General features: G+C 31.0%; 5 protein-coding genes, 1 long non-coding RNA gene and 2 other non-coding genes across 13 annotated transcripts; 4 read left to right on the top strand and 4 right to left on the bottom strand.

Annotated features, from left to right (window-relative positions):
- Positions 1 to 9,841: 9,841 nt before the first annotated feature.
- Positions 9,842 to 11,213, bottom strand: LOC133288541 (uncharacterized). Its single transcript, XM_061486323.1, has 7 exons — positions 11,185 to 11,213; positions 11,029 to 11,089; positions 10,773 to 10,885; positions 10,563 to 10,695; positions 10,311 to 10,468; positions 10,101 to 10,224; positions 9,842 to 9,979 (listed from the first exon to the last, which is right to left on the bottom strand). The coding sequence occupies exons 1-7, from the start codon at positions 11,211 to 11,213 to the stop codon at positions 9,842 to 9,844; spliced, it is 756 nt and encodes a 251-aa protein (XP_061342307.1).
- An 8,711-nt stretch (positions 11,214 to 19,924) lies between these two features.
- On the top strand, positions 19,925 to 29,319 carry LOC133288574 (uncharacterized). 3 transcript variants are annotated; one of them, XM_061486370.1, is made up of 26 exons: positions 19,925 to 20,120; positions 20,196 to 20,357; positions 20,457 to 20,622; positions 20,713 to 20,829; positions 20,924 to 21,054; positions 21,152 to 21,302; positions 21,861 to 21,928; positions 22,462 to 22,560; positions 22,676 to 22,791; positions 24,247 to 24,421; positions 24,518 to 24,628; positions 24,725 to 24,803; positions 24,936 to 25,079; positions 25,194 to 25,307; positions 25,549 to 25,670; positions 25,751 to 25,833; positions 25,918 to 26,042; positions 26,132 to 26,252; positions 26,331 to 26,468; positions 26,980 to 27,076; positions 27,180 to 27,305; positions 27,774 to 27,866; positions 27,968 to 28,073; positions 28,436 to 28,582; positions 28,693 to 28,778; positions 28,883 to 29,319. In XM_061486370.1, the coding sequence occupies exons 1-26, from the start codon at positions 19,962 to 19,964 to the stop codon at positions 29,006 to 29,008; spliced, it is 3,162 nt and encodes a 1,053-aa protein (XP_061342354.1). In that variant the 5' UTR covers positions 19,925 to 19,961; the 3' UTR covers positions 29,009 to 29,319. The 3 variants fall into 3 exon arrangements, with proteins under 3 accessions (XP_061342354.1, XP_061342355.1, XP_061342356.1); XM_061486371.1 differs by having other exon boundaries at positions 28,886 to 29,319; XM_061486372.1 differs by having other exon boundaries at positions 28,436 to 28,578; positions 28,689 to 28,778; positions 28,886 to 29,319.
- A 1,118-nt stretch (positions 29,320 to 30,437) lies between these two features.
- Positions 30,438 to 33,061, top strand: LOC133288585 (ADP-ribosylation factor-like protein 2). Its single transcript, XM_061486383.1, has 5 exons — positions 30,438 to 30,694; positions 30,784 to 30,894; positions 31,147 to 31,309; positions 31,855 to 31,935; positions 32,650 to 33,061. The coding sequence occupies exons 1-5, from the start codon at positions 30,630 to 30,632 to the stop codon at positions 32,785 to 32,787; spliced, it is 558 nt and encodes a 185-aa protein (XP_061342367.1). The 5' UTR covers positions 30,438 to 30,629; the 3' UTR covers positions 32,788 to 33,061.
- Positions 33,062 to 35,954: 2,893 nt separating this feature from the next.
- LOC133288528 (uncharacterized) lies at positions 35,955 to 37,331 on the top strand. The gene is made up of 3 exons (XR_009748372.1): positions 35,955 to 36,101; positions 36,767 to 36,964; positions 37,060 to 37,331. It is a non-coding gene; the product is annotated as an uncharacterized LOC133288528 (long non-coding RNA).
- A 3,881-nt stretch (positions 37,332 to 41,212) lies between these two features.
- TRNAQ-CUG (transfer RNA glutamine (anticodon CUG)) lies at positions 41,213 to 41,284 on the bottom strand. The gene has a single exon. It is a non-coding gene; the product is annotated as a tRNA-Gln (tRNA).
- Positions 41,285 to 43,820: 2,536 nt separating this feature from the next.
- LOC133288571 (vacuolar sorting protein 39) lies at positions 43,821 to 50,634 on the bottom strand. 2 transcript variants are annotated; one of them, XM_061486366.1, is made up of 12 exons: positions 50,184 to 50,634; positions 49,889 to 50,100; positions 49,667 to 49,798; positions 49,427 to 49,570; positions 49,126 to 49,238; positions 47,486 to 47,912; positions 46,815 to 47,138; positions 45,946 to 46,167; positions 45,474 to 45,716; positions 44,868 to 45,314; positions 44,606 to 44,704; positions 43,821 to 44,335 (listed from the first exon to the last, which is right to left on the bottom strand). In XM_061486366.1, the coding sequence occupies exons 1-12, from the start codon at positions 50,581 to 50,583 to the stop codon at positions 44,132 to 44,134; spliced, it is 2,967 nt and encodes a 988-aa protein (XP_061342350.1). In that variant the 5' UTR covers positions 50,584 to 50,634; the 3' UTR covers positions 43,821 to 44,131. The 2 variants fall into 2 exon arrangements, 1 of the variants encoding a protein (XP_061342350.1); XR_009748376.1 differs by having other exon boundaries at positions 44,198 to 44,335; positions 44,813 to 45,314.
- Positions 50,635 to 54,326: 3,692 nt separating this feature from the next.
- TRNAI-UAU (transfer RNA isoleucine (anticodon UAU)) lies at positions 54,327 to 54,400 on the bottom strand. The gene has a single exon. It is a non-coding gene; the product is annotated as a tRNA-Ile (tRNA).
- Positions 54,401 to 56,268: 1,868 nt separating this feature from the next.
- LOC133288565 (protein AE7-like 1) lies at positions 56,269 to 58,876 on the top strand. 3 transcript variants are annotated; one of them, XM_061486354.1, is made up of 5 exons: positions 56,269 to 56,408; positions 56,529 to 56,634; positions 56,742 to 56,841; positions 58,063 to 58,120; positions 58,408 to 58,876. In XM_061486354.1, exons 1-5 carry the CDS (start codon positions 56,297 to 56,299, stop codon positions 58,506 to 58,508), a joined length of 477 nt encoding a protein of 158 aa, XP_061342338.1. In that variant the 5' UTR covers positions 56,269 to 56,296; the 3' UTR covers positions 58,509 to 58,876. The 3 variants fall into 3 exon arrangements, with proteins under 3 accessions (XP_061342338.1, XP_061342339.1, XP_061342337.1); XM_061486355.1 differs by having other exon boundaries at positions 58,075 to 58,120; XM_061486353.1 differs by having other exon boundaries at positions 56,297 to 56,451; positions 56,539 to 56,634; positions 58,075 to 58,120.
- The last annotated feature ends 9,806 nt before the right edge of the window (positions 58,877 to 68,682 follow it).

Consider the following 68,682-nt stretch of genomic DNA (forward strand, 5'->3'; position numbering starts at 1 on the left):
ACAAACGGGACGACCACCGCTTTCCAAAAGATGCTCTCTATTCGTTTTGTAAACTACGACCAAAAACTACGATTACCCCAAGACGCTAAGCGTTACGTTGTCATTTACACACATTTTTTCTTGTCCTCACGCGACCTCACCAATCGTGAATCCTACAATCCGCGCGTGAATAGAGATTCTGGAGAGAATAATAGGCCAAATAAATAAACAAACTCCCAAGTCATTATTAGCAGAATCTGATTATGCTCTTTCTCAAGTGGAAACTCTGGAATTTGCTTAATCATTTACCCATTCATTCATTGAATTCAAAAATCAGAGTTCAAACTTCAGACCCAAAATGAGAGCGTGCGTGTGCGTGTGCGTGTTTAACTGTATGTCATTACTTGTCACCGCCTCACAACCGCAGTTTTGCACGGTCTTACATGTAATGCTCTCCTTAATCATGATGTTACGTGGCTCGTTGGATTTGGTGGGACTCACCAGCTATAGTGTTCCAATTTCCCAATGTAAGATGCAATTTTTTTTAAAAAAAAAATTAATAATTGCTAAAATCGTATCTGATGCCTAATCCGACGAAAATCCTAAAATCAATCAATCCAGAAGATAATAATAATAATAATATCATCAAACAAGATGCCACGTGGGTATCATGGAAGGATTTGCTTGCATTGCATGCATGCAAATGTGTTCAACAATGCCCGGAGCAACATTTTTATATTTTATTAGAATATTATATGGTTGTGTATAGATACAACAGTATATAAAACAAATAACACAATTATTACTAAAATAAACTTTGGGAACGAATAAAATTACATTCCTCAAAAGCAACAAGATACAACTGCAATGTCTGTCCTACTCTCACTTGGGGGATATTTTTCTTTTTTTTCTTTTTGGGTTCAAATTTGATCCATCGAGACAAGAGAGAGACCTTTTAGCTAGGTGGATTGGGATTGGTCTAGTGATTTTGTTGTTGACGGGATCTTCCTTAGGTAAGGTTTCAAAGCACCAACATTGAAGAAATGGAATAAGAACAGGAAGAAGGAAAAGAAGGAGCAAAAATTAAAGTGGCAAACCAAAGAGGGGGCAAACGACCAGCATTTAGAAAAGGGGATAACTTGTTGTGTATGAGAAACCCCTAATAAGCCGTCCTACCTAAGAAAGTTAACTTATTGTCAGTGTGATAACATCTGAGACCACACTCTGTAACTTCTAATTGTCTCCTCTATGGAGGTCTAACCTTTTGGTCAAAGGAGATCTTAACCCACTGTATATATTGTATGTGCCTAAAAAGAACGATTCTTTATCTTTCCAATTTTTTAATTTATTATTATATTGAGATCTGACTTTCCTGTTTCGAGTACTTCCGTTAAAACTTAATCAAATTAAAGAAGTTTGTTAATTTTTAATTAATCATGAAGTCCTTTAGGTCAGGTGGGTATATATTAATTAATTGATCCCTTTCGTGCTATTCACATTTTCATTTTTGAAACGGTGTTACGAGATATGTATTTGCGGTTGCACATATACTACTGAAAATTAAAAAAAATTAAAAATAAAATCAAATATCCCCCAAGACAAAGTAATAAGTTAAGTGAATGCATTCTACGAAAGAGTGAATATGTTGTATCTGAAGAAAAAAAAAAGGATTTTGTCCTAATAATTCACGCAGGGTTTACGAAATTTTATTTGTATAAAACTCAAATAACTTGATTATTTTGTTTGACATAAAATTATAAACAATGTATACTTTTAAGTGAATCGTAAATGAATTTAACCATTCAACTATTATGTACAATTTGGAGATTTGGATGCAAATAAATAAAAATCATAATACCAAGTATTATTAATTTATAATAAAATGATTTCTACGTCAAAAGAAATCTAACCTCATAGACTGACAAATTTACAAATAATCAACGCAGTACAAAAGGAAAATTAAGATTGCGAAAAAAAAAAGGACTTCTGAACTTAATCAATTATTTGCGACACCCACCGACGTGTTAACTGGTGCATGTTAAAGGCTTTAGTGGGACACTGGCGATGGCAACGTAGCGTTGGATCCTATATAATGTTATATGAGCTTTTTGGGTAAGACCTCTTCCTTTCTTATTTTTCTCCAAGCTTCCCATTAGAATTTTCAGATGTGTACGTAAACTTGGAATCTTGGTTTGAACCCCTTTTGCAGATGATCACGAGATAAATAAAGTCTATATTCAATGTCTCTGTGTTGTTGCTGTTTTTGGTCTTTGGAATACCCTATTACAATCATTCAAATTTGGACAACATTTCTCTCTCTCTCTAATTTTTTTCTTTTCACTTGAGATTTGAAATTTGGCTGAGATGGATAGTAGATGCTCCACTTCCGAATAAACTCAATTGATAGATCTGGGTTCTTAAAATTTCAATTTCAAGATATTGATTTTGTCAAATTTTCCTTTTATAGAAACACTATAGATCATTAGGCACATCAAAACGCAACAATGGGGCATAAAATCCCTATGCTGGACTCTAGAATTAACTCCAAAGAAAAGAATAATTATCATACACACCCACAAATTTCGTGGCAATATAAAAGAACATAAGAAACGTAAGAGTCTTGAAATGTAACATGTAGCATATCACCCAACGAATAATCTAGAATCAGGAAATATTTCGCTTAATATTTTAAACTTTATGTAAGATAAAAAAAAGAATTTATTAAATTATAAGGGAGACATGCATAATTATTTCAATTTAATAACAAATAAGAATAAAAATTAAGAGTGACATGTGTCATTTCTTAAGAAAATGTACACTAAAGGATTTAACCATTGAAGATATATATATATATATATATATATATATATATATATATATATATATATATAAAGTATTTCTCCAAAATCCTCACAAAAAAAGTATTTCTATATAACTTATCTCCAACGACTCTTAAAACTACGTCGTTTTGAACAAAGGAAGGGTGTTTCATAAGTGTCATGCCATTAATTGACCTAAATCCCCCTTAGGATTTCAATATGGTTACACTTAACACTAATAATTTCAATTAAACTAACATTCACTATACACATTATCTCTTCTTTGTTTTAATAGGTATAATGCACTCTATTACAAGTATAGAGCATTACATAACTTACAAAACACAGGGGAAAGTTAATTATTATAAATTATTATTGAAACTATAGCTAAGAGTACATTGCATGCTTCAAAAAAAAAATCTAATATTCTAAAGGAAACTCATTCTTTGGCAAGTATGCTGACGTGTTGTTTTCTCCTTCACTTTCAGCTTTGTATTCATACTTCAAAATATTTTAAACCTTTCCTTCTTTGGTAAAAAATAATAAAAAGAAAAATATTAAATAAAATTGAATTTGTAATTAAATTCAATTTAGAAAATATATTAACAATTGTTGGTGGCAGACAACTCATTTAATGACCATCTACTTTCTGCAATGGAATTTTCAAATTAATAATATCTTAGTGCTTTCTGAAATCTTGATTTTCAATTTTGAATTTGAATTTTGAATTTTGAATTTTGAATTTTGAATTTTGAATTTTGAATTTTGAATTTTGAATTTTGAATTTGAATATAAAAATTGAGAAAACATTGAACAATTGTTGGTGGCAGACAGCTCATTTACTATTCCATTACTTTTTTTTTGTAAACATTATCTCATTACTTTCTACATGGGTAATCGTTAATCCTATTAATGATGCATAAAAAAAATACTATTTTGTTAAAACATAATCCTTAAAAAAACGAAAAATATTTTGTAAAAAACGCAAATATTTTGTGTATAAATAGGATATGTGTTATTAGATTTTTTTCATTTGGTAATTAGCTTTTGTGCACATATTTCTTCTCTTATTTATCTTCTTCATCTTCTCAAATTTCGTAATTAGCTTTTGTGCATATATTTCTTCTCTTATTTGTCTGTTTATCTTCTTCATCTTCTCAAATTATTGTTCTATTACATGTAATATTTTTGGTTTTTTTTTTTTTTTTTGCAACTTTGTTGTAAAAAAAACTGACAAGATGATTTGGAATTACTGGGATATGTGCTTTTGTACTTCCTCATATGAAGGTATGACATTCTTCTTTATCTGCTTTTCTTCTATAAGTATTTTTTCCATATTCTAATATCATGAATGAATGTTATGATATAATAAAATGTCTTAACTTTTAAATGACTAAATATTTGACTTTATTAGCCTTCTTTGGAAAGATCTACAAGCTACAACAAAGAAACAAAAGTATACAAAGAGCAATGGCATAATGTGTGGATCATCTCGGCCTTTTGGGAAGTCTCTCTTTTTCTCTCTTGTGTGTTATCGGTGCTCTTTGGGCACCATCTCAAAATTCAACACGGTAAAAATTTATCCTTTTATCTTAAAGTTCTTCTATTTTCTATCTTTAATTTTTGCAAGAGCAAAATGAACTTTCCCTTCTATTCTTCTTGTCTATACATAATTTGTTTCGCATTGTTGTTGATGTTCTTTAATTCATGTTTGTTCTTGACAGATATTCTTACCGTGATGATGGGAGCGATGAGTTGGATAAGGATGAAACTACTTTGACCCTCATAAAACCATCTTCTATTTCTTCAAAGAATGTTGGAAGTGTGCCAGATGCTAGACCAGTGCAACCCAGCAACATAGTTTCAAAGCAATTTTTCTTTAAGAAATTTTTTGCTTTAATTATCACTATTAATTTATCCTTCTACTTTTTTAATTTTGTTTGTGCCTATTGTATAAGTACCTAGCCTAATTCAATGTAATTAGGCATTGAAAAGCTCTGTTTTGCATGCTCATATTCAGAATATGAACTAGAAGAGAAATTGATGGCTCTTCAATTTCAAAATATAATACACGCATATGAAGCTTTTTTATCTTCTAATTAAATTTATCATAATTAGCCTTAAAACCAACCTCCTTTTAAAAAAATTGAATATTCCTGAATTTAAAAAAAAAAAAACAATTCAAAAACATAATACAAAAAGATAAAAGAATTTCGTACAAGTAATTTTTTTTAAAATATTTAACATAAACATTTTTAAAAAATAATTCATCATTTGTTTTATGATTAATATCTCATAATTTTTTTAAATTTTGAAATTGAAACTTGATATATATGGAAAAAGAGTTCAACATTAATTGGTGACACATATTTTTATTTATATCCCGCTACTTTTTTTAAATTCAAATTTTAAATCGATATAGGTGGAAAAAGAGTTCAACAATTTTTAGTGGTAGACAACTATATTATTATATATTTATTGGAAAATATATTCTTATGGTTAGGTTTAATAATTTTTATTATTATGTTATTTGGGCTAAATTTTTCGATCAATTAAAAACGATCATATATTATAATAATGAAATTTCACCTATATATAATAATAATTTTAAATTTAAATTTAAATTTTAGCATTTATTCAACATTTAATGTATCTGAAGTGCAAAGATATATAAATAGAGGTAGGATCATTTGACACCGGTGTCAAATTTGAAATTTGACACCTCATCTGAAAGCCGTTAGATAAAAAAAGATCAACGACTCTGATTTGTAAGCATGTGACACCATTGATCTTTTTTGATCTAATGGCTTTCAGATGAGGTGTCAAATTTCAAATTTGACACTGGTGTCAAAGGATCCTACCTCATATAAATATAATATTAAATTATAGATCAAAGAAAAAATATTTAAAATTATAAAAATATATGCATAGTTGTTAAAAATAAAATAATTATTAAATTTAAATGCAAAAAACAAATAAGAAATGACACATTTATAATATAAAAGAAAATAAATAAATAAATTAACTTAAAAAATTAATACCAAAAGAGAAAAAAATTCGTACAACTATTTTCTTAAAGAATAATTAACATAAATAGTTTAAATATATATATGTATATCTAATCTAAAAATTATAAATTAAAAGATAAAAAAAATTAATTTTTTGAATAATATGTATAATTAATAAAAAAATTGACATCTATCATTCTGTATAAAATAAAATATAAAAATTTAATCACTATAATAATGAATGACCATTCAGTGACCACTGACCTTCCAACTCTTGCATCGTAAAAATATGTTTGCCATTAAGTATTTTACAGACTATTTTGATGTTTCTCATTACTTTTTGCATGAAAAATTGTTAAGCCTATTAATAATATTGTTTATTATATCTATTGGGGGGGGGAAATATTTAATTATTAAAATTTAAACTTTTTAAATTTGAATTTTGAACTTGATATGTGGGAAAAGAGTATAAGCATAAATTGAAATTATCAAAAATTGAAATTTGATTAAACAGAGTATTCTAATTATGTTTTTTCTAATGACCGTGTTTCTAATATATATATACTAGTATATTACCCGTGCGATGCACGGGGAAAAAATTCAAAAATTTTGTCGTCTGTCGTGATTGGTTAATTGCACTGCAAACCTTATACTTACAAAAAATTGTGTTGTTATTTTGTTCTATATTTCAGGTGAAAAAAATTACAGCATTGACACAGAACTTTGCAAAATCAACCACAAACAAAAATTTATTATTCAGAGGGATAATTAATTTTGCATACAACTACATCATAATACGTTATAATACACCATGTTAACATGAGGAAGAGATATAAAATGAAAAATGCATACAAATTATTGTTAACTATAACATTCATCAACAAAATCAAGGTAACAACAACACCAAATATGAATTTAAAAGATCAGCTTTTACCTATAATATGAAAACGCTATTCATTCAGTGTCGTTAGTCGTTGAAATTTCACAAATTTATATTTACAAAAATTGAAATCAAATTTAGTAATTTAATTATAAAAGAAGAAGGATAAAATTTCAATTGAATTATAAAAATATATTGGCGGGCTCCCACCTCTAATTGTCAGCATTTTATATAAATAATTTTTTTCAAGGATTAGTGTCGTCAGTCTTTGGAATTTCACAAATTTATATTTACAAAAATTGAAATCAGATTTAGTAATTTAATTATAAAAGAAGAAGGATAAAATTTTAATTGAATTATAAAAATATATTGGCGGGCCGGCCCTCCAGGCCGAGCCCATTTTTTCACCTCTAACTGTTAGTATTTTATATAAATAATTATTTTTTGCAAGTATTTGTGTTAATTACTCTATTGCAATAAAAAAAATTGAAAGTTTAATTTTTTTCTTATGTACTGAATTAAAATTTTCATTTTTATAATTCTTAAATATTAATATTTTTTTGTTACAAAATGATAGACGTCATTATTTATTTAAATTTAAAATTTAAATTTTTTATATTAATTATACATTTTTTTATATATTTTTTTTCTATTTTAATTTATGATTTTTATATATATTTTTAATTGGTTATACATGTATATTTAAAATTTTTATGTTAAATATTTTTAAAAAAATACATGTATATTTTTTAATTGGTTATACATGTATATTTATAATTTCTTTGTTAAAATTTTAATTTATTTTTTGTAAAGTATAAATTATGCCATTTCTTATTTTTTCTTTTAAATTTTAAATAATTTTATCGACTATAAATGTATTTTTATAATTTTAAATATTTTATTGTTTAATCTATAAATTCAAATTTGTTATATATATATCTTTTCCCACTGCATAAATATTAAATACTGAACTCTTTTTCCACATATCAAGTTCACATAATTTTTCATTTAATTTATTTTCAAATTTTGAATTTATTTTACAGTATAAATAATTTTGTTATTTTACTATATTTTTATAATGTTTTTGTTTTTTTATGCAGCATTAATAGGGCTAATAATTATCCATGCAGAAAATAGTGGGATATACAACTAAAGAAAAGTAGAGGTATTTTTTACTCATAATATACAACAAAAGAAAAGTAGTGGGACATTAAATGAGCTGTCTGCCACCAAATATTTTTCAAAAGTTTTCCCACCATTACAAAGTTAAAAAATCAAATTCAAAAATCAAATTTAAACATAAATTCAAAATTTAGAAGAGTTGAGTTATTATTAATTTGGAAATATCAATGTAGAATGCAGTGGGACATTGAATCAGTTGTATGCCACCAAAAATTGTTCACGTAATTTTTTATTTTATTTATTTTAAAATTTCGAATTTATTTTACAATATAAATAATTTTTCTATTTTACATTTTTTTTAATTTTTTTGTTTTTTATGTAGCATTAATAGGGCTAACAATTAACCCAATGGGTGCATCTCAGTTGGTAACTTGGCGCTGAGTTAGTGGGGTTGGATATGTGTTCGATTCCCGCTGAATGCATTCTTGGGGAGGGGGCTGAACCTTTAGCCATCACTGTTCCCTCGCACTCCGGATTATTCTCATAGCCGGCTCAAAGAGTCGAAGCTCGTGGGGATACCAGAGGGAGCCAACTCGTCTCAAAGAGATAATTAGGGTTGGGTAACTCCAAAAAAAAATAGGGCTAACAATTACCCATGAAAAAATAGTGGGATATACAACTAAAGAAAAGTACAGGTATTTTTTACTAATAATATATAACAACAAAAAAGTAGTGGGAAATTAAATGAGTGGTCTGCCACAAAAAAAATTCCAAAATTTTTCCCACCATTACAAAGTTAAAAATTCAAATTCAAAATTCAAATTTAAACATAAATTCGAAATTTAGTAGAGTTGAGTTATTATTAATTTGGAAATTCCAATGTAGAATGCAATGGGACATTAAATGAGTTGTCAGCCACAAAAAATTATTCACATAATTTTCCATTTAATTTATTTCCAAATTTCGAATTTATTTTACAATATAAATAATTTTGTTATTTTACAAAAAAAAAAAAAAAATTATGCAACATTAATATGGCTAACAATTACACATGAAAAAATAGACAGATATAACATCATAGAAAAAAGATGTTTCTTTTTATAGACGCAAGCAACAAAAGAAAAGCAGTCAGAGATTAAATGAGCTGTGTGCTACAAAAAACTTTCCAAATCTTTTCCCACCATTACAATTTAAAATTCCAAATTGGAATCCTAAATTTGAAATCAATTCAAAATTCGAATTTTAAAAGATCTGAGTAATTCCAACGTATAAATCATTTAAAAGAGCTGAGTAATTCCAGTGCACAAATCAGTGGGACATTGAATGAGTTGTCTGTCACCACAACATGGTTAACTTAATTTTCCATTGATTTGTATTTCGAAAATCCAAATTTTTTTTAAATTCCACTGAATCAAGGTTAATAAAAATTCAAACTTTAAATTTTAAAAATAAGAAAAAAATTCAATGAAAATTATTATTTTGTTGGTTAATAAAAATGATTTGAACATTTAATAATTGTCAGTTAAAAAAAATAATTTCAACATTTCAAGATGTAACTCCAACAAAAAAACGTCACTTTAACATTTTGTTTTAATAACAACCAAATTTTTTGAATTCCACTGAATCATGGTCAATAAAAATTCATATTTTAAATTTTAAAAGTAAGGACCAAATGTTTTAATCAAATTCATTCTTTGTATACATCCAAATCATAGGTTGGGATGTTTTTAGTAGTTATAAATGTGATTTTTTGAAAAAAAAGAAAAGAAATTTTTGGAATTCAACACAACAACTCATCACATAACATGACATAAATCAACAGATTAGGATTCCATTGCAAAAAACATTGTTTATCAATATACATCACATAACATTATCATTGGCTGAACTCAACATAGCAAAACATCACAAAACGATTTGAATATTCAATAAATATCATAACATTATCATTAACTGAACTCAACATAGCAAAACATCACAAAACGATTTGAATATTTAATAAATGTCAGTTAAAAAAAAATGATTTCAACATTTCAAGATGTAACTCCAACAAAAAAACGTGACTTCACTATTGCTCTTGAAAAATGCTTTTGCTTGATATTTAGCTTGAACAACATCGACTTTTCGTTCAGAACATTTAACTCTTCTGGAAATTGATCCAAATCCTCACCCTACAGAAAAAAAAGGATGATCAATTAAACAGGGAAAAAAATATAAAACTATAGCGCGAACATAGTGCACTCTACGTCAAAATATACATTTTCAATATTTCATAGCAATGATAATACAAACCCTCTTGAAATGCAGCTCGCGCAATTCACCAGCACTCATCTCCAACAAAGACACACAGTAGCGATCAAACAGAAGAAATGATGCGGAATCCGTGTTATCCACAACTCTTACCTGAACACTAAATCTATCGTTTTGCAAAATTGTATATCAGAAAAAAAATATTAAGCTTATAGATTAAAGACAATTTAAAAACCAAGAACAATATATTACCTCGGATAGTAATATTCCCAATGTTTTTGGCAGTTCTTACAGTACCATTTCTCAAAATCCTCACAAACAGAAAATGGAAATTTTTTGCAAGACTTGTACCACCAGTTGTATTTGCTCTCAATAGATTTTATAGTCTCATACGTGATGCAAGTCGTAACCTTAAATATAGCGATCACAGGCCAACAATTCACATCATTCATACAGACTTAATATTATTCAAGAAAAGCGAAAAAACAAAAAATCGATATTTACCTCGCCACAAAGCTTCACATCACTGATAGACTTCTTTTCAGTCTCCTTCAAAAAATCACTTTCGTAAGAATAGGATGACTGAGTAAACAACTGAGTCATCCTCAGACTACTTTCCACACCATCACCCGAAATACTATAAAGAGAAAATTCATACACCGTAAATGATTAATCGAATAAATTGTCAAATAAGTTCAAGAATAACAAACACACCGTTTTTTGAACTCAACGATCTCTGGCATCTTCGTATCCATGACAATCCTCGTTGTATATTTTGTATTTGTTAACCCAACCTTACCTATCGAGTTGAGTATATCAAATAAAAACTGAAAAGCCAAAAAAAATGTTAATTAAACAGAACACAGAAGCATAACGTGTTGTCAAAAAAGATTGTTAAAATCATACCCCTAAAACATTTTATCCTGCCTAGCTGGACTATCATGACGTTATGAGGAGTGTCGCTAGTTGCCGTAAAAGATTGGACCTCATCCACATAATGCTCCCACAAAGTGCACTCCAGCTTGTGACCCCTTCATATAAGTTGCAGGAAAAAAGTAATACACGAAAAATATAAGCTAACAGAGCTCGAAAAAAATAATTTCTTTAAATCTACAATTTTAAATACCTTAGGTTGTCAAGCTCCAACACAACCATTTCGTCTTCCTACCAGATACCACACGTTCACAAACTTCACCAATTCTTGAGATTAAACCAATGACGTCTAAAAAAAAAAAAGAGCATACAAGAGTTTGTAAAAAAAATGCAAAAATTAAGGGGGGTGTATTGGATTGGGATTTCAAAGGATCTTAATGAATTGTTTTTCGATAAAAAAATTCGTTGATATTCGATTAAGATTTTAATGGATTGAAAAAAAAGTCATGTGATATTCGATTAGGATTTTAAAGGATTATTTTAAAATCTGTCCAAATCCGTTGGTATTCAATCAGGATTTTAAACAATGGAATCACAATCTCGTCGTATTCAAAAATCTAACGATTTTAATGGATTTTCTATTAGTGTGGATTTCGTGAGACTTTTTAGTGAAAAATATAAATAGGATGTCTCTCTCACAATATCACCCCAACCCTTAGGATTTCTTGAGATTTTTCTGTTGCAGTGTTTTCTTCTTCCTTTGGCAGGTTGACTGCTCGAAATTGTGTTCCGCCATGGGATGTTCGTCAAAACTAAAAAAAAAAAACATATTTTTGAGCGATTTTCTTCATAAAACAATCCAGAAACAACAAACCAACAAGATTTTAATATAATCTATCTCAAAAATAACATATTTTTGAGCTATTTTTGAGAAATTTTGGAAGTTTAAAAAGTGATTTTTCAAGCTATGGGTCGTGGTTTTTCTTGGCACAAAAACGTGTGATTTTTGTATTAAAAACAACATAAAATAGTGAAAAAATAACAGAAAAATTAAAACCCTCAAACCAATTTTCGTTTTACATCAATGAAGCAATATCAATTTAAAGAAAGATTGAAACTTTCATTATATGAACCCTATATTTCGTAACAATACATTCATGAACAAAATTCCTTCACTATAGGAAATGATTTCAAACAATTTTTGTGTCAATAGATAACTAAAAACTCATTTCTCAAAAGCGCCAAAGCAATTTAAGGTTTCAATGTATCGACTGAAAAAAATTTGAGAAATTTTCTAAACTTTCATGTAATTAAACCCAAAATTTCAGATTCAAAATTTTCTTAGAATATTCAATGAAAATATGCATATGATATATGGTTAGGAAACTCTTATCACGTAAAAACAAAACCCCAAGGTTTTCAAGTTCAATTTCAAAAAAGTTCAAACGAAATTTTATCATGAACTTTAGGTTCTATATGCAAATTTAGAATTATTTTTATAATTAAAAAAATTGGGTCTTATAATCATATATGCATAACTTTTATACCAAATGAAGAAGACAATTTTCAACCCATTAGATATGTGAAAAGCTGTTGTCTAGTAATTTTGAATGTTTGTCAAAAATTATATTATGTTTTACTGATTGAGAAAATTATATTAGGTTTTACTTTTTTTTATTAATTTCATTGCATTTATTTGTTATTTTTTTATGGAGAATATTATACTTACAACCTATTTTTGATTATAACCATATTTTAACCGTTGATTTCCGTCAATCAATAGTTATTATTTTCACAAATCAAACTCATTAATTAATATTTAACTTTGAAGTTAACCGTTGATATATGGTTATTATTTTCGCAAATCAAACTCAAATTCAAACTCAAACTTATTGAGAAAATTATATTAGATTTTATTGATATGTGAAGAGTTATTGCTTAGTAATTTTTGAGATAATTTTCAACCCGTTGTTAAGTTTACTTTTTTTATTAATAGCATTGTATTTCTTTGTTATATGTTTTTATTGACTCTTGTAATTTTGAATATTTGCTAAAAATTCATATAATTTTTTAAAATCTTATAAATCCATATTTTCCTTTCAAATCTTATGAATTCTATTAAAATCCTTTAAAGTCAAATGCTCTGAAATCTTGATTGTAAAAAAAGTTTTTTAAAAAAGTCTATAAAGTCTCTCCAATTCTAAAATATCTTTTAAAATATGTAGGATTTTTTATCTCAAAAAAGTCTTTTAAAATCCTAATCCAATACACCCCCTTAAAAAATGAAAAACAGTCAGGAAAAATATATTACCCACTAAATAATGAGAGTCAGATGTTTCTTTCTCAATGATGTCATAATCAACAAAATCAAATTCACTCGCAAAAATATTAGAATCAACAATTGATCTAAGATCAGTCCTCAAATTGAAAGACAAATGATACTGATGCTTGGTTGGCCTGAACGCATCGCTATTGAATCCAACTCCAAAGAGAGAACGAAGAAGCTAATTCCTTGAGGCTGTATGTTTTAACTGATATGCGTCAAAGGCAAAAAAAAGGAAAAATGAAGAGGAGCAACAAAATTGCCCATAAGCAATTGCATAGAACAATGAGAAGCAGATGTATTTTTTTAAATATTTAGCAATTCCAATGGAGAAAGTAGTTCAACATTAAATAGGTTGTCAGATTTCAAAAATCAAATTTAAATTTTAAACTCCAAAATTCAAATTCAAATGAGCTGTCTGCCACTACAATTTATAACAAATCTGTACCATTGATTTGAGTTATGAAATCTTGTCATCGATTTTCATTCAAAATTAGATTTTCTTTTATATTTGTTTTATTCACTAATTTACCAAAGAAGGAAAGTTTTTAAATTTTTGTAGTGTGAACGCAAAGCTGAAATTGGAGGAAGTGACACGTCAGCGGACTTGCCAAATAATAGGTTTGTCTTAGAATATAAGATATATATATATTTTTTTTAGTTATGTTTTTATTTAAATAATTATATTAAATGCAGTTCAATTGAATTCACCAAATATTCGATTTTGTAGAATACTTTTTGGTATCAACTCATATTTATTCATTATATTTTTGTTACAAATATAAAAAAATACAAACAACGAAAATATATGAATATAAATTTTAAATTTAAAGAAAAAATTAAAAAATGACATTTAAATAATAAAATTTAATTATTACAAAAAAGGTTCTAATTTAATATATAACTAACAAATTAAAGTTTTATTCTTTTTATGTAAGAGTATAAATAACACAATTTCATATGTCATAAATAAAAACTAGAAAGTATAGACTATGAAAAAAAGATTTCTGCAGTTAATGCAGATAAGTTATCTGCATTTATTACCGAAACGACGTAGTTTTGATATTGAAATCTTAAAAAATTATAAATATAAATTCTATTATAACCCTGAAATAAATTTAAATTACAAAAATACCATGATTTCCGCCCTAAAACAACGTCGTATTGGGCTTACTGCAGATAAGTTATCTGCAGTAACTACAGAAAAAGCGAACCCATAAACTATTACTTGGAGAATATGCACATCCTTCTATCCATGTTTCTCACTACTTTCTATATGGAAAATTATTAAGCTTTTTAATAATATTAAATATTATGTCTATTGGTTGGAAAAATATTGAATATTGAAATTTTGAATTTTGAATTTTGAACTTAAAAAGTGAAAAAAAAGTTCAGTATTTAATATTTTTGTAATGGGAAAAAGATATCTATATAAGAAATTTGAATTAAATATAAAATCATAGATTAAACAAAAAATAATTAAAATTATAAAATATATGTATATTTGATAAAAAAAATAATTTAAATTTTAAATTTAAATAAAAAAATAAAAAATGAAAAATTTATACCTTAAAAGAATATTTATTATAATTTAAACTTAAAAAAGTAATACAAAAAGAGAAAAAAATTCCGTACAAATAATTTTTTTTAAAAATATTTACCATAAATTTTTTGAATATATATGTATAGCCAATTGAAAAAAACATATGAAAATCATAAATTAATACAAAAGAATTTAAATTTAAATTTTAAATAAAAAATAAAACGACCTCTATCATTTTGTAAAAAAAAAAATTATCGACATTTAATAACTATAAAAATGAAAAATTTAATTTAGTATATAAGAAAGAAATTAAACTTTTATTTTTTATTGCAAGAGTATAATTGACACAATTTTCTATGTCGTGAATGAATAACTAAAAGCTATTATATGGAAAAAGTGCACAACTTTCTATAGATGTTTTTCACTACTTTTTTGTATGAAAAATTATTAAGTCTACTAATAAAATTTATTATTATATATATTGGGTGAGAAAATAATTAATATTTAAAATTTAAACTTTTTAAATTTGAATTTTGAACTTGATAGTTGGGAAAAGAGTTCAGCATTTAATATTTCTGCAGTGGAAAACAGACATATATAATAAATTTGAATTTAATATAAAATTATATATTAAACAAACGAATAGTCTTTTGATATTACCCTATTAAACTATAAAGTGTTTGATAGAGTATAAAATTTACGAACTCAAGTATTTTTCAACTCTTTATCTCTTATATATGTCACAAATACACAGACCATAAAGAGTTGATTTAAATGCAACTGTCAAAAATATAGATATATAATGCAACTATAAGAAAAATTTTGTGGTGATAATTATAAAAACATATTACATGCTGATATAAAATGCTGACAATTAGAAGTGACAAATTGGGTCAGGCCCGGAGGGTCAGCCCACCAACTTATTTTTATAATTAAATTAAATTTCACCATTATTCTTTTATAATTAAATTCGTAAATCTGATTTCAATTTTAGTAAATATAAATTTGTAAAATTCAAAAATACATAGGCCACAAATCCTTGCAAAAAAATAGTTATTTACATAAAATGTCGATAGTTAAAGGTTGCAAACAGGGCTTGGCCCGAGGGCCTGCCCGCCCCGCCTGCCAACAAGTTTTTATAATTAAATTAAAATTCCAATGTTCTTCTTTTATAATTAAATTACTAAATCCGATTTCAATTTTTGTAAATAAAAATTTGTGAAATTTTAAATACTAACGACATCAATCCTTGCAAAAAATAATTATTTCTTATTATTTTGTAAATCTAATTGTAATAAATGAAAGTTAATCTCTGAGATAAAATATAAAAACCTAGACGCAACTATAAGAGCCTTTTTTGTGGATAAATATAAAAATCTATTACATGCTGATACTTAGAGGTGGTAAACTAGGCTCGGCTCGGAGGGCTGGCCCACCAACATATTTTTATAATTAAATTATAATTTTATCCTTTTTCTATAATTAAATTCATAAATTTTTGTAAATACAAATTTGTAAAATTCCAAATACTAATGACACAAATACTTGCAAAAATAATTATTTATTATTATTTTTAAATGTGATTTTAATAAATGAAAGTTCATATTTGAGATAAAATATAAAAACCTAAATATGACTATAAGAACTTTTGTGTGTGGATAAATATAAAATCCATTACACGCTGATAGTTAGATCTGGCAAATTGGGTCTCGGCCTAGAGGGCCGGCCTACCAACACACAGACCACAAAGAATAAATTTAAAGACAACTGTAAAAAATATAGATATATAGTAATCTAGATGCAATTATAAGAACAATTTTGTATTGATAAAAATAAAAACATATTACATGCTGATATAAAATGCTGACAGTTAGAGGTGACAAATTGTTCTCGGCCCGGAGGGCCCGCCCACCAATTTATTTTTATAATTAAATTAAAATTTCATCATTATTATTTTATAATTAAATTTTTAAATCTGATTTCAATCTTTGTAAATATAAATTTGTAAAATTAAAAATACTAAGGACACCAATCTTTGCAAAAAAATTATTATTTACATAAAATATTGATAGTTAAAGGTTGCAAACTGAGTTTGACCAAAGGGCTTGCCCACCCCGCATGCCAACAAATTTTTATAATTAAATTAAAATTTCACTATTCTTCTTGTATAATTAAATTCCTAAATCTGATTTCAACATTTGTAAATACAAATTTGTAAAATTTTAAATACTAACTACACAAATCCTTGCAAAAAAATAATTATTTCATATTATTTTATTAATATAATTGTAATAAATGAAAGTTAATCTCTGAGATAAAATATAAAAACCTATACGCAACTATAAGAGCCTTTTTGTGTGGATAAATATAAAAATGTATTACATGCTGATAGTTAGAGGTGGCAAACTGGGCACGGCCCGAGTGCCGGCCCACTAACATATTCTTATAATTAAATTAAAATATTATTCTTTTTCTTTTATAATTAAATTCATAAATCTGATTTTAATCTTTTAAATACAAATTTGTAAAATTCCAAATACTAACGACATAAATTCTTGCAAAAAATAATTATTTATTATTATTTTTTAAATGTGATTGTAATATATGAAATTTCATATTTGAGATAAAATATAAAAACCTAAATGCGACTATAAGAACCTTTTTTTGTGGATAAATATAAAAATCTATCACATGCTGATAGTTACATGTGGCAAACTAGGCCTCGGCCCAGAGGGCCGGCCCACCAACACATTTTTATAATTAAATTAAAATTTCATACTTCTTCTTTATAATTAAATTCCTAAATCTGATTTTAATTTTTGTAAATATAAATTTGTAAAAAATTTAAATGCTAACGACACAAATCCTTGCAAAAAAATAATTATTTATTATTATTTTATAAATATGATTGTAATAAATGAATGTCCATCTTTAAGATAAAATATAAAAACTTAGATGCAACAATACAATTTTTTTATGTGAATTAATATAAAAACGTATTACATGCTGGTATATAATGCTGACAATTAGACGTTGCAAATTGGACTCGGTCCGGAGTACCAGGCCGCCAATATTTTTTTATAATTAAATTAAATTTTCGCCCTTCTTCTTTTATAATTAAATTCCTAATTCTGATTTTAATTTTTGTAATTACGAATTTGAAAAATTCCAAATATTAACGACACAAATCTTTGCAAAAAAATATTTATGTATTATTATTTTGTAAATTTGATCTTTCTAAATGAAAGTTCGTCTCTGGGAAATACTGAAAGAACTTGAGTCAAACTTTGTAATTTTTGAATGACCACATGACAAGGTAAAATGCAACAATATACTTTTATGTGTTGCTTTAATTTTTTTTTTTTTTGATAACAATGTTAATTTTTACGAGATAAACAAACTGATTTTTTCTCTCTGTGCAATACATGGGTAATACACTAGTACTGTATATGGCAATATATCTTAGAATTGTTTTTTTCTTCCAACGTTCCAATTAAATTGTAGGTCATCAGCTATGCAGCCCAAATCCATAGCCTATGTTGTGTCGAAACTTATCGTTATGGCCTTTTCATTTTGCTATGACCCATTAAAAATTAGGGTACTTAGCATTAACATTAACTGGGCTTGGGCCCAATAAGAGTTTGTATTTATATAGGTTAGGACAGTGGTGTCAAAATGGGTTAAAGCCTACGAGCTAGCCCACAAAATATTATATTTGGTACTAACCCATTAGAGTTTTTTATTGGTAGGGCCTTTTTTAGCCCTAATCTCCAAAGCCCTATAATTTAATGGGCTGGGTTAGGGTTGACTCGCGAGCCTAACTTTTTCTTTCATCAAAATTTGCATTATTTAAAAAACTAAAAATTATATAAATTTAAATATTTATAAATATAAGTAAAAATTATTATGAATTTGATGGAAAATATGAGAGAAAATAAAATATGAAAGAAAAGAAAATAAAGTGTAAAAATAAATAAAAGAAAGAATAAAATAAGAATAGGTATGAGCAAAGAGTCATATATAAGGACCTATCTTAGATGCATTTTTAAACATGGAAGTCATGAAAAAACAAAGAGTCACATGTTATGAACCATGTGAAATGTCATCCATAATTCATGTGCAAGGTCATCCATAATTCATGTGAAATGTCATCTATAATTCATGTGAAAGGTTATACATAATATTTTACAATACATCTTTCGATGTATTCTACAATTCAACACACCATTAGTGTGATGATTATAGAATATATCAAAGGTCGTGAAAAATATAGAGTCAAGTGTTATGAACCATGTGAAAGTTCATCCATAATATTTTACAAAAAAAAAATGATTTTTTCAGTAGTGATATGTTTTAACAGAGTTTTTTATCTGCGCATCAATAAAAATAAATTTTTTTATTGACATCTAAGCATGTTATACATCCAAATTTGTATTGAAATATATCGTATACAATGCACTTTAGTAATTTTGTGGATAATAATAACTAATTTTTTTTGTAACGGTAGTAATTAAAGAAAATCAATTATTTTACTTTCAAATATATAACATACTAAGAGCAGTTATTCGATACTGGTATTAAAATAATTTTCTTATCATTACTTTTAGTTTTCCACTATAATTGTTGTATTCTATTATGACTTCCGGTAAAAAAATCTTTATATGATGACATCATTTAATAATGAATTAAGTAAAAGTACTAACTAAATTTGTACTTCTATTAAAATTTTGTTTACATTTTCATATGTATATTTATGTACAAATCTTATTTTATTAAAAAATTAAATTATAAAAAATTTATAATTTGTATAAAATATTTTAAGAAAGTGTTAAAAATTTATTTGTTAAAATATTTTTTAATATATTAATTATGATATAAAAATTTATGAAATTATAATTTTGGATGAATCAAGCAGATAACACTTTTGACCGGTGTAAACTTTGATTATTGAAGTTGATTTGATCCTGGGGGATTTTTAACCCCAGGGCGAGCTAGGCCCAAATGGGACGGCTTTGACAGCGCTAGGTTAGGAGTCTATGGTTATTTAGTTTAAAATCTCGTATGGTCAAGTTCTGTTATAAGTCACTCGCCACGCCTTCGTCCCGCCATAAACCCTAAACCCAAAAAGCCGTTGTTCATTCCTTCTCCGGCACAGCGAAAAACGATGGAGGGCAAAACTACTTTCATGGACTCAACGGAGTTGAAGGTGAGGGAGTTGTTGAAGGAGGTCCAAGTGGACTACTCACCAGAGTTCTCCAAGATCGTGGATGACACCGTCTCAGCCATTAAAGCATCCATCGATAAAATCCCCAATGACTTTAAGGTCATTCATTCTTCTACCTTTCAATCTATCTTCTTCGATTCTTGGAGCTTTTGCTCAATGCTCGTGAATATGCAGGTAACTGCTGATATAGCATCAAACTTTGTTAGGGACATTGGTGCTGATAAAGTAGAGTTCAAGTTTAAGAAGCCAGCGTTTATTAAGATTGGGGGAAGCTACTCTATACAGAGCCTTGCGAGGCCTGAAGTAAATGTAGATCTTATTATCAGGTTACCAAAGGTGAGAAGGATAACCAAGCTTATAATATATATATTAATTAATGTTTAATTTAATCTATCAATGTCAAGTGTATAAAAAACTGTTTCCCTGTTTTGTTAGGAGTGCTTCCATGAGAAGGATTATTTGAATTATAGATACCATGCCAAGAGGTGCCTTTATCTATGCTTGATGAAAAAGTACTTGGAGTCCTCTCCATCTATTGGCAGGGTTGAATGGTCTACCTTACAGAATGAAGCCCGAAAACCCTTGCTGATTGTGTATCCAGGTTTGTACTCAGTGTTAGCTTAGCACTTAAATTTTAATGCATTTTACTTCAGAACAATATTGGCGTGACTAACAGAGAAAGTAATTGCAGCTGCAAAGCTTGTTGAAGTTCCCGGTGTTTTTGTAAGAATTATTCCTTCAGCTATGTCTCTATTTAGCATATCAAAGTTGAGCCTGAAGCGTAACAACATTCATAATTTGAATCATGGTTTGTGCCTTCAACACCTATATTATGTTTCTTTGAGAAAGTTGCTTCTACTTTTGATACAATATATTGATGACTGATTGTTAATATTGTAAAGGGACTGCTCTGCTGGCTACGCCAAAGTACAATTCTAGTATTCTGGAAGACATGTTTATAGAGGATACAGAATTCATCAATAAATTTTTTCTGGGTTGGAAGGAACTAAGAGAGGCTTTAATCCTGCTTAAGGTTTGATATTTGAAATTTTTTTTTTGGGTACTACATGCAATAAATGAAAATGTACAAGTTAACAGACTTAATTTAGTGCTTGTCTTCAATGATTTAGGTTTGGGCTCGACAGAGATGTTCGATATACGTCCATGATTGCCTGAATGGGTTTTTGATTTCCGTCATACTGGCATATCTTGCTTCTAAGCAACAAGTTAACAATTCAATGAAGGCAATTGAAATAATTCGGGTTACCTTGAACTTCATTGGTATGTGTATAGGCTCTCCTTTGCAGATCAGCTCATTTTGTTTAGCTCTCTTTGTTTTGTTAGTGTATTGCAACTGGTCTGTTATTGGAAGAGAAGCTGTTCATATTGGAGAATTATGGCTGTCAACATATATATACTCACACAGTATTAATTCTGGTGTAATATGTTGTGCATATGACACACATCCATTTTTTTTGATAAAAATGCTATTTTTTAGCTCTCCCCCTGTACTTGATTAATTTTGATGGATAGTACAGTGTTTGCCAGATTTTTTATATTCTCAGTGTATTATTATTGTTTCTCTTCACTAGTATATTCGTTGTACTAGTTATGTAATTAAAATCAACAAAAATGTACAAAAAAAATAAAATAAAAAAATCAACATCTTTTCTGTTCCATCCAAAAGAATTTCTAAAACAGATCTTTGCTGTTATGTGTAGTGAATTTGTAGGCAATTTGCTGCTGACTTAAAAATTAGTATAGACTGGGAATTGGGCTTGAGGCTTTGATATGTGTTCTTAGAAAAGAAGATATTTATTATTGCTATTGGTTTTTCAGCCACTTCAGAGTCATGGAGCCGAGGGCTTTACTTTCCAAAAGAAGGCAAGAGCAATATTACAAAAGAGGTTCAGATCTTTATATTTATTTGTTCATTTTTAATTGTCTAATTGTGTAATTAAATTTTGTGAATCATTTGCATTCATGTTCCATTTATTATTTATTTTGATATCCAGATCTCTACTGATATTTTACTTCCTTTAAGTTTTTTTTGTCTGCTTTTAGTACATTTTTTTCATAACATATGCATTCATGTTTCATTTATTATTATTATTATTTTCCCGTTGATTTGATTCGTGTAAACTTTGAAATGTATCATATGCTGTTAATGCAATATAAAGCTTATGATCCTTCATATCAAGTAGCTTCATTTTATTTTCAATCCCTTCCACACTGGAGTTTAACCTTGAATTGATAGAAATTTTTATATGCACCCTTTATTAAGAACTCTCTTTATAAGCTTCCATTTTATTTGAGTTCTTCTTTGTTGTCTCTGTAACATATTTCCAATGTTTCTCGCATGATATGCTGTGTTCATTACAATGTTTGCTGGAAAGTTGTTTCTCATGCAATATGTAGTGTTCATGATTCCCTTTTGCAGGAAAGGATGCAACTTAAAGAGTCATTTCCAGTTGTCATATGCAATCCATCTGGAGGATTCAATTTGGCTTTCCGAATGTCTAGGATTGGTATTACTCAGGTACTCTAGGCCAGCACACCAACTTGGGTTTTTCTTTTCCTTTTTAATATTATAAATGTCACAGTACACATTTTTATTTGTTTATTTTTTTGGCTCTTCTTCCTTCTATATTCAGCTTCAAGATGAGGCTGCTTTGACACTTAAGTGCCTGGAAAAGTGTAGAGATGGTGGATTTGAGGAAGTATTTATGACTAAGATTGACTATGCTGTTAAATATGACTATTGTATGAGGTAATGTTGTTTCAGTTAATGTCTGTTTGTCATTGATAGTCTGTTTGAGAGCTTTGCCTCTTCATAGTAATATAGGATTGCTTCCCTCCAGATTCAAACTTGAAATTTTCAGCATGCTTTACTTTATTGCTTATACTCTCATATACACATATTCCACTCTTTAGGTATAATCAGACTAGTGTAACATGTTGGAGCCAGCTGCAAGCAAAACTCGGACATAAATTGAATATAAAGATGAAGAAAAATGAAGTTAACATTAGGTGTCGTATTTAGATTTTAAGTAGCTCTTCAAAAGCTGGTATTATTACATGTCTTATGAAATCTGAGTAATACTGTCCCAGCCTACCGACAGGTTTTCTTTTAGAGACTAGGATGTCTAATTTCACAAATTTTGGTCTGTGTTGTGGATAGATCACTTGGGTATCATTTCCTTCTTTTTATATCATTCTGATGGGTGATTATCATTTGTATCGTTCTATGTATTTATGATATTGATTTTTTTTTTGTCCCTTCTATATCAACTTTTTGGTAAGGCAGCTGGAATATAAATTTTTTGCAAGTAATTGTGCACCACAACTCTCCTGTCGAGTTTCTGGTGGACAAACTAAAATTTAATCAAGGGGAACTGAGCAGCATCTCCAGAGGGATTAATAAGAGGAAGTTGGATAGGCTAGAGATTTGGATTGAGGTTTGATGGGGTTTTAAAGTGGGAGGATAATGTAAAGAACCATTTCAACCTTAGGTGAAGGCCACATTAATGGTTTTATATTATATTTCTTAACATGTTCCTTCAGACAAGAGTCCATCGGGCTTAAAGTGTAGACAATGCATAGGCCCATCACTCTGTGCTAAGAAACTCCACAATGTTCAATTATTTATTAATAGAATGAGAGGCAATAAGAATTAAACTAGTGGGCTTTAATACCATGTAAAGAACTATTTCAACCTAAAAGTTTAAGCTACTAGGTGAAGGCCACATTATTGGTTTTATATTATATTTCTCGAACAAATTAGTTACTTGGGAAGAATTTTGAAGATAATATATAAAAGGTTGGTGAGATATGCTGGTAACTCAAACCAAATATAAGGATCTTCTAGGTATCAGGTTTTGTGACTTAAAATTTCTGCTCATTACATTGAGGGATATTTTAACAGACAGGAAGGGGTCTAAAAAATCTAACATGTGGGTAATAACACAGATATTGAAAGCATAATAATTAAAATGATATAAATAAACAGGCTCGTGGGACTTATTATGATGCATTTTCTTGTTTGTGCTACATGATTACATGTAGGAGACTTGTTTACTTTTTTTTCCCCCTTTGCCTTTCTTTTTCCTGGATGATAGATACTGTATTTCATGATGGGCTGTTCTGTTATGTGAATTGTTTTCATGATGACTTGCTTCAAGTTATCAAAGCTGCAAGTTTATCTTATACATGTTTACTTTTATAGAGTAAATTTGAAGGGAAAGAAAGAGGTATATGCATCGGGATTTTGTTTGGACAACGAGTGCTGGAGATCGTATGAGGAAAAAATACATGGTATTTTAGCTAAAGGGTTGGATGACAGAGCAAAATTGATTCAAGTTGCATGGAGAAACACACAATGCCCGTGGAGCGTGGATGATGTATGATGGTTTCAAGCATGAATTTTCAATATCATTTAAAATGTGCTTCATGTTTTGGATCTTCTGTCCTGTTTCTGATTGAATTCACATCTCCAGGGCTTATCGGTACTGGATAAAGAGCCCTTGTTCGTTGGAATTTCAGTGAGTACTTTGGAGAAAGCATTTAGGATAGTTGATATTGGTCCAAATGCTGAAAGTAAAGAAGAGGTATATTCTTCTGCTCATGTCCACTCCCTTTTTAATTTGTTTTCGAATTTGTGTTGCTGTGCATGCAATGCAGCACTCACTCATGATTTGAAGCAGGCTCTTGAATTTCGAAAGTTTTGGGGAGAAAAAGCAGAGCTTAGAAGATTTAAAGATGGTAGAATCGCAGAAAGCACAGGTGAGACATTTACTGTTACCATTCAAATAGTTGATCAAGTATGACTATCATAGATTTCTTGTCTTGTTGGCTGAGATAAAGTATCTTGATGACTAACATGGTTATGCTTTTTTCTTTCAAAATAATTCTCAGTGTGGGAAAGTGAGCAATGGGCAAGGCATCTTGTTTTAAAAAGAATAGCTGAGCATGTTCTAAGTCAGCATCTTTCTCTATCAAAGGAAAATATTGTAGTTGTTGTGGATCAACTTGATTTCTCTTTGATTCATGGTGCTGGAGGTAACATTTTTGTGAATTCTCTCTCTCTCCCCCCCCCCCCCCACACACACACACACACACACTTATGCTTACCTTATTAATAGCTGCAATGCTTTTGAAATGATTAACCTACAGATCCTGTATCGTTCTCTGGAAGTTTGCTGGGGGCATTTGATGTTTTATCAAAGCGCTTGCGTCTTATTGAAGACCTCCCTCTGAAGGTGTCTAGTGTACAGCCTTTAGACTCTGGTATTTTACCAACCTGGACAAACATTTTATTTATGTAAATACAGACTCCTTAAAGATTGTTTTGTTCCATTTTTTAAGGCATCAGTTCACGCGGGGTGTGTGTGCTTTTATTATTAATCAAACAATAAAAAAAAAATTCAAAATTCAAAGATGAAATTTTTTAAGTTTGTTTAAGTTACACATGTTGAATATCATTGATGCCTGAGCCAAATCAATGCTTTATGCTTATTATGATTTACAGCCTTCAGGTTAACGTCAGTCTTCCCTCCTGAGCCTCATCTTCTTGCTAATGAAAAAATTGAATCTCTCAGACTGAATAAGTTAGTTCCATCATGCATCCAACCACTGGAAGTTATGATTCAGGTATGGCTTTATGCACCTGTTCTGCTCAATGAACTGACTTTTTTATAGACAATTTATGAAAAGTTATTTTTTCTTAACAGCTGGAAGGTTCTGGGAACTGGCCAATGGATGAAGTTGCTATTGAAAAAACAAAATCGAGTTTCCTCATTCAAATTGGAGAGAGGTAGGGGCTTAGATTCTTTATTCGCTTCAGGATCTTATTCTTTTACTCAATATTTAACATGATATGATTACGTTATTGTGGCAGTCTTCAAAAGATGTGGGGGATGACGTGTACAGCTACTGAGGATGATGTGGATGTGTTAATGTCTGGATATGCATTTCGTCTTAAAATTTTACATGAGAGGGGCCTTAATTTGCTCAGCATGGAAAGTATGGGCTTCCACTCTTTATATGATTATGATGATTTAATTGGAAATGCCACTTCTCAATTTCACTTATCTAACCATTTTAACATGCAGTTGGAAATGACCAAGCAAAGCGGGTTCCTTCTGCTGACAAAAAACTTTTTATTCATAGTCAGCATGCTAACATGATCAATGGCTTACAAAGTCGTTACCCAATATATGGAGCAGTAGTTAGGTGAATATTTGAAAATCTCTATGTCAATCTATTTTCCATTTGTAATCTGCAACTCATATAGGGTTTTTATATGTCTAGACTTGCAAAACGTTGGGCTGCTTCACATCTATTTTCAGCTTGCTTGGTAGAGGAGGCTGTTGAACTATTGGTTGCATATCTCTTTCTTAATCCTTTGCCATATGATGCTCCTTGCTCGCGGATCACTGGGTTTTTAAGGTGAGATTCCTAATTATTGGTACTCATCTAATCAGCAACTATATTTTTTACTAGAGATGAAATGACTATTTATGTTGTGATTGCTTGAACATTGCATCACATATTGTCAAAGTCTTGCACTCATGACTTTACAATAAACTGTCAAGGAATATTTTCTCTTCTCCTTAATGATTTTCTCCTTTTATTATCTTTTTCTTTTTGACTAAAAAAGGGACTACCTTGCTGGCTAAGATAGACGAAAAACTTCCACATTTGTTTGGGAGATATTAAATGTCCTAAAAAGCTGGAATCCTTTAAACCTAATTTTCTTGGTGGAATATCCTAAACCATATTGCTGGCAGTTAATTTGGCCTTTCACTTGTTAAGGGGTTTCAGAACTGGGTTTGAAGTTGGGATGGATGATTCTCCTGAGAGTTGGCATTTAAGAAATATCAGATTTCTGCACAAGGGCTTAGGCCTATTCAGAAGTCTTTTTAAATATCATAATACCATCCTATGATTTAATTGACAGGTTCCTGAGGTTACTCTCAAACTATGATTGGACTTTCTCTCCTCTTGTTGTTGACATAAATAATGACTTGAGCCAAAGTGATGAAAAAGAAATAAATGTAAGTTTTGTGTCTGAGTATATAATTATATTAAAACTTGTTTTTAATGTTGGTATTTGGTAAAATATACATTCTTCTTGATGATAACTGTATGGATTTTCAGGATAACTTTTTGCTAAGAAGAAAAGGTCAGGGAGAGAATGGACAAAGTGTAGGGCCAATGATGTTCTTAGTTACAGTTTATGATAAAGCTTCTGAGACTTGGACTGGATTATCACCTAATGCGCTGGTTAGTTGTTCTTTAATTTGGATATAATTTCTGAGCTATGTCATAGAGTTCATAAGGCCTGAAGTTCCTTTATTGCAGTACTTTCTTTAGATGTTTATGATTTGCAATGTCTGTTCTCACTCCTCTGATTTGTATTCACTTAATTCTAGGAGTAATTCTCTCTCTATAATATATAATAATGCTTGGGTGCTGGATTGCCTTTAAGTAACAATGAATTGCCAGTGAGAATGTTTAGGATTTAGTAAAAGTTGAGTGTGCTGATATATAAGGGGATTTCCAACAGTAAATTACACTCTTAAGTTCTTCACACATAAGTAATTTGTTCTTCTGATGTTTTGAACCTTTATGTCTGCATTTTAACACTGTTTATCCCATCATTACTTCGCATATGTTTCAAGCGCGTGATAATTTTTAATGAGGTTTGGGTTTCCTCCCAGAGTGATTTGTCAATGTTTTTAATTTTAACAGGAACTTAAAAGGTTAGTTGCTTATGCCCGAAGCAGTGCAAATTTGCTGACGAAGCTCACATTTCAGGATGAGATTGATTCATATAGATGGGAGGCGAGTAGAGCACCTTTTTCAGTTATTTGTTTGTTTCAACTTTTAATTGTAGAAGAGATTTCTTTTGAGAGACTTAATGAATTTTTCAATTCTTGCTGCAGTGCCTTTTTCGAACTCCTTTAACAAATTATGATGCAATAATTCTTCTCCATAAGGACAAACTCCCGTATCCCCATAGACTTCTCTTCACATCAGAAGTTGATCACGGTACAGTTCTTAGTTGCTGGTAGTTTACATGATTATACGGTCCTAAAATAACTCAAGGGTGAAGGGGATATAATTAGTTGGTAGTGATAATTTCTTGTAGCAAGGCAATATACAATTTCATTAGCCATAACTGGTTTTTCTGTGTGCATTGTCAAGTATGATGGCATCAAATAAAATGTTCCAGGGATATGAAACATATTATACAGGATGACATTTGTTCATATTTCTGTAGACTAAGGAATTAGTAAGTTAAAGAACAGTATTATTGACAGCCTGACCTTTTTGTATTTTACTTGATCTGCTTCTCTTTCACAAGTTATGCTTAACTTATAAAATGTTATAATCATTTGCAATGTTGACAGGTACACATGTTGCTAGAGGACATGCTAGCAAGTGTTTCCAACCCTTTCTGTTGCCTAGAGATTTGAAGGGAAAATCAGAGGAACTTAAAAATAAGTTGCTGGTAGACTTTGATCCTTCAAGGTTCTTTATCAGAGATTTAGAGGCAAGTCGAGTTACAATGATTTGATGTTGAACATAATGATGTTGTTTCCCTTTGCGGGATATGTCAATATCCTCCTTGCTAATTTAGATACTGTCGTTTATCACTTGCAGAAAGAGTTCTCCGCCACATTCAAGGTATGGCATGATTCTCTGGGAGGTGATGTTATTGGCCTAACGTGGGGGGAGTCATTTTCTTCCAAGGTATAAAAATTGCAATTATATTGATGGACTTTGTCTGAATTCTTACTATACAAATCTTAACAAATGGATCTTCTTATCACCGTTTTTTACTTTATTTTCAAAAGAAGCGGAAGCAAGAGGAAGTCGTTGAGGAAGGAAACCCTTGCAAGGTGTTAAAAGCAGTAGGTGAAGTTGGGAAAGGGTTTGTAAGGAGTATATACTTTCTCAAGCCCCCAAGGGCCACGAATTAACGTTTTGGTTATCAATATGTATAATGAGAGAATTTTGTCCCAGTCAGTAGCTAATTTGATCAATTAGAAAATTAACTTTAATTAGCGTGGAGGAAACAGTTGAATGTAGGATGGATGCGGTAGAGCACAATATATTCTTCTCTCTTCCCACCTCCACAGCTCGGCAGCCCAAAAAGGATGAAGAAAAAAGAGTTTCTGATTCTTATTGGTAAAGAAACTGATGTAATATAACATAATATATGTATAATATTTTTTAATTGAATGCCTTGACTCCCTTGATGCGTACAAGGCGACAGAGATTTCTGCCTGGGTTTGGGTGCTGAAGGAATTATTCTATTGTAATAAATACGTTATACTTAATAGTTTTTTTTTTTTATATTTATGTTATTATCATTAGATCAAATGAAATGAACGATACCATTTTGTTATGATTGATTTAATTTTGATTTAAGAATAACGGAAACCTTTTACAATTATTGTCAGAGAGAAAGGTTATACTTAAAATCTATTTTTGTTTATAATTTTTTATAATCATATTTTAACTGTTGATTTTATTATTTATTTTGAATTAATGATTAATTAATGAGTTTAATTTGCAAAAATAATAATCGTTAATTGGTGAAAAATCAACGGTTAAGATATGATTATAAAATGTTGTAAATAAGAATAGGTTGTAAGTATAAAATTCATATTTTGAAAGGAATGCTGAAATGTTGCCGTACCTCATCGGAATTGTGATCGAGATTCAAACAAGCACCCATTTTGAAACTTACTGAAAATTAATTTTTACCTCTGGCTTTTTTCATATTCATACCTACAATATAACAATCTTAATATTGGCCATTTAACTAAAGTTTTTGCAATGTTAATGTCAAACTAATTAGTCTCGAATTGTCTGTAATACTATTTTTTACTATAAAAATCAGCTCTGGTCCTAAAAACAAATTGGTTACTTATTAATTAGTTGAATTTAAATTCTTAAAAAATAAAATAAAGAATAATCAATGGCGTTAGTATTATATACCCTCCCCCCCAAAAAAAAAAATAATAAAAAATAAAAAATAAAAATCGTTAGCATTGTCGAAAAACAAATTTTAAAAATGAATAGCTCTTTTAATAAATAAATAATGATGAATAATCGTCTATCCCAACTAAAAATAATGACCGAAGTGATTTGAAACTATCAAATCATAATAAATAGCTCTTCTGCAGTATTTTTTTTTTAACATTAATTTACATGTGGCCACGGCTTTATAAAATTATACATGTGGCTTAACGGCTTTATACATTCATAATTTTTTTATTTTAAATTTTGTTCATATTACATTATTGTTTTCTATTCTCAAAACATATTAATAATTAAAATTTTAAAACATAATATATTTTCCTTGAAGAAGAAAACGATTATATCATTTCGCAAAGAAAAAAGAAAAAAGATGTCACAGTTGATATCATTTTCCATACTTTTTTTTTTTTTTTTTAATAAATTGATTAAAGTACCTCGCGCTTTGCAGAAGCCACTGTGATGTTGGACATATTTATCAGCAATTTATCATTATCGAATAGTAGATCTACGAACGAAAGCGTTTCAGGTGCGAAGTCGAAAGTGTTTGGGAGCTGAATGGGTCTTCTAAGCATCATTAGGAAAATCAAGAAGAAAGAGAAGGAAATGCGAATTCTTATGGTGTAAGTTGCTCCTTCAATTCGAATTTCTCTCTCAGAAAAAGCTCATTGATTCTCTTGACTCATAGTACCTGAAATTAGTTGTTATGCAGTGGATTGGACAATTCTGGGAAAACCACAATCGTTTTGAAGATAAATGGGGAGGACACTAGCGTCATCAGTCCCACGCTTGGTTTCAACATCAAAACCATCGCATACAACAAGTAGTTCCCCCTTAATGGCTATTAAGTTTCTTTTTCTTTTTTCATTTTTTAATCAAAGTGACAATTTCTTAACAGACTTTATATGCATAACATAAATTTCTTTGAAATTACTGGGTTCTTATTTCACTTTATGATTTCACTACTTATATAGCCTATTCCTTTTATTCTGTTAGTCTTTGTTTTGCTCAGTATCTTAGAGTGATTTACATCAATACATAATGTTTAGGCATGTATCCATTTGGACATTGGCAGGTACACTCTGAACATATGGGATGTTGGGGGCCAGAAAACAATAAGATCTTACTGGAGAAACTACTTTGAGCAAACAGATGGTTTGGTTTGGGTAGTTGACAGTTCAGATCTGAGAAGGTTGGATGATTGCAAATTTGAGCTAGATAACCTTCTAAAGGAAGAGGTTTGTTAAATCCAAATGTTTATTGCTTATCAATTGAACTGAACAAGTTGCTTACATGTTATTGGTGTGTATACCCCAAGATATTCAGTCATGCTTTTGGAAGACTTAACAATTTATCTCTCTTTTATTTGATTGGCATCGAATTCGATTTATGCTTTGTGCTAATACTATGTAAACTCAGTAGTTTGCATAAAGTGAATGTTTTAAGATTCTTTGTCACGAGCTAATACCTTTGGACGGTTGATACAGGATGTGAAAACCTGTTTATCCTGCTGGCAGTTTCTTTGTATTTCCAACAACTTTCTCCTGTACTACTTACAAGGAATATTTGTAGTATAGTATTAATGGTACCAAACCAATCATTATAAGTACTTGACCATTTGACACTTTGAAGAAATATTTGTGTTAGTATTAAGAAAGCAAATGTGGTTATTTCGTACTGCAAACAACTTGGAATGCTTAAATGATTGCTCTGTCTTTTTTTTTTTCTTTTGGTTTTTGTCAACTATTATTATTGACACTAGATTTTATTCTTCATCTTACAGAGGCTATCTGGAGCTTCTTTACTGATACTGGCAAATAAACAGGACATAAAAGGTGCCCTTAGGCCTGAAGAAATAGCTAAGGTGAGCTTAATTTTATATTACCCTTCTTCATTAACCTGGGTACCATTGACTTCGGCTTTTTTAGGAATTTAGGGATCTGTTTGATTGTGTTTTTTTTTTTTTTTTGCCTTAAAACTGTTTTATAAAATAGTTATGAAAACAAGTGTTTTCTTTGTTTTTTGTTCTGAAAACTAAAAATTTGTTTTTATAAACAATATTCAAACAGGGCCTAGGATTCCTTTTTTTTTTTGGTTGGGGGGGGGGGGGGGGGGGGGGGGCTCTTCTCAATAAGTAGATAAGTATTAGCAAAAGTTGAATTTTATTTATTTTCAGGAAACACAGATAAGCTAAACGTTAGAGGAAGAAAGTTTTAAACGGGTCAAATCCCAAGTAGCTTAAACCACAAGTAACTTGGGGCCAAAGGCAAAAATCTTCGTGCTTTATATCACGAAGGGGATTAGTATCGTCGGTAGGAAACCAAATAAAATAAAGGGTTTTATGTTTATCATGTAACATGACACAACTTCACTTTCCTACACACACATTAAAGAGGTGAGGTCCACATGTTTTTCTTTCTCTTTCATCATTCCACTTTTTTTTTTTTTTTTTTTTTGTGTGTTGGAAACAAAACTTAAGTTATGTAACATAACATTAATAAAACCCATAAATAAAATCACAAGTAACTTAAGTTATCCTTGTTTCTAAGGAGTTGTTGATTTTCTAATATCCATGCAGGTGCTGAACTTGGAAGCCATGGATAAATCTCGGCATTGGCAGATAATTGGCTGTAGTGCATACACTGGTGAGGGTCTGCTTGAGGGATTTGATTGGTTGGTTCAGGACATAGCCTCTAGAATCTACATGCTTGACTAATCTTGTTTAGGCCATCTTCCATGAAATGTTTCCAACTTAAAGGAGAATTCTTAAATCTTATATACTGTCTTTGGAAGACATTATGGATTCACTGCATCACTGATATGTTCCAGATGGATGTCCTTTTTTTTTTGGGTGAATGTGGTGCTTGTACCATATTACATTTTGAAACCGCAAGAAACTGGATGACTTGCAGGTTGCAGGTTACTTACCTATCTTAGTATCCATTATATATGAGAAGGCTTTAATATAAAAGCTTGAACTCGGAGAAGAATGATTTTGTGATAAGCGTCTTAAAAGCTTTAATCAAATTTGTTGAGTTCAATGAACAGAGGCACGTATACATAAGGAGCAGCTGTGGACACTTAAGCACGTTCTCAGTGGACTGAATTTATTAGCTCTGTTTTTTCATGTGAAAATAATCGAAGTAGAAGATTTTTTATTTTATGTTTTTTAAGAAAATAGAAGTTGTTTGATTCAAATTTGATGTGAGCCGTCGAACTTACGCAAATTTAAACTAATCAGGTTCAATAAAATTTTGTACCAAAGTGTCAGTATGAGTCGTCTCTCAAGATTTAAATCACAAATTAAAAAAAAAAGAAAAGAATTTTTGTTCGCTTTAATTAAAATAAAACAGAATGTAAAATTGAAATTGAAATTTGTAAATAAAATAGTCAACCTAAGGTCAAGATTCCTAGGATATCCTTCCTCGGATAAATAGATATTAAATTCGTGATTGAACTCAATTGAATCGGAATCCTCGTATTCAATTGAAAATTTTCTCTAGACGATCGCCTAGTGTTTGGTTAAAAATGATGCTTCTACTCATACAATCGCAGAGTATTAACCCGTTCGACTTAAGGTCATAGGATTAATCAATCTGACCATCAAATCTAATGATCAATCTCTTTTCATAATTGCAATCGCATATCTCAAATTGAATATCCACAATCGCACGTTATCAATCTGAGTTAGAAAAAGAAATAAATTTGATTAAAGAGGATGCGCAGATCCTCTAGACTCTTCAATGGAATCCTTTACCCTTAGATTGATTAAAGGGTGCTTAACCTAGCATGGCTAAGATAAATATAATTCAAAATTAAAAAGAAGAAGAAGAAAAAGAGATGAAGAACAGAAAAATGTAAATTGATCCTTCAAACAAAATATAAGCTTTAAGACCTCTACCCCAAGTGGTTAATAAGTTTATTTAGGGACTTTGATTTCGGGATTAAAGTTGTTTTGTGTAAACTTTAGCTTAGACCTTCTTTACAAAATATTAAGGAGGGTGTATTGAATTAGAATTTTAAAAGACTTTTTTGAGATAAAAAATCTTATAGATTTTAAAAGACTATTTAGAATTGGAGGGATTTTAAAGACTTTTTTTACAATCAAGATTTCATAAGGTTGAATTTTAAAAGATTTTAATAGAATTTATAAGATTTGAAAGGGCAATATGAATTTATAAGATTTTAAAAAATTATATGAATTTTTAACAAACATTTAAAATTAAAAGAGTAAATAAAAAAATAACAAAGAAATGCAATAAAATTAATAAAAAAAGTAAAACCTAATATAATTTTCTCAATCAGTAAAACATAATATAATTTTTAACAAACATTCAAAATTACTAAGCAACAGCTCTTCACATATCTAAAGTTATACTAGTCCTCCACTCGTTAACATTTTCTCGTTCATGCTCTTGGGTTTGACCAATGGTTGAAAATTATCTTCTTTATTTGGTACCAAAGCCATGCATATATGATTATAAGACCCAATTTTTTTTAATTATTAAAATAATTCTCAATTTGCATATAGAACCTAAAGTTCATGATAAAATTTCGTTTGGAATTTTTTACAGTTGATCTTGAAAACTTTGGAAGTTTTGTTCTGCGTGATGAGAGTTTTCTAACCATATATCTTATGCATATTTTCATTGAATATTCTAAGAAGATTTTGAATCTAAATTTCTGGGTTTTATTATTACATAAAAGTTTAGAAAATTTCTCAAAAAAATTTCATTCGATACATTGAAACTTTAAATTGCTCTTGGGGCTTTTGAAAAACAAATTTTTAGTTATCTATTGACACAAAAATTGTTTGAAATCGTTTCCTATAGTGAAGAAATTTCGTTCATGAATATATTGTTACAAAATATAGGGTTCATATTATGAAAGTTTTAATCTTTCTTTAAATTGATATTGTTTCATTGATATAAAATGAAAATTGGTTTGAAGGTTTTAGTTTCCCTGTTATTTTTCACTGTTTTATGTTGTTTTTAATACAAAAATCACACCTTTTGTGCAACAAAAAATCGCGACCCATAGCTTAAAAAATTATTTTTTAAACTTTCAAAATTTCTCAAAAACATGCTGTTTTTTAGATAAATTATATTAAATCTCGTTGGTTTGTTGTTTCTGGGTTATTTTTTTGATGAAAATTGCTTAAAAATATAGTATTTTTGAGTTTTGACGAAACTCCTACAGCAGAACTCAATTTCGAGCAAGTCAACCTGCCAAAGGAAAAAAAAAACACTGCAATAGAGAAATATCAAGAAATCAGATTAGGGTGAGATTGTGAAAGAGGCATCCTATTTATATTTCTTACTAAAAAGTCTCATGAAATTCACGTCAATAGAAAATTCATTAAAATCGTTAGATTTTCGAATACCACAAGATTGTTTTTCCATTGTTTAAAATCTTGATTGAATACCAACGGATTTGAACGGACTCTAAAATAATATTTTAAAATCTTAATCGAATACCACATGACTTTTTTTCAATCCATTAAAATCCTAATTCAATACCCATGGATTTTTTAGTCCAAAAATAATCCATTAAAATTCTTTGAAATCTCAATCCAATACACCCCCTAAGTAACTATGATTGGTATATTGGCGAGGGATTTTGGTAGTTTGTATTAGGTTATGTGTTCTATTTTCATCATTGTATTAAAAAAAATAAAAAAATAAGTAACTAAAAATTGAAGTTACAGCTCAATTTTTATTTTTATTTTAAAAAAGCTCCCCAATTGTTTTTCTACGAACGAAGGCTGAATAGGCTTTGAGGAGCAAGACTTTTTAATGGGCTTGGGCCTGTTGCGAATAATGAAGAAGGGCATGTCCTCATTCTCAAGACTGCATGCCTGTAAAAAATCAGAACCCACCGGGAATCTCGTATACGACGCCGTTGAAGCGCCGTTCGTGTCTTGCTGGAAACGAAACGATTTCTATTGTCGCAGCTAAAGGCGGCGAGTGTGGGATCAACGTAAGTCGCCGTTGAAGCCCATCTCTTCTCGTTTGCGTGATTCATTGCAAAGTAAGTCGCCATTGGTCCTCTTTTTTTTTTTCTTCATATGTATGCTTTTGTGTGTAATTTGACGTAGCCGACAAGACAGATAGTGAGTGTTATTTCTTTAATAATGTTACATGTCTTAGAGTAGTAGTTCAGCTTTTGTAATTTGACGCTTCCTTTTCCTAACTTGCATCTGTTGCACATTAAAAACAAGTTAGAGTGTTTTTTCATATGTTTCAAGGAAGAAAGGGTGTTTTTTCTTTGCCGCATCCAGTTATTTTTTCCCCCCGATAGTGCAGCACATAAAACAAGTTAGGAAAACAACAATTCAGCATCCTTTACTATCATTCGATTTACCTCTAGTATTTCACAGTTACACATGTTATCTAACAGCCCAGAGATGTGTGTTTTGTATGCCTTAAGTGGTTAGATTGCACATGAATTCGTGCATGTAACCCCGTAAAATTCAGAGTTAGTAAATTTTAGTGTAGAGAAAGAGTGTCAGAGTGAGAGGGGTGCATGAAAACATGGGTGGGTTTGAATTATAATACCCAAAAATGAAATACCAAGGAAGGGGAATGAGATGCATTGAAGACCAGTTTCAAACAGGATACATCCAAAAATCTTAATGGGAAATTGCCTTTTAAGTTTTAAGTATGTTGATGGCCACTGGATTAACTTTGTTCTAGGTTCTGCCAAGAATGGGTTCCAACAACAAGCAGACTGATGAGAAACTACCAATCAACCCAGCATCAAGAGTCACATTCTGCCAAAGAAAGAAGTCTGGGAATGGGAGCTTCGTGTCTAGTTTAAGAAATCACTTTCATGAATTTATTCATGCTTCTGTCGATGAACACAAGACATGCTTGAGAAACACAATTCAAAAGGTAAATATTTCTACCGTGGATGTATGCATCTATGAAGTCTCTGTTTATGATCTCCACACTGTTGTAACTGATAAATTATATCTTGTTTGAAACAGATATTTAATGCGTCAAAGGTATTTGGAAAAAGTGGGGACAGCCCAAATGAAGGTGAAAACTCTGTATCCCTTCCGTCATCTGCAAGGAACTAGAAGGCTTTTCTTTAATCACCAGTGATCAGTGGGGTCGGAAGAAAGTTTATAATATATAACCTATGACCTTAAATATCTTGCTGTTTAATTGTAAGAAATGGTTAATTACTTGGAATCGATGAACTTTTATTCTTCACTACTGCCTCATAACGCTTGATTTTACTGGATTATAGTGATAATAGATTGGTCATACATTTATGTTTACTACTAAGTAGTAAGTGCCGCTATTATCATTTGACTGATTGACTCCCCTTCACAATGTCATTAATGCCTACAATTGTTTACGACCTTACCCCACTTTAATGCTTAACACAGTAATCAAGTGGGACTTTGCCTTACGGTTACGAGTTTCCATTAAGTCAACATTAACTTTGTCTGATCTTACAGGAGAAAAGTTGCACCAATGCTTATTTAAGCTTTTTATTTATCCTTATATGAAAAGAGATGTCATATAAGGTGAATGTTAAGTATGGAAGAACTTCATTACATACGCCTAAAAGAAACAGTTATGATAAAAAATAAAATAAAAAACAAAGTTACTGACGGTCGATGCTCGTAATTGTTAAAATGACTTCTCGAAAAATGGATTTGCTCTTCATTTTTAAGGTCATTCTTCATTGGAGTTTTAAATCCCTCAGCCTGCACATAATTTGTAATAAAAAAATTACAGTTAGCAAACAAACAAGAAATGCTGGTGATCTTGTACTTTCTTTTGTTGGGAGGTTGTACTTACAAAACTTCAGGATGAAGTAAATTGGTTACTAGTCCAGTTTAAAAGTATAATGGATGAGGGGTTAAAAAAGCAACTCGCTCAATCTTTCTAGAGTTTACTCTATTCAGGCATAAATTTTTAAATAACATTCATTATAATTATAATTACATCTTTAAGCATGTAAAATATTTAGATCATTCGTAGTGTAAGCGGTTGCTGTCTGTGCACTATAATTTGTGCATAAGCATGAATTAACAGGTTCGATTTGCATTCAAGTTTTGTGCATCTCCTATTTTCCCAAAGTTTTTGACTTGGTTTAAGAGGTGGGGTGGGCAACAGAGTTTTAGTAACTGTCCTAGACTTTTCTCATAAAATGTTATTCTCATAGGAGATGGGGATTAACACCAGGCCTAACTATGCAAATAGAGGATTGAAAGATCAATGACAGGGGATTAACAGTAATCAAGTGAAGTCATACTTATCGGAAAGTAATAGTTTCATTAAGAAAGGAACAATTCTATATATGAAGGTTGTTCAAAATATAATTTGTTTCCACAATGTTGTTAATGTGGGGAATCACATGTGTTACCTCTGCTACATCCGGCATTTCTTCTGTAAGCTGGGAGGGGAACCTTGCCTGACTCAATGTTTTTGATGTCTTCCAGAAGCATCTCATATTGGCTCTTGACTTCAACTTCAGTTGTGCCTCCAACAAACATGGCTATGTTGTACCAACGATCAGGGGTTTCCTTATCATATATTGCCAAGGCATTTTCAAACAGTTTGTTCTTTTTGCTTGTCCATCTTAGACTGGAGTTATGAGAAGAAAGTGTGTTGGATGTCATTTCATAAAAAATCAGAGGATTTTGGATGGTAAGAAAGAAGTAATCATGTGGGCAACTAGTCCCTAAAATACGAAGAATCTTTGACCGCAAAAAAGGGTGCAAATGGGTGGGGAACGCAATGGAGTATGAAGTTGTTAATGTGAATATTATAAGGACACTCGATTCAAGAGATGACACTCTAAAACTAGTAATTGGTGCGCCTTTTAAACTATATGTGGAAAGTTTGCAAGTTGTCAAAGAAAAGTACATATTATATATACTATGCTCATATAATATGATGGTTGTGCAGCTAGTATATTGATAAGAGAGATTTGTTCTGAATATTAGTCGGTTGCTTACTTTTGAAGTATTCTTGTGTTCTTCCTGAAAGTAAGGATTTCGGTCCAAATATCCATTTGAAGCACTAAACAATCATGAAAAAGACGAATCTACATAACAAATATGAACTATAGAAGTATCGTGAGTTGTTAATTATAGAATTTAGGGATTCGCTGGTAAATGCTCACTAGTTAAGAAAGTAAAAATAGAAAGTTTTAAATGAAAAATAGAACATTTATTATATTGCGATAAACAAATAAATTTAATACAATTTCTTTAAATAATTAAAAAATGAATATAAGATATTAAATAAAGGGATAGGATCCGTTTACAACTTTTTTTTACAATTACACTAATGTAGGACCAGTCGTACACTGTGAGATTAATATAGGACCGGTCCTACATAGTGTAGTTGGTAAACAAAAAAGTTTGTAAATATAATTTGCCCCTTAAATAAATATTTCTTAACAAATACTATTAAGCACACACCAGCAAAACTTTATCATATTTTAATTTTTATTCGCTAAATGTTTAAAAGTTCATTGGGTATACAGATAAAACAGAAGTTCAAAGTATAACTAGCAATGAATGAATGTTACAGAATTCATTAATATAGGAGAACAATAATAACTCAGATGAAGTATTTATTTGTTTTTAGATTAATTTTTTTTTTCCCTTTTTACCTGATCAGCCTGAGGGCATTGATGGACTTTAGCTTTTCAAACTATTTCCTATTTGATTAAGAGAAATAAAGAACGCAAAGACATAACACGTGGATTTGAGTAGTCAATAACCTACAGAGACGTGTATGCACTGATATTTTTAATAAATGTATTAGGTACTAGTACGTTCCTACAACAAAATATATATAATGAAATGACCTCGATTCTCACTATTTGAAATTTTGAAGACACCATCCATCCTTGCATCAATTGGAATTACACATGTAGTGTGCGAGTGCTTACTGTGTGTTTAGGCACGCATGTTTTTGACTCAATAGTTGCTACGTGCCCGATTCATGGAGCTTCGGTTGTTGCTTACTCTTACCATATGGAAGAGTGCATATGATTCTTATTTTTTTTCCCTACTTGCAAAAGAAGGAATAAACACCTGAAACAAAAGATTAAAATTAAGAACCAAGGTTCCAAATACAACCTGTGACAGGTTCTTATCTTTGCTTCTGTTATCAAGGAGGTTTATTCAATTTTCCCCACGCTCATGGTCAAAGATACCAACGACCAAAATGTTATTTATTGAATGATAAAATTTAGGATGCCAAACAATACCTTATTATATGTTAAACTTATCTTTAATGCCAAGGTTTGCAAAATCTCGAACTCTTAATTGTATCAAAATCAATCTTTCTAGGCCTTCCTGAGGTGGTAGGGCTAATATAGCCATTTCTTGGGATAATACCATTATATGCTATATTTAAGCTAAGAAATGCCATTGGCCAGTAATCACATAATTTTGATCCTTTAACTAAAAGGAAACAGCAGAAAAAGAAAATAATCTTTGGAGCAATGTATTCTTCATTTAATATATATAAATATATAGCAAGAGCTTTGACACTGATTGATTTTCAAAAATAGTTGACTTCATATTTATAGAATTATTGAAATAACAGAGAATTATGCAAATAATAGCTTCCTCCATAATTGGCGTTGATTGATATTTTTTCATAAATTGATGTTTGGCACAGGCTAAATTTTTTTTCTAGCTCTGCCACCAAATGAGGCCCGTATATTCTTTTGGTAAATGCTGACACTAATTTTAAATAATGATAGTTGCACATGTCTAAATGCATGTATAATTAATGTGTTGCTTAGAAGAAGAAAATTAAACTGAGAATTTGTAGTTATCAAAATGATTTACAAAAGTATGTGTAAAAAATAGTATTTATAAATAATATTATTACTCTACTACTTTTCAAGATAATTAAGTTGAATTTGTATATCCTTTTCCAAGATAAGTATATTAAGATTACACAAGTATTTGATTTTGATATGGATTAAATTATATTGATTTCAATTACATCTTAATACTTTACAGAACTAAAAAAATACTCAAAATCAAGTAGATTCAAAATCATTATTTAAGAGCTAGTTAAAGCAGCAACGAAAACTCTGCTCTCACAAGCAAATAATGGATTTATAACAGAAATACAACAAAATAAAAAAATATTAGGTCCCACCGAGATTTGAACTCGGGTTACTGGATTCAGAGTCCAATGTCCTGACCACTAGACCATGGGACCTCCGTGTGATATGTTAATGTTCATTATTATTAAAAACACTTTTGGAGAGTGTGTATTATCACTTCTTCTTTTTTGGTGAAATGTGTATTATCACTTTTATTCAAGTAATTTTTATTCAAAATATTCTTTTCCGTTTTTCAGTCAAATTAATTGCTTATAAAAATTATGTAAGTTAATTAAATAAGAGGAGTCGATATATTGGAGTGATAATAGACAATTCATAGATTTTGGCTATTTTTTTAGCTACTATTTTAAATATGATTTTCTCATTTGATTATAGCTTTATTTTTCTTAAATCGTTTTATTTATTTTAAATATACTATTAAAAAATTAATTTTATCATCTAGTCATAGTTTTCCAAAATACTATCATTATTTGATTAAACCTAAATATAAAAAAGAAATATAAAAATAATAAAATTCTAAGTGATTCATATTTTGCAATTGTAACTGTTTAAAATTCTTTAATTTTCCATTTAAAGTTTTGTAGTCATAATGACTTGTTCATATTACTTATTTTTTAATCCTAAATAAAAAAAATGTGAATAAGGACACGTAGGGGCGACGGAAAGCTTTACAATATATAATGGTAGAATATAAGTTTGAATCAATAGCATATGATGAATTACTCAATCGCCTCACTTAAAACCCAATAATAGTTTTCTTGTGTAAATTTAATGATGGAAAAATGACTCATGTCATATGAGATAATTCCTTTTATATTGTAGCCATGAAATATATGAGGTTTACATGTGTTTTTTTTTAAAAAAAAAAATCTCAAAATATATATTTTGATGAATGTATAAAAGATATATTTTTTTCCATGAGAAAAACATATGGAAGTGGATCCTAATTTCACATCACAAAAGTTTCACATCACCAGTTACGTGAAATTTTTTCTTTTAATAAAAAGTGAAAAAAGTGAAAAATAGATGATTGATTAAAAAAGATTTTCAACCAGAGGTAAAAATAAAAGAGCAAAGATATTTTTACTACGAATTTTTTCTATTATCACTCTAATCACCATTGGATTTAAAAGTCATTTTTTTTTTCTCTCTCCATTCAAATTTTCCTCTAATCCAATAATGATTAGAGTGGTAGTAAAAAATTAATAATAAGAATATCAGTGTATGTTTGCAATAGTAATAATCCAATAGTAATACATTTATTTTATGTTTGCAATTTTTTTTTTCATTTTTACCATCGACAGCCGCGTACAACCTTGGCCGTAGGATGTATGTGGATTTATTGCTTCAATAAATTTCAGTGTATTAGTTTAGGCAAATATGCCTTTATTTTTTTGGTCAGTGTATACTTTTCACTTCATCGTTAAAATCATATCTTAATAGAATAGTGCAAGTCGTCTATAAGCTTTAAGTGTCAATGAGCTTGTTTACCGAAAAAAAAAAAAAAAAAAAGTGTCAACGAGCTTGTTTAATTGAAATTTTAATAAAAAATTAAATGTTTAGTTCTAATATTCGAAAAAAACACTAATTTACCATCTTCGATTCAAAATCATGTGGATTTTGATTTTTAAACTTAAAAAACATGAAATCTCTAAGAATATATATTTCAATCACTTCATTTAATTTGTTATTAAACATTAACATAAATTATCCCTTTTTTAAGTATTAACTACAGCGGATAAAATAAACTTAAGTGTCAAATAAATATTATTAAATATGTCTGGGACTCTCAATTATCAACTCGGGAGGTATTAGTTTAATGAGTCACTGTTTAAACTAGTTGACTCGGATAAATATTTTAAATATATCCAAATTTATATTTTATACTCAAAATTTTATAAAAATATTCAAATGCTTAAAATACATAAATGTGTATATACCAACAACAAAAAATGTAAACGTGTGTTTCAAATTAGGGATTTGGGATGCTATTAGTAGTGTAAAAACACATTATTTTATTTTATTTTTAAAAAAATTACATTGCCCACTGATTCAACCGGTTAAAAAAAAGGGGTCAGATTATCAATTTTTGCCAAAAATCAACCAAGTCGAACGGGTTCTTATTGGATCTATTATATAGCTGATTCATTGACTCACTCGAATCGATTGTATCAACGATTGCTCAGTTTTCGAGTCAACTCGATCGATCTAAATCGGGTTTACTAACACCACCTAAACCCACTATTTTTTATCAATTTTCAAAATCAAATTAGACGAAATCATTAAAATACATACTTTATAAAGTTTAAAGATTACATTTAATGTTTTTAAAAATCAATGCATATACCTCTTGAGTTAAAAGTAATAAAAGGAGATTTTTCCTTAATATTATGCACAAAATCATGTGAAAAATGTAATGGCTACTTCGATGGTTCACATACATCCTAGGTTTAAAATAAGGCGTTTTTATGTGATATTTTTGTCCTTTTAATGGGTTAGAAAATACTGCAAGGGGAAAAGGGCTTGAATTATTATTCCAAAAGTATAGCCATTACATGGAAGTTAGGACTAATATAGTATATACAATTTAACAATTATTTTTTTAATAATAATAAATATTTGAATTCAACTCTGATATTTTCGCGCAGAATACAACAACACTGAGAAGGAAAAGGAGGGGGAAATCTGCTCCCTTCCAATGCTCAAAATAAATAAATGTCCGACCCTCACCCAATATTTACATCACAAAAGAAAATAAAAGAGAAACACATCACGCTCTTCCCATATCAAATCTCACTTTTCACACGAACAAACTGGAAAAAACTGGTTTCGGAAAACAAATTAGTGCCAGTGTCGTCATAATCCACCAACCAGCAGGCACCATGGGTAAAAAGACGCTCAACCAAGGCAATTGGATCACCAATTTGTATGGTCTTTCCGTTTCATAATCGCTTCCTCAATTGAGACCCTTTGGTCACTGCTTTCATATTTTGAGAATCTCTGAAACAGACAAAGTGCACGAGAGTGCTCCCATTGGGGTAGACTGCAAAAACACTTGTCCCTATTTTCTTACGACACAGAGAACACATGCTATCACTGGTTATCTTCACAACTGCTTTCCTCTGACTATAGAGTTCATCTTTCACCTGTGCAAAACAAATTGAATCATGCTAGTTGCTAGATACTAACAAAACAGAAGTATCTGAATGTGCAAGAGCGATGCGGCTCATTGGCTCAGCCACGTTGCATCACAACAGTACAAGTACTAGAGAGTAAGAAGTAATGATATTGTACGATAAACCCATTCCGAAGCAAGAAACTAGGAAGTCTCCACTATAGCCTCCAACCCTACCAGGCTAAAAATTCCCCCAAAACTGTTAAATAATTAAAATTTTGATTCCTGGTGTATGCTTTACCTGAAGGTTCTCACTCTGTCTCAAGCTCTTGATCACTGAACAATTACGGTACATTTCACTAGATTTTCTCAGGAGGGGTCCAAGAAATGAAAGCAAGTCCTGCAGATAACAGATAAACTTTTTACCAGATTGATGAAACTAATAAATGTTTGACAAAATATAAACGTATTCCTAACAGAACAAAACTCCAAAGAGCAGAAGTTATACCAGTAAAAACAGTTGTGTGGTCTTTAGCTATGGTGTACCAAAAAGCAATGGATACCTGTAATTTAGTCTCTCTTGGTAAAAGTTTAAGGGCCTGAGCTCCATTTATTCGATCCCATCTGCGGCTCAACAAATCAAGGACCTCATCAAGCATGATAGTAGAACCACCCTCACTAAATTCATCCGTATCACCATCACTCTTGCTACTGTCAGTGCTGCTCAAACTTACTTTTGTGTCCTCTGCACCCTCTATCTCAGCAATTTTCTTTGTTCCTCGGCTTCCTTTAGTTTTTACTGATGCCGTTGAACCAACTTTTAGGATGGTTGTATTCTGTGGGGATAACAAATTTGTAATTCTCGTTTCAAAGCTTGCCGTGGTCCTCCGAGGATTCAAATAGATTTGCAAAAGCGTCAGGTATATGTTGCTGGGATATTTTACAGATGGCTGATGCGAAGACTCGTACACCCGATCACAATAAGACAACGCCAGTTCCGGAACATGAAGCTACAAATGATAGGTACACTCATTTATTCCCATAATATTCATCAGCTTAAGAACCATGACTTAATATAACACTCGTACAAGAAGTAATTGACTTAGGTGCATTGGGAATATCACTGAATCTACCCTTCCCAGTAAATAGATGATACATATTTGATATACCTTATGAACATACAAAGATAATGCCAGTTCATGTTGGTTCATTTTCCCCAACAATATTGCACGCTCTTCATATAAAGCATCAGGTGGAAGACGACTAAGCAGAGCTTCAGGATTGTATCCTGATATACCCTCCAAAGCAGACAATAATTTTTTCCGTGTTGGGGAATAGGCTTTCTCATCCCAATTTTGTTGAGCACTTAAATCAGCATGCCAATCAAGTACTTCAGAAAGATATATGTGTACCTACATTGCAGAATACTGTGAGTAAATACAGAATTTTCTTTTATTATAAATCATATATCAAACGTGCTACAATAAAGCAGCTGGGCATGCAGCAGCATCAACAAAATGCTTTTACAAAGTTTTTAAAAGCTATTTTGATGAAATTCCCCGAACCCCCTCCCCAGACAAAAGAAAAAGTAGAACTGCTTCGGTCCTTAGAGCCTTCAAATAAGATGCAAAAGGTCCTCACCATTTCATTTTGCAAATTGCCGGATACGGCATTCTCATTCATTGCAAGCATGAGCTCCAAGTAAGTAGCTTGCATGTTTGGAGAATGCTGCTTCAAATATGAGTTCACCATATCTGCTGGAATATTTCCGGATAGAAAGAGCTCAATAGTTTGGGATGGGCAGCTTTCAAGAACAAGCATAGAGAACTCTAGAACAAGTATGGGGTCTGTTGCACATAGCGGCTGCATCAGAAACCCAACAAATTAAAAACTGAGTTAATCTGTAAATGATTACACAAACAAGTTTTCCTGTACAGCTGGATGCAGAGTTAAAGAATTGAATTAGCCGATACAGGAAAAACCTCTAAAACAATTGTTGTTAGCATATCAGGGCCACAGAATAAAAAAGTTCATTTGTTTATTTAATGACAAAATGTCATCTGATCTGGAATATCAATTAAACAACATCATCAACATCAACTTTTTCCCAGTAGGAGTTGGTAGGCGGCCGATGAACCAAAATGAAAAGCAAATAAAAATAAAAATGAGGGAATAGAAAAATAAATAAAATAAAACTATATAAATAAATATAGACTATCAATTAAAGCAGAAGAATAATACCTTCCCTTAACCTCATTAAAGCTAGAACCTAATGTTAATAATACCACGCCCAATAAATCAACCAAAAAATTCCATGAAGTGTGGACTTTACTATCTGACTACAGATTATAGCATGTCATATACTCAGATTCTACCGCTTCCTAAATCCTAAGCACCATCCTAAATCAGTAAGTTAGTCTTTAAGGCAGTAAAAAATTTAGCCATGAAAGCCTTTCAAAATTAGAAGGAAAAAAAAAATGAGCTAAATATTTAACCAAATAGAAAGTTACCTTGAGATACTCAACAATGTCCTCAGGCTTGAACCTTTGTGTAATTTCAAACTGGCTAGACTTTGACCCTTCCACCAATTTGTGAAGAAGTTCAAGAGCTTCCCGGTGCAAACCATTGCACTTGTAAAGTTCTAATAAAGCAACATGATGGTTGCCTTTTCGAAGTATTTCTTCACTTATTTTCAAATCGCAGTAGTTAACACCTCTTAATAATTCTAAAGCCACTAAAGATTGTCCAGTAAGAATCAAGGCTTGAAGTAGAGCAGTATCCAATATTGAAGCCATCTCCCGAGCTCCTGAACTAACAGATATACTACCACGCCCCTGACACCAATAATTTCAAAACGATAACAATAACAACTGTGATAAATTATTATTAAACTGTTCAACCATTTCAAAAAAGATTAAGGACATCATATCTTCCACAGCTTCACCATCAATCCTGCGTATGTCTTATAAAGAAATCCACAGTACTTTAGTGTGGGGCGTGTGAGTGTGTGTTTTTGTCAATAAACCTTTATATAGGCATAACAATTACCTAGTTGGCCTCCAACTGAAAAGTATGAGTTGTAGGTTTTACCAAATCTACCCCATAATCATTGACATTACACACTGGAGATACATTAAATAAGGCAGAAAACAAAATTAAAATAAAAGCTAGTTTATTCTACCTTGTTTGTTTTCTTAAACCTGTTGTAGGATGCAAAGTTATCCCCAACTGCCTCTAAAACAACTTCTTCAGTTCCCTCTGCAGTGGCCTTCTCAATAAAACTATATCTCTTCTTCTGTAAATATTTTATCAGAGCCATAAGCATATTATGGCTCATTTTTTTGGATTCAAGTGCTGCATTCTCATCAGATTCTGACATATGAGATGTTGATGATAGTTCCATATCATCTGACCCACCCGAAAAACCTCTGGAGAGAGATGAAGCATCCCCATAAATGTCCAACTTCTTAAGCTCATGGATAGTACTTGTCTTTGGAAGGATGATGGACGGATACAGAGAAAGCACATAGGTTATATCTACTTGAGATGCCAGGAAATGTTCCATAGCCTCCTCATAGCTTCCATTGTCATAGAGATAGTGGGCATATCTGTAACAACATTAGACAAACACAGGCAAAGTAAGCAATGGTTAATATGTTGAGCTTGATGTAATTTACAAAAACTACTAACTACTAAATATAAAAGCATGAAAGGCAAAATCTTCCACTAAACAAAGTTAACCTTATCATTACTGTAGGCATTATGCAACCCACACTAGTGGCTCATTAACTAACCACATATATACCGATATTCAGGGGTTAGAACACGTTGTCTCATATTTCAATATCTTAATTATATTTAATATATAAATCCGAAACATGGACTCTAATGTCTTGACACGTTAATGTTTTAACCTTTCTATAGAAGAATTTAAAATATTATTTTTATGAAGAGTTTAGCTTGTATAATTATTACTACTAATTATTTAATTATCAAAGTGTAAAGACTTTGATTATAACTATTTAAAGACGCAACTATAATGCAATATTATAATGGGCATAATTTTATAATTAAATTCAGAAAATTTATTTCAAAAATTCCTATGAGATTAGATAGTAATGAATTCAATATAGATAAAATTCAAATTCTGTTATCATTTTATTATTATCTTCTTTAATCTCTTTTTCCTCTCTTTCAATTTATGTACAATGGTCAAAATTATTATGCATAAAATATAGCTTGGGACAATTCTTTCAAAATATGGGAATTTCTGATACATTGTACAGATCACACTCTAGTTATTTGATACATAATCCAATACATTTTTAATCATTGTACGTCCTTTATCCACCAATATAATGAAGACAATATATTGCTTAATATTGGGGAAAACAAATTAACCAGTGCTACTAATAAAGTTTATCAACATGATAAACAAAGCACATCCCAACTTAAGCAAATATCTAAAAGCAAGCTAAAGGTAAACTTTTACAAGGAACACTTAGTAACAAATATAACAAGCATCAGACTTTTCTTTTTTTGTTTACATTAGCTATCGTGATTATATAAATACAAAGTCTAGGTCAACAATTAGTCCAAACCTCACTATGAGAGTACTGATTTATTTCAATCGTAACTATCACTGAATCCTACAAGTTTCAGACAATTAGTAAGCGAGAGTTCAGAATGGTAACAAACTTAAACTGCCAGCTAACCGGTGCTCAGAAATAGGATAAACTTAAAATCAAAGGTATTCATCTCAATAGGGGCAAATCGTCTATTTTATTTCTTTAAAAGGAATATCTCATGATGGAAAATAACCTTATATGAATTGACCCCTCCTTTGCAGCACGCAGACTTGAATCTTCAGGTGGAAGGAGCTTGCACAATGACAATGCCTCTTCAAAGTTGCCAGACGCTGTTAATTGGACAATCTGCAGAAAAATATCAAAATCCTTAACTTCTGATTTAACAAAGCTGATACACAAGATTAAGTACAGAATTTGATAACAAGGTACTATAAAAAGAAGTAACATGATTCACTGCTTTGTCATTTGCATTAGAATTCAGAAATAGGTGTTGCAGCAAAAATACATGTATCATTGAACAACATATGCAATACCTGGGCTCCAAGAGGAACAGGGAAGAGGCCATGAATAGAATTATCCAAAGCAAGTATCACCGAATTATTCCCTTGACGAAGATGGCGAACATTGCGAAGAACAACAGTTTGTATGAGCGGATAAGGATCTCGGAGAGATCGAATCTGCAAAATGCAACCAATATAAAGAGCAAAGATCCACAACCACAACCTCTTTCACAATAAGAAAGAGCCAGGAAATCATTTCAAACAATGAGTTACCTCCACAAATCTTGGCAGCAAACCTATGGCATAGGGTTTCTGAATCACAACTTCCACTGGAGCCTCTGACCAACAAATCCTACCTTCCGAAAGAAGTTTCCCATTTTGGTCCACAAAGACCCCAATGTTCTCCTAAAACAAATAAATTAAAGCATGAAGAAACAATCATCACCACACACATACACATAAACACACACATTGAAAGAAGAGAATAAGACCTACCTTTCCAAGAAGAAGCTCTCCGGATGGAAGAGACACCACTAAAGGAGGTGCTAGTCTCCCAGATGTAAAAACTTCAGTCAAAGCGCCGTTTGAAGCATTCAGAATCACATACTCTCTTCTAATACCTATACATACATTCTCACCACACCAACTCATGGACTTCACCGCGTCTGGTACACCAAACTCTTTCACCTCCACAAATCCTCTACCACCTGCATCACATCCACAATTTCAATCTCAATTACTTGTAACCAATTTGATCCAATCAAAGTAACGGAATTAATTAATTAATTACCGTCGTGTCTGAAAATGCAAACGCGCTTTTGCCTTGCGAAGCAGAGGAAGCCTCTTCGTTCGTCCCAGCAGAAGACGTTGGCGCCCTTGGCCTTTGTGATCACTGCTATGGTTTCCAACGTAGGGAGCCTGTGAAACGCGATGGACTCCGAGAGCGATAGAAGAAGCTCTCTCGACTCCAATACCTCCATAGAGAGGACGGGCTTCCTCGAAAATCCGACCAGATTCTTCTCCAGAACGTAAGGCGGAGAACCGTCGGAAGATTCCATTTCCGGCCCGTATATTCGGAGCGATCCATCGGAGCACCCGACAAGGAGCTTCGACCCGTACGATTCAATGGATTCGATCTTCGAAGGGCAATCGCCCACAAGTTCTAAACAATCGTACGCGCTGTGCACCATAATTTTTTGGACTTGAAGCTTACTTCTGCGTACTCTTGCTGCTCCCAACACCTGTGCGTCTTTAGAGGACGACACAAATAGACTAATTACACTAATAACTCCATTTTTTTTTTCACTCAAAAATACTTGGTGTATTTAATTTTACACAGATATTGGATCTTACGGTATTTTTTTTATAGGAGTAGGATATTGTAATAATCCATTAGAATTATTATCAATATTATTATCAATTAATTTTACTATTAAATCAATTATGTTGATCCAATAATTATATTTATTTTCATCTTTATATGCAGTGGCTATGGGTGAAACTGGGCCGGGCCGGCCTACGGCTCGACCTACATCAGGCCAGATCTGACCTAGTATATTTTGTATAATAGGCCGGGCTTGTGCCTTAAAAAAGCATGTTTAATAAAAAGGCCGTAGGCCCACTTTCAAAAGGCCGGGCCTATAAGCCCACAGGTCAGCCTATATTGTACTATTTATTTTAAATACAATAAAATAGAGCAAGTATGTCTTAAAAAAAAAAAAAGATATAAATTTAATCAATTGCAATTATTTATAACTTAATTATATTCGATTATATTTTAATAGAAATCTTATTTTATTTCTTATATAGGAGGAACCAACATCTCAACATGTTAGATTGTATATATGAATATATTAAAAAAAAATTGGGAGAGTTATACTTACTACAAGCATCATGATTTGTTTGTTGGATTCATGTAGTTATTTTAATTTACATAGTATGGATTTGTTTATTGGATCTGATGAAATATATGTTATTTAGTTTGAGCATTTTGCTTTCGAAAATGACTGAAATGCATATTATATGAGTTTTGTTATGATTCATGATTCTGTTTGGACATTGAAATTATGATTTTTGGTGTAGCAACTGAATTTGAGTACTTTGTAAAGTTGATTCATGGTTCTGCTTGGAAGTTAAAAATTAACAGGCTAACGGGCCAAGCCAGGCCATTTGTTTTTTTATAAACGGGCTAAACCAGGCTAACAGTTAGACTCATACTAGGCTTGGGCCAGGCCAAATTGAAATTTTTTGACGTAGGCTTGGGCTTTTCGGGGCAAAGCTTGGCCTAGCCCAGCCCACTTTCACCCCTAGCAGTGGCGGAGTTGGGCTCAAATTTGAGTCAATATTATTATTATCAATGAATTTCACTATTAGATCGATTATGTTGATTCAATGATTATATTTATTTTCATTTTTAAATGCAGTGGCGGAGTCGGGCTCAAATTTGAGTCCAGGCCAAAAAATTATATGCGTATTTATTTTTTTTAATTTTAGTTATTAATATCATAATACATTTAGTTGTATTAAATACAGAATATTTGAGCAAGCAGCACTAAGAAGAGTTATAATTTTATTAAATATTTTTTAATTTTACTAAAAATATTTTTTTTTATACAAGTGGAAATTAAACACATAACCTAATACAAATTACCTTTATCATTCACCAAAAATATTTTAAAGAGTAAATACTCTTTTAGGTCCTAACAAAAAATACGGTCCCCACTTTAGTCCCTCACAAAAAAAAATTAGCCGGTTGGTCCCTATGAAATTCAAAGTGGACCCATTTTAGTCCTTTTGAGGGACTAATATTGGTCTTTTTTGAATTTTTGAGAGATCACGATTTTAACTAAATGGGTCCACTTTGAATTTCTTAGGAACCTCGAGACTAATTCTTTTTTGTAAAGGGCTAAAGTGGGGATCGTGTTTTTTGTTAGGAACCAAAAAGAGTATTTACTTTATTTTAAATTTTACATAGGGCCAAATTACAAATTGTAGTCGGGCCAAATTATAATTTAAATCTGGGCCAAATTATAATCAATTATATAATTATATATAGGGATAAGTAATTCTGCCTACTCTTAATTTGCCTATTTTTGCCTACCTCTCTTAACACCATTAGATTACAATATCATCTAATGGTAGAGATTTGCGGAATAAAATAATTTTTTTTTCCTTTCTTTCTCCTTACTACCTTCCACACTTTTTCTCTCTCCTCCCCTTCTCGATTTGCATAATTTACAATCTGAATTTATTTTTGAATCCAAATCCAATCAATGATTAATGGCATGATAATTCTGCTGGATAAATAAAATTTTCAAAATTTCTTGAATTTGATATAATTGAACACGGCAGAAATCACAATAATACAAAAAAAAAACGAAAACCACGAAGAATCACTTCCTTTGAATTAATCCACGATTACAGTAACATTTATATTTTGTTGTTGAAATCTTAAATTGAATCAACTTATCTCTTTTTTTTCTTATCTTATTTTTCATCTTGAAGTGGGGGAAAAGATCTTTGTTCTCTTTATGTTACGCTCAACAACAGGCATACCTGATCCAATAACATAGGGCATCTGAGTTTGTTTCTTCTTGATACCCCCTCTTCAATTTTTTATGTAAATGCTCATAACAATGGCTGAGTTTGATAAATTGAGAAAAAAGTTTGCACATTTTTTTTATGAATAGTGCCATTAGAGAGAGAGAAAAGGGAGGAGAGAGAAAAAGTGTGGAAGGTATTAAGGAGAAAGAAAGGAAAAAAAAGTTTATTTTATTCCGCAAATCTCCACCTTATGAGATTGTAATCTAATGATGTTAAGAGAGGTAGGCAAAAGTAGGCAAAATAAGAGTAGGCAGAATAACATATCCCTTATATATAATAAGTACAATTTGTTAAAATTTAGCTCGAGCCGAGGCCACACCCACATTACATGTGGCTCCGCCAATATTTATATGATTATGATTCCACATATTTAGTACTTTATATTTATTTTCACCTTTGTATGGTTATTATTTCTCATATTTAATGCTTTCACATTAAATATGGAGAATCATAATCATACAAAGATGAAAATAATTATAACCATTAGATCAACATAATTGATTTAACGGTAAAATTGATTGATAATAACCCGAATTGGTTGTTATAATTTTTTTTTTTTTGGGTTTTGCATCTAGCATTTAACATGATCACAACAACTTTTCTACACACACAACATTTTGTGGGACCCACAATTTTTGAAACCAAGAAAAAAAAACTCCGGCACGCAAAACGAATCTCTATAACATAACACAATCATTTTTCCTACAATATAACTCGTATAAAACCTTTTTTTTTTATAAATGAAAAAGGCACATAATTTTTAAAAATATGAGGAATGGTAGTGTGATTTCATCAACCCTTAAAAAGGTCAGCATTATTTTTCAATGAAATACACTAAATCATTATCTTTTGACACTAAATAATTATTGGTAGTTCATCTTAGTTACTCACTTCAAGTAATTGTTTGATCTCTAATTTTAATGTATGTGTCAAATAAAATGTTCCCCTGTCGTTGTAATTGTTTATTATGTTATTGATGGTAATATTTTATTTTATATATAGTTAAGAGACAAAGGATACATTAATCTCTTCGTAAAATTGTTCTTTATACTCCGAACTTTTAGTGTTCTTGCAAGTATTAAGCAATTATATTCAATGGCGAAATCATTTGGCTCTTAACTGGTGCCTGTTATAGATTTGATATTGGTTAAATTTTTAAAAATAATATAACATTAACACTTGGTAGCTGGCATTAGTTGTCAATTTGGCTTTGTAGTTTTTCCTTTAATATTTAGAAGATATTAATTGTTAACTACTGAATATTTTCCTACATCCTATTTGCAAAATGGATACATTTTTTTAAAATTAATAAACAAAATCAATGTATAAATGGTCCCGGCGGGGCTCGAACCCGCGACCTTCGGCTCATAAGACCAACGCTCTAACCAACTGAGCTACGGGACCATGACACTCTTAGAAGAATATTTCGCTATAAAAATAATTATTTCCGATAACCATGTCCTAAGTCAAAATTAGGCATTAATGAAGATTTCAAGCCAATTGCGTCCACTGAACCCGAAGTAGGCAAATCACATCAACATCTGTTTGGAAATGGCTCTAATTTATAGCTTGTTTGGTTTACGTAGTTATCAATGCAAATCACATCAACATCTTTTAAAAAACAGTGCAAGGGAATAAAATGATTGTGATGCACATTCTAAAAGAAAGAGCCAATTTCTTTTTGTATTTTTGAAGGAAAAAAGATTATTTCTTTCATAAAACATCATTAAGGACAGTGACTGATGTATTAATATTATTAAAACCGGCCCGGTCATTGACCCGGTCGATGTACTGAGTCACTGATTCATCTGCATGACCCGATAATTATATGAAATTTTATAATTTATATTAAAAAATTATAAACATACTCAAATATCTAAACAAAATGATAAAAATTTCAAATATTTTAATACAAAAAAAAAAATCACATATTATTATCGAATAAAAAATCAAACAAAAATATAACGATCGTGATATGAGGCTTTAGGTTCATAAAACGATATTTCTAATTATAAATTAATTCAAAATTTTATGCATACTACATAATTAAGATAATATTAGTGTTGTAGGTACATAATTTATGTAAGTCAATATGATTTTTTTTTTCAAATATGGCTATTATGATTTTTTTTGGACCGGGCCGGATTACCGGTTAATCGACCGGGTCAGACCGGGTCGTACCGGTTCTGATGCATGGCCGGTCCGTTGTTTTAACCGAACCGGTTATATTACCGGTTTACCGGTTCATGGATCGACCCAGCCATGTCAGTCCGATTTTAATAACTATAAATGTATCATATATCATGTATTTTTTTATTTTTTTTTCACGGAGTCATGCGATGAGCACAGAGCAAACTATTGTTTCGCCTTCTACTAAAGATATTGCATTTTTCCCATTTACGTGGATTAGAATCTCAAAATCTTAACCAAATCCAGTGCTAGTTTTTTTTTTGTCATGTTACTGTAGCTAGATGTAGCATGATAAATCACATACAATTTAGATTCGGAAGAGACGATATCCTCGTTCTAAAAAATTTAAATGAAAATAGTTTCCTTCCAATAAGCGCCGTCGAAAATTGTGAATGGTGCATTATATTTTATTTTTTTTGGTCTGAGTCGGTTAGAATTTTAATAAAACACACTATTTTTGTTTACCGAAAAAAAAAAACACACTATTTTTTGTCATGTTATTGTTTAATAGCTCTTAATACAATAAAATCAAATCTAATATTTTTTATATCAAACAATGTCCGAAGTTAAATTTTTTTTTTTATAGCCTGTCCGAAGTTAATTTAATTAGTCTGCTTTTGGTTTGAATTTCTTTATCCTTCACAGGAATTGTAACTCTAAAAAAACAAACTCATTATCCTTTAGATAGGTTAAATCCTTAGATATAATCTGTCGTGGTTAGGTTAATATATTGGATAATCAATATATTTAAATTTTTATTAATAATAAACAAAATTTAAACTCTTTTTTAAAAATATATTAACTTTTTCTAACAAAACAGCAATAATTAAGGACTGTATATGTAAACGTAAATTTATTTATTTTTTCAATAAAGAACACGTTATAATTGGTCCTGATAAATTAAAAAAAAAAGTTGGAAATAATTAAAATTTTAATAACTTTGATTGGAACACCCGAAATTAAGTCGTCTAAAGAAACATATATAAATACACGAAGTGAAAAGATGGGGACTGAAGTAGATCACATTATTCATCAGCGGAGTGGAGTGGAAACAGAAAAGAAAGGCCGTGACTAGCGAATTTGCGTGTGGAAGAGTGAGAGTGGAAAGCGATGACGCTGGGTCTAATCAACGCGAACCCTGTGGTTCACGCCAAGAAAGAGAGGATCGCTCGATCCGAAGATCCCCACGCCGACGATGCCGTTGATCCCCTCGATATTTATGATATCCTTCTCTTTTTCTCTTCCTTTTCAATTTCTTTCTCACAGTTTTTGTAACGACCAAACGAAGTGCACTATTATTGTGATGGATTGAATTGAGGGATCCTTGACTTTGATTTTGCAAATTTCGTGAGGGATATTAGGGATCCCGAACATCCTTATTCCTTGGAACAGCTCAGTGTTCTCTCCGAGGAATCAATCACTGTCGACGACAAATTAGGCCGGATTCTGTGAGTTCTTTTAGCTCTTAATCTCTCTCCTTTTTTTTCTCCTCTCATTTTAGGACTAGTTAAAATCATTTACTCAATTCTGAATTTTATTTTTTATTTTTGTTTAGGATAACTTTTACGCCGACCGTGCAGCACTGCAGCATGGCCACGGTTATTGGTCTTTGTCTGAGGGTTAAACTAAAGCACTGCTTCCCTCCTCATTACAAAGTTTGTTCCATCTGAATGCTTTTGTCTGCCACATGCCTCTTTCTACATGCTTTTGTTTTGCTGAAGTATTAGCGTATGCTAGTTATTGATTGCATAGCCTTATATTTAAACGACAATTTTTATTCATTTGATTTTGTTCTTCAAAGCTTGCTAGAAATTGAAAATGCTTAAAGGTGTAAATAAATCAAGGGGGGAAAAAAAATTGAGCGAATAGGGAGAGATATGAGATGATGAAGTGAATGCAGAGTATATATTTGAAATGGTGAGAGAATTGGAAGATTTTCTAAATAACTGTGAGTGAGTGTTTAATGTTAATTTAAATTAATGAATCTGAAGTGAAAACACTCGGAAGGATTCATGTTGAGAAAGAGATCTCAAAAGACATTCATAGAAGAGATCATTATACTTAAAACATGTTGATGTGCCATATAGCTAACGTGGCGGTTGTTGAAAAATGTAGTACTATTTTTTTTTTTTTTACCGTCGCCAATTAATTAATTGGTGTTACTATGCTTTTCTTTTTCTTTTTCTTTTTTTAATGACGTAATTTGCGGATTGAATTCATACATTGCTTTGTTACAGCACTTTCTTGTATAGCAATTGGTTTTCTGTGCTGGACCCTCTGAAAATACCTAATACTTGTGGAGATTAAGTTCGTCTAGGAATTACATCAATTTTGTAATTGGAGAATAACGTATACTGAATTGTGAATAGAAGTATATGTCTAGTAATATACTGAAATTAAACTTTTTTTCCATATTGGTCAAACCCGGCTACCGTTACGACTCTTGGGAATGGGATACTTGTGCCATGTACAACTGTACATTGTAATGAAGATAATCAGATTGGATTAGATTCTAGCTTCTTAACTGGGGTTGGATATATCAACGTGAACGCCATGTGTGAAAGTTCATAATGTCTCTGCTAAGGTCATCAGTAAATGCATATTGTAATGCCAAGGAGCCTCTGTCATTACTTTCTCATTGCACCACTGTACCCATTATTTGATATTTTTCTTGTGTCATTTCTGTGTGTATTTTCATTCAGTTGAAATTGGTTGGTGGTGTGCGTTAGTTTCTCAACCCTTTCACTCGAATCGTCTCTCACCTCCGGGCTTGCTTTTTTTTGTGAATTACAATTCTCAATGTTGAAAATTCACTTCTACTCTGCTTAGATCATGTTATAATTGTCTTCTGTCTGGTTGTTATCTATTATTCAAAGTCCTCTTTGCAGGTGGACATCAAAGTGTCTCCGGGATCTCATGCTGATGAAGAATCGGGTAAATTTTAAGTAGTTGTTAATACAGTAACATTTAAGACTAAGCCCTTTCCCTCTCTTTTCTCCCATTATTTTTCCCTTTTGTCAGCACTTAACATCAGGAGAGACTCCATCGCAAACGATAGTAAATATTTTATATGATTATGATCCAAAAACAACTATGCTCAGCCACATCGTGACACATCTTAACTTTTTTCCCGCACCACTCTGAGAAACTACAGTTTCCTTTGAATTCCTTTCTTCCTGCAACATGAACTTCTAATAATACTATAAATTTTCTTCATGCAGTCAACAAGCAGTTAAATGATAAAGAAAGAGTTGCTGCTGCCATGGAGAATCCCAACCTCCGCCAGCTTGTGGATGAGTGCATCTACTCCAATGAACTGTGAACATATGCCTGCATAATAACTACTGCAAAGGGCATTCGCAGCTGATGAATGCAATGTAAACCAAAAAAGTCATTATGTCTTCGGAAATCACTCGAATGGGATTTACCTGTCCAGAAGCTTTAGCTATTTGATTTTCATAGGATGTAGTTTCTCCCCTCCCCTTCCCAACCCCACATCGTGTTTAGCGTGTGGAATGTATGTAAATTAAGCTAGACATCATTATGTCATATTTTTGTACCTTTAACTATAGATAATGCATCAGTATCTTAATGGTTTGACCCGGCCCTCATACTCAATAGTTCATGCTTCATGCCATGCCATTTAATTTGTTTGGATGGAAAGTAAGCTCATTCCTTTTATGTGTGACAAATGACAATTATAATTGCAGTTACATGTCGATTTGTTTCTTTAATTTTATTTTTGTTTTTTCATTGAATTGCATTTTGTAGATAACGGACCAATTGCTGTCTATGCTATTTGATTTCAGCACTTCTCGCCATTGCTGTTTGTCTCATTAACTGGTTAAGCGTGAGAGAACCTTTTTTCTTCTCTCACTGAGGTATTTCACATGCTCCTCAGCTGTAGTACTAATTTCTACTCAGGCATGGCCTATAGGTGCTACAGTGAAATTCCAAAGCATATAATGAGACAGTGTTGGAGCTATAGGACCAGTTGCTGTCTGGTGATATTTAATTCCAGCGCTTCTCTACGCTGCTGTTTGTCTCAAAGACTGATTAACTATGAGAGAGAGCGCCTCTCTTTTTTCCCTCCCAGAGGTATTCACACGCCCTTTGCTAACATAATTTAATTCAATGAAACATTAGTTTCTCTTAATAAAAAGTATGTAAATTGGTTTTTTGATTTTTCATATATTATTTATTGGGAAATACATTTATCATATTACATGACAAATAAATAGTTGTTATGTTAAGAAAAAGACAAGATCAATTTATTGAATAATATGTCTATTTCATTTTTTTTAATATTATATAATTTATCTTTTTATTAAAATAGAAATTATTCATTCGTCATATAATATGACAAATGTATTTTCCTTATTTATTATTTAAAAACGACAGATTATAAAAGCTTACAATAATTTGACACTATTGTGAGTATATGCTTGCAATTACTATGCGACTTTGGAGGTATCACCTGCCCGGTAGGGGTGGCAATACAGGTATTGACCCGCGGGTTGACCCGTGACTCGACCCGTCAAATCACGTGTCGTGTCAACCCGCGGGTCAGGGCGGATCGTGTCAGGGTTGTGTAAATGTGATCCGTTTTTTTTCGTGTCGGATCACGTGTCAACCCGTGGGTTCGCGTGTCAACCCGCACAGTGTCATTTTTTTATTTTTTAATTAAATATTTTATTATATTATTATTTTTATTCATTTATATATTGATATATATAGTCATTGTTTAGTATAGAAAAGAATAGAAGGAACTAAAAATCTCAAAAAACAGAAGCTAATCTTTTTTTCTTTTTATTTTTATTTTTTATTGTTTTTAATTTATTTACTTTTTCAAAAAATCCTACTTTTTTTTAAATTTTAAATTTTGCGGGTCGTGTCGTGTCGACCCGTGTCCCGCAACGGGTCGTGTCAAATAGTGTACGGGTCAAAAATGTGTCGTGTCGTGTCGTGTCGGGTTGACCCGTATTGCCACCCCTACTGCCCGGACCCTGTTTATGAACATGGAAATTTCGCTTCACTAAAAATACCTTCTATTATATGATTTTTTATTGGAAACTGCTGTCGTTAGAACGGAAGCCTTTTCTGTTGCCTCTCTTCGTCACCGGAAAAAAATTTCGAGAACCTTTTGAACCGAGAGGATCACTGTTGGACTCATTTTTCTCTGATCTATCCTTCTACGGACATTTCTCAATCAACCTATGACCCAAACAGTATCAAAACGACTACATGAGAGGATCACTCTCAATCAACAGTTTATTTGTGTCGGCAGTTTCTCGCCACAATTAGACATTTGTTGGAATGAATTATTAGTTTCCTGCTGTGAATTATCGGAAAAACTATTCTCATGCTACATGAAATAAGTTTTTCTTTCTATACACCCTTCGATAACTGTGCCACCTTTTTCTTTTTTCTTTTTTTCAGATGGTGGAGCCCACAAATTTATCTCTATGACATGAGATAACTTATCTCCTTTAACATGATATTAATAAAACTCATGAATTATAAACATTGTAAAGCGCGATTCTTGTTTTTGTCAAGAGGAAAATCCGTACCAAATGAGCTATGAATCCGATATTATTTTAGCTTAAACTCAAGGTCATAATTAGGATATAAATGGATCAATTAGCCTATGTTATACTTACAATTTAACTTGTATGAGGTGAATAGTTTAGATCAGACTTAAAATATTTTATTTATGCCTGGTTTAATTAAACAAAAACCTAACTTGATTTGCACCCATATGCACAACAACTATCACTTTATTATTATTAATTTATTATTATTATTTTTAAACAAGAGTTGACATTTTTTTTTAACCGACGGAGAGTTAAATAAATGGCTATCTATCACACAATCTGATACTGAGACTTAGGTTGTGCAACGACCCAACCCTTTTATTCAAAAATTGAATTGAATGGGCATTAATATAACGAAATAGTACACGAGGATGGTGTTCGATCCCTACAACAAAGGATCAATGTATCCCTTCCCCATCATATATATATGTATGGTTTCTCCCAATTAATGGCTTAATAGCAATTGGGACTTAAAATGATGGGCTTTATATCTTTCATGTTGCATGAAAGAAATGTTTTGTTTTACTGACCATGGAAAATAGAGCTGCTCCTTTTTTTGTTTTTTGATTTTTACAAACCAATGGCCCCACAATAATTGTCTTTGTTACATGACATATAAAGTTTCTGCGACATAAAATTTTTATTTCCCTAAAATTATCATGTCTCAAAAAAAAAAATTATTTACCCATTATTGGCCAACCTAAAAATTTCAGAATTCTTAAGAACAAAGTGGAGCTCGAGGCTCACACGGGCTCCATGATCCGGCCCAATCAATCTTCTTTGACTTGCCTTTGTTTTCGCTGACGGCTTCACAAGGTTGGATCATTGAACACTACATCCGAATAGTTTATGATTTTACTATTCTGAAGTCACACTCAATCAATCCCACGACGCATGATTGAGAATTTCAGCGAAAGGCACTTTAAGACCCCAGCTAGCTATTCAATAATGTCCATCTAAACTTGACCCTAGCCCTAGGTTCCTTGTTCTTGGCAAAGGAATATATAAATTAAATATTGACTTTAAGTTATCTAAAAAGGAATCTATAAATATTATCATAAACACTTCACAATCAAAATTGTTCCAACACCAAACAGCACAATTCCATTTACTTTGTTGTTTTCTCACTCAGATTTAGAACAAAGATGGAATTTAGCAGAAGCTCCAGGTTGTCGAGGTCACAGCACATATTGCTTTCATCGGAATCTGTGACTTCGGAATGTGCTAGAATCGCAGGTTATGAGAGACTCTCCAAATCCATGAGGCTAAATGGAGAATACGATTTCAGTGATCAGAACAAGAAGCATAAAAGGGGTATGTGGCTTCTCGGCAAGGTCTTCACCTTCACTAGAAACTCCTCCCCCCAAGAGGGGCCCACGGTGGTGGAAACGGCGGTGAAGAAGGACAAGAAACGGTGGTCTTCTTGGCTTCCGGATCCAGACAGGCGGTGGCCAATTCAGGGATGGTGACTGATTTTTCTGGTTTTATAAGGCAAAACATGGATAGGTTTTGTAGTCAAATCTTCTCTTTATTGCATGTTTACAATTGGAATTCATCTTTGCTTCTTCTTTTTTTTGGGTAAATAATTCATCTGTGCTTTTGTATATCTGTTTTGTCTTTTAGTTGTAAACATTCTTAAGATTCATAAACAATTATTCTAATAAAGAAAATATTGAAGAAATTTCTGTTATGTTTTGTAGTAAATTACTCTAACTAGATTTCTGTCTTCTGATCCTTTTTTACCTATCGTTAGCTAGTGGGCACGTGAAAATTGTTAACAAGATTTTTTTCTTTAAAATATAAGGGACATTGACCAAAATGTCACGCTTTTGTCAAAAAAATTACCAGAATGCCACGCGAATATTAAAATTTCTCAAATTGCCACGCGGCATAATTCGCTACACAGTGTAGTGAAATATGCCACGTCAGAATGCACATAACCAAAAAGTGTCATGTGTCAGAATTGTTGGAATTCGCTACATACAATAGCGAATTTTAACAATTTTAGCGAATTTCAACAATTTTGACACACGGCACTTTTTGGTTCTGACGTGGCATATTTCGCTACACTGTGTAGCAAATTACTTGCATGCATAATTCGCTACACTGTGTAGCGAATTATGCCGCGTGGCAGTTTGGAAAATTTTACTGTTCGCGTGGTATTCTGATAATTTTTTTGCCAAAGCGTGGCAAAATGGTCACTGTTCCAAAATATAAAGTATCAACAATTGAAAACATTTCTAAAGTTAGTACGGTCTGAACACATTATTTAAACCAGGGGCAGGTTATATTTACAAAAAAATTTATTTTTAAACTATATTATCTTCTCCCGGGAGAACACTCATTACACTATGTTCTCCCGGAAGAACATAGTGTAATTTGTAAAAAAATTCAAAAAAAAATTATAAACGAATCCATTCCCTTTAAATAAATTGTTAACTGTTTACCGGGAAAAAAAAAATAGTTAACTTATATAAGGTCGTATACTTGTACGTGTAACATTAAAAAGTGTACATATTTTTAAAATTAACTTTTAAGTTTTTATTGTAAATTGGGCCTAGCTAAGAATTCCTCCATTTATTAAAGCAAAGTTGTATCCTAGATCACAAGTGGGTAAAAAACTCAATTTCAAATATGCGATGAAGATTGCATTTTTCTTTATTCTTTTTTGTTGGTACTAGATTGCATTTTTCTTGATAGAATACGCCTTGAGAGAAATATATGTTTCAAGCTTACAGCTTCTAAACAGTTAGAAGTAAACAAACACAAGGCCCTCTCATTCAAACAACATAAACATCATCCATCCAACGAACGAACCAAGTCTCTTGATTGAAGTACTAGAGCTAGCTCCACTTTACGCTGAGCCAATTGCATTACATCCGATAAGAAGCTTCGTAAAATGTTTGTAGAAGCCTGCATCGACTACTTTGTGGATAAGAATAGCTGAGGTGTGTGCCTAACGAAAAAATACCATGACTCACAACGAAGTAACACTGACCTCACGTAAAAACTTGGAAGAATAATAAAGTATATGGAAAAGATAACTTGCTTATTCTGTGAGACCATTGAAACCCGTCATATTTATGCTTGAACTGAAATATAGTATAGCATTCGTCTGTAATTCTTTGTAAAATGCTCAAAGCTGCAATATGCTGTCATGATAAAACTTTGTTAAAAAAAAAAAAAAAGAGTCTTAGGTGGTTGTTGGGTTCGTATAAAGTCCAGTGCTTTTAGTTTAGTGTGTGTGTGTGTAGTCACATTGCAGACACTTGAATTTGCTGCCATTACCAACAAAGAGAAAGCAAAAACAACGGTGTTGTAATACCTAATGAAATGCACTGCAATGGCCTGAAGAAGGTTAATAATATTAGCCTTTGTTTACTAGCCGATTGTTGGTTAAGGAACATCCAATTTGTTAAAGGAGTATCCCAATGAAATTTAATTGAAAACAGAAATTTCAGAGCAGAAACTATCTTTAGATTTTCATGTTTTGGGCCATTAACCCAGCCCAGCTTCCATCTATACGGCCCACGTCACATCATCCTGGTCCCTAAAATTGCAGAAGTTTATCAATGTGCCGCACCCTACCTTTGTTGTATAGACCCAGATCCTAATAGAGTAATAGGAAACTACAACTGCATTATGTTGTTATCGACTAGCAGGGAGATCTCTAATCAAATACCGCTATCCCTGCTAGAAATATTGGGGCTAGCCCGTGGTATCTCGGATTGAACATGAAGTATGAACTAACCTTTCTGTTTAGTGTAGCATGTAAGGTCACTGCAGTGATCAAATAGAAGGAAGAGTTATGTAAGTCAGAGTTTTCGCACAATGTGGACAAAACGAATATTGGGGACATATATAATCAACATATTACTTCAGAAATATTCCTTTGGAAAAAACTAGGTGGATTCTCAAATCTTTAATTTAATTACCAATAATATGCAATGAAGATGTATAATAATTATCTCAAGTCCACTAAATTCCTTAACGTGTGGCCTACCATTTTGTAGCCAGGACCTTCGGGCCCGTTTGCTGCAGCACACAAATAATAGTACTAACCTCATTAGCATTCATGTTTCTTTGAGTGCTACTGACAGTTTGCAATAGAGCAAAATATAGTCATTTTGCTTTCCCTCGATTACTTCTTATGCTGCCAACGGTGGGATCAAGACTATGCTCCATGCTCGCCCGCATTCGGAAAACAATTGAGCAATTGGATGTGACAACAACTGAGCAATAATGATGAAAAATATCGTTATTTTAGAAGAGGAAATTTATGTTGAATTACACGACCAAAACACCCAATAATTAGTTAGAAAAATTTAAAAATGGTTTGAAACGTTGGAACATGAATGTGATAAAGTAACTAAATTTTTAGGACTTCAAACCTTTGAGAGTGACGGAGTAATGATAAATAATAAAGTGTCTACGTTTTTAAAGTATTTTTTTTAATCATTTGAATAATAATTCAGGATTAAAACTAATTAAATGTTTGAAAAAACACTTCTTAATCTTTACACGCAAACTCTAATGATCTAAGTCTGTTCTTATATGTGGCTGTAGGATGGGGTCAAATCTGTTTTTTAGGTGAAGAGTCTCTCCTTTTCCGTTTTAAGATGTGCAATACCACAATTGAGTAATTGATATTTTTCGTTGTTTTGGGTTTCTATGTAGTGTTTTATATAAATTTACTTCTGTCAATGTTTTCTTTCTTTACCAATGCAGGAAGCTGGTGAATGTGCTTCCATTTGATTTTTATGTAATTGCATCAACCTTGAATTAAGATGTAATAGTTCGATCTTCTTTCTTTCATTTGATTTTTGTCTAATTTGTAGGTACGAACATGTTTCACTCAACTTCTTTACGTAAGTGTCACCTGTCATCGACACAAAATTAGATACAAATTTAATATCAAAGGGTATTAATATCTCAATATTTATAGAAATTTAAATTAAGAGAATAATAATATGTAAATTATAAGGATAAATATTTACAAATGAGCATTCAAATTTAACATGAAAAAATATTACTATCTAAATAAAAAATATTGGTATCTAAATCACAAAAGTCAATATTTACATCATCCAGAATGAATATTTTAAACAAAACATCAATATTGAAATCACAAGAGTAAATATATTACATCAGACATAAAAACTTCATGTGAAACTATCATACTATGGAAATCACAGAAAATAGAAACTTTACCCAAAAACATTATATCGATGTCACAAGAAACACAAAAAAATAATAAATTATTTAAAATGTACTTATTATTAAAACAAATAATGTTTTATAACACAATTATTAGACTTTCACACATTTAAAATAACATGCTTTTCTTAAACAAAATATGGAAATGAATAATATTACACAGAAATAAAAACTTTACAAAGAAAGTGGTTAACATATGAATTATAAGCAAAGAAAACGAAAAAAAAAAAAAAACACAGCAGATCCGGGTGGAATCGAACCACCATCCTCTCAGAGCTAAAAGATACAAAATGCTCTAAGCGCTCTACCGATTTGAGCTTATAGATCTTTCCAGTAAAACAAAAATTGAACGAGTTCCTGTCCCGCAAACCTACTGTAGCATCAAATTCCTGTTCACCAGAGCACACCAGAATTCTACAGCATTAAATAATTATTCTCCGCAGTTATATATACATTTATTTTTATTCTAAGATTCTTATAAGAACCAATAATATTAATTAATAAAAAGTAAAGTTTTTTTAAAATGAAAATCACATTAAACAACTTCAAATTTGTTTCTAAACGGAAACTTAACAAAATATATTACACCAGACATAAAAACTTAATGTCTGATGTAAAAACTAAAAACATTATACTATATAAATCACAGAAAATAAAAACTTCACCCAAAAACATTATACCGATGTCACAAGAAACACAAAAAAATAATAATTATTTAAAATGTACTTATTAATAAAATAACAGAAAAATATTTTTACAGTTAACGCAAATAAGTTATCTGCATTTGCTCCCAAAACGACGTCATTTTAGAATTGAAATATTAAAAAATTATAATTATAAAGATTATAATAACCCTGAAATAAATTAAAATTATAAAAATACCATGATTCATATCGAGCTTACTGCAGATAAATTATCTACTGCAAAAAAAAAAATAAAAAATGAATCCATAAAATAAATCATGTTTTATAACACAATTATTACACATTTAAAATAAGATGCTTTTCTTAAACATATTATGCAAATGAATAATATTACACAAAAATAAAAACCTTACAAAGAAAGAGGTTAACATATGAATTATAAGCAAAGAAAACGAGAAAAAAAAAAAACACAGCAGATCAGGGTGGAATCGAACCACCATCCTCTCAGAGCAAAAAGCTCTGAGCGCTCTACCGATTTGAGCTTACAGATCTTTCCAGTAACACGTTCCTGTTCACCAGAGCACACCAGAATTCCACAACATTAAATCATGCTCCGCAGTTGTATACATTTCTTTTTGTTCTAAGATTCTTATAAGAACCAATAATATTAATAAAAAGTAAAGTTTTTTTAAAATGAAAATCACATTAAAATGGAAATCACTCCAAATTTGTTTATAAACGGCAACTTATTCAGAGATTTGTACAGACTAAATAAATTTCAATTCCAGCTGAATAATTATTTAAGACAAAATTGAAACAAAAATATATTCAACAAAAATATTTTTACGAACTCATAACATTGAGGGAAAAAAGTTTATCGTAAAAATTACTGAACTTAAAAAAAAAAGTGAATTTCCAAAAATGAATTGCTATTATAGCATAAATCATTCATTCACATTAAAAGGTGAAAAATTCCCAGAACAATTTTCAGAACATATAAGCTGGCTGCGAGTTCTTTCCATTGAAAGAAATTTTATTTCCAACAAATTTCAGCCGCCCATTTATTTCATTGTAAATGCATTTCACTTTAGTTAAAAGAGACGTAGCTAAACAACTTTTTACGCCAAAAATATAAAGGGGAAATAAACACCACGTAATTCTACAAACGAAAACGTTTCTACAAGAATCTACAGTTTTTGACTCCCGAGTGAAAGGTGGCAATACATTCAGAAACAAGATACATAACATTTGAGAACATCATAAGTTGAGAAACCACGTAATTCGAACTAGTTATTTTACATCAAAGAAAGCTTGCTAAAAGTCGATTAATAGGGAAAATAAAAGCAACATACTTTTTTTTTTTTTTTTTTTTTGATAACAAAAGCAACATACTTTAAACAAATAGACACATCACAACTTTACCTACCGAAATTTTGTTCTCTGGGTACATCAAACACAGTTACACGACAATCACTAGGAACGTCCGAACAAGCATTTACACTACTAGGCAGGGAAATTCCAACTGTGGCACTTGATAGGGAAAATAAAAGGATAACATTCTGAGACAAATAAACACTTCCAACTTACGCTAATAAAATATTGTTCCCCAAGTGCACCTAAAACAATTTCACGACAATCACTTCCAACTTCTGAATAAGCATTTACAATACTGGTCAGAGGAAATCAAACTAAGTCGTTGAATCATTCCAAACTATTAATGAATAATTTAAAGTAAAAATTCTGAAATAAAAACTTCGAACATCCTTCCTGCTCTGAAATTCATAGCTCTCGAGCTAACCTTACAATTTCACCAATCATAAGGAAATTCTGAACATGCATTTAACAAAGGACACAACCAATTCATAGTAGAGTGTATACTGAATGATTGAAAACCACTTAATATTTTATTAGACTACTTTAAAAAGTACCGGAGATATCTTCACCTGATAATTGAAGCGGAATAAAACTAATGAATCATCCTAAATCCATCATTTCGAAATCCAGCTGCTTTATCTGACACGCTGACCTTGTCGCTTCAAGA

Source organism: Gastrolobium bilobum, unplaced genomic scaffold (assembly GCF_033153095.1).
Source record: "Gastrolobium bilobum isolate Gb01-03AN ecotype WA unplaced genomic scaffold, APGP_CSIRO_Gbil_v1 utg728, whole genome shotgun sequence".
Classification (NCBI taxonomy): Eukaryota; Viridiplantae; Streptophyta; class Magnoliopsida; order Fabales; family Fabaceae; genus Gastrolobium; species Gastrolobium bilobum.

Bases quoted from the DNA above. Each gene is read 5' to 3' on its own strand.
- LOC133288541 (XM_061486323.1), bottom strand. From the start codon at position 11,213: ATGGTTGTGTTGGAGCTTGACAACCTAAG. The intron at 11,090-11,184 runs GTATTTAAAATT...ACTTATATGAAG, and splicing joins TTGGAGCTTGACAACCTAAG to GGGTCACAAGCTGGAGTGCA. The intron at 10,469-10,562 runs GTAAATATCGAT...GCTATATTTAAG, and splicing joins ATGTGAAGCTTTGTGGCGAG to GTTACGACTTGCATCACGTA.
- LOC133288574 (XM_061486370.1), top strand. From the start codon at position 19,962: ATGGAGGGCAAAACTACTTTCATGGACTCAACGGAGTTGAAGGTGAGG. The intron at 22,792-24,246 runs GTAATGTTGTTT...TTACTTTTATAG, and splicing joins AAATATGACTATTGTATGAG to AGTAAATTTGAAGGGAAAGA. The intron at 26,469-26,979 runs GTGAGATTCCTA...TTTAATTGACAG, and splicing joins CGGATCACTGGGTTTTTAAG to GTTCCTGAGGTTACTCTCAA.
- LOC133288571 (XM_061486366.1), bottom strand. From the start codon at position 50,583: ATGGTGCACAGCGCGTACGATTGTTTAGAACTTGTGGGCGATTGCCCT. The intron at 47,139-47,485 runs GTAGAATAAACT...TATTGGTGTCAG, and splicing joins GGTTTAAGAAAACAAACAAG to GGGCGTGGTAGTATATCTGT. The intron at 45,717-45,945 runs GTGAGGACCTTT...TCTGCAATGTAG, and splicing joins GCAATTTGCAAAATGAAATG to GTACACATATATCTTTCTGA.
- LOC133288565 (XM_061486353.1), top strand. From the start codon at position 56,297: ATGACGCTGGGTCTAATCAACGCGAACCCTGTGGTTCACGCCAAGAAA. The intron at 56,635-56,741 runs GTGAGTTCTTTT...ATTTTTGTTTAG, and splicing joins GACAAATTAGGCCGGATTCT to GATAACTTTTACGCCGACCG. The intron at 56,842-58,074 runs GTTTGTTCCATC...TCCTCTTTGCAG, and splicing joins GCTTCCCTCCTCATTACAAA to GTGGACATCAAAGTGTCTCC.
- LOC133288585 (XM_061486383.1), top strand. From the start codon at position 30,630: ATGGGTCTTCTAAGCATCATTAGGAAAATCAAGAAGAAAGAGAAGGAA. The intron at 30,695-30,783 runs GTAAGTTGCTCC...GTTGTTATGCAG, and splicing joins GAAATGCGAATTCTTATGGT to TGGATTGGACAATTCTGGGA. The intron at 31,936-32,649 runs GTGAGCTTAATT...ATATCCATGCAG, and splicing joins GGCCTGAAGAAATAGCTAAG to GTGCTGAACTTGGAAGCCAT.